Source organism: Acomys minous, assembly GCF_964271855.1.
Source record: "Acomys minous genome assembly, chromosome: 10".
Taxonomy (NCBI): Eukaryota; Metazoa; Chordata; class Mammalia; order Rodentia; family Muridae; genus Acomys; species Acomys minous.
In genome coordinates, this window is record NC_140491.1 from 74,445,948 (window position 1) to 74,518,036 (window position 72,089).

At 40.4% G+C, this 72,089-nt stretch overlaps 3 protein-coding genes and 1 pseudogene across 4 annotated transcripts; 1 reads left to right on the plus strand and 3 right to left on the minus strand.

The window, feature by feature from the left end:
- Positions 1 to 2,501: 2,501 nt before the first annotated feature.
- On the plus strand, positions 2,502 to 3,428 carry LOC311607302 (olfactory receptor 1Q1-like; the record flags this gene model as incomplete). Its single annotated transcript, XM_084798969.1, has 1 exon — positions 2,502 to 3,428. One exon carries the CDS (start codon positions 2,502 to 2,504, stop codon positions 3,426 to 3,428), a length of 927 nt encoding a protein of 308 aa, XP_084655095.1.
- Positions 3,429 to 15,571: 12,143 nt separating this feature from the next.
- On the minus strand, positions 15,572 to 16,566 carry LOC311607303 (olfactory receptor 1J21-like; annotated as a pseudogene). The gene has a single exon. The product of its transcript is annotated as an olfactory receptor 1J21-like (transcript).
- Positions 16,567 to 31,054: 14,488 nt separating this feature from the next.
- Positions 31,055 to 52,137, minus strand: LOC311607304 (endogenous retrovirus group K member 24 Gag polyprotein-like; the record flags this gene model as incomplete). The annotated part of the gene is made up of 3 exons (XM_084798970.1): positions 31,055 to 32,866; positions 33,144 to 33,317; positions 52,063 to 52,137. 3 exons carry the CDS (start codon positions 52,135 to 52,137, stop codon positions 31,055 to 31,057), a joined length of 2,061 nt encoding a protein of 686 aa, XP_084655096.1.
- A 910-nt stretch (positions 52,138 to 53,047) lies between these two features.
- Positions 53,048 to 54,031, minus strand: LOC311607305 (olfactory receptor 1J2-like; the record flags this gene model as incomplete). The annotated part of the gene is made up of 1 exon (XM_084798971.1): positions 53,048 to 54,031. The coding sequence occupies one exon, from the start codon at positions 54,029 to 54,031 to the stop codon at positions 53,048 to 53,050; it is 984 nt and encodes a 327-aa protein (XP_084655097.1).
- Between the last annotated feature and the right edge of the window lie 18,058 nt (positions 54,032 to 72,089).

The following is a 72,089-nucleotide window of genomic DNA, read 5'->3' on the forward strand; positions in this document are numbered from 1 at the left end:
ACAGAGATAATGCTTTCATCACAGAGTTGCCATGACCACCACACTTTAAATGAAAGAATAAGATTACTACTAAAAGTTCTGTTTAAACACGTGCTTTCAATTTTCTCAATACATATTTTTTTACTTTTTTTTCTCCTTTATTAATTTATTCTTGTTACATCTCAATGGTTATCCTATCCCTTGTATCCTCCCATTCTTCCCTCCTTCCCATTTTCCCCTTATTCCCCTCCCCTATGACTGTTCCTGAGGGGGATTACCTCCCCCTGTATATGTTCATAGGGTATCAAGTCTCTTCTTGGTAACCTGCTGTCCTTCCTCTGAGTGCCACCAGGTCTCCCCCTCCAGGGGACATGGTCAAAGGTGAGGCACCAGAGTATGTGAGAAAGTAATATCCCACTCTCCACTCTACTGTGGAGAGTGTTCTGTCCATTGGCTAGATCTGGGTAGGGGTTTAAGGTTTACCGCCTGTATTGTCCTTGGCTGGTGCCTTAGTTTGAGCGGGACCCCTGTGCCCAAATCTGCCTATCATAATGTTCTACTTGTAGGCTTTTAGGACCCTCTGGATCCTTCTACTTTGCCATTCTCCCATGCTTCTCTCATCTAGAGTCCCACTAGAATGTCCTCCCCTCTGTCTCAGTTTCCTGGTAAGTGAAGGCTTTCGTGGGACATGCCCCTTGGGCTAATATGCAGATATAAGTGAGTATATACCATTTGAGTCTTTCTGCTTCTGGGTTAACTCACTCATTATGATCATTTCTAGCTCAATCCATTTATCCACAAATTTTGGGAATTCCTTGTTTTTAATAGCTGAATAGTATTTCCATAGTGTATATGTACCACAGTTTCTTTATCCATTCTTCTATTGAGGGACACTTAGGCTGTTTCCATGTTCTGGCTATTATGAATAAGGCTGCTATGAACATGGTTGAGCAAATGTTCTTGCTGTGTGCTGGAGCATCTTCTGGGTATATTCCAAGGAGTGGAATAGCTGGGTCTTGAGGAAGCCCTATTCCCATTTTTCTGAGATAGCACAAGATAGATTTCCAAAGTAGTTGTACTAGTTTGCATTCCCACCAGCAATGAATCCAAATACATATTTTACCTCAGGATAATTACTCTTTGAGTGAAAGTCTTTCATAATTATCTACTTTACTTTCTGCAACAAAGGATATGTTTTTAGCTTCTTATGACCATGAAATTTTGTTATAAATTGTCAGAAAAAATCATCTGAATTGAGTTATTATAGCAGTTATTAGTAACAAATTATATATTATTACCTTCTATATGGAAGTCACCTACTTACCTCTATTTTTTATCTATACAAAACATTAATTTCAGATAGTAGCATATTATAAAATTTTAAGTGGTAAACAGATAGAGTTGTCCATTTCTTTCAGGATATATAGGATACCAAAATATGTAGATATAAAAAGGAATAATATTTGCATAGAGGCTCTGTGCATCCTCTTGCACACACTAAATTGTCTCAGGATTGCTTATAATATCTAATTCAACATCTATGCATCATCTCATTTGTGTGGATTTGTAGTATTCCACATGCAGCAAAATCCTGCCTTTTCCTCTTTGGAAAATTTTTCAAGTATACATTTTTTTTCAAGTATCCAAGTCAGTTGAATCCTGATGTGGAACAAGTAGATGTGAATGACAGCAGCTGTAAGAAAAATGTAGACCAAGACATCTAATGGGACAATGAGCTTTTTTCAAGCTAATTCTATGTATCCAAAAATGAGTATTATTTATTGCTAAAGTAGCTTTGTAAAGTGAGCACAAATTCTATTACTGTTTGCCTTTCCTTTGTTAGACATGAGGCAGGACAGCTGAAGGCAGCCATTTAGGGGAGAAGTATATGAAAATTATGAAGATGGGAACACATTCTTATAAAACAATCTGTACTATGTGAGAGATCTTTGGGCACCAGCAAGGATGCCCCTGTGCACAGCTTCTAGACTGAGAACTGCTGACCCATATGAACTCTGACATTCCCTTCTGCAGACAGGTTCCTTGGATGTGTATCCCATCCATAGGTCTACTGTCATGAATAAGGTAGCCTGGTTTTAGCTTAGAGAGTCACATCATATAGTGTTTAACAGCACAGCCTTTGGAAACTGGTAAACATGATATAAATTGAAATGTGACCTTTCTGAGCTTAAACTCTCTGTGCCTTCTAATTTGTAAAATACATAATGATGGTGATGATGATGATGGTGGTGGTGATGATGATGATGATGATGGTTGCTTCATAAGGTAATTGTAATATTTAAATATGATAGTGTCAAAGACCCTGATTCAAGAAAGATGATCTATAAATGTTAACTCTGGTGACAGTGATAATGTTAAAAATAATGAAAAATTATTAAGTGCTCAATCCTTTTCTCAGTTCCATGTGTATTTTGTATTGTGGTACATTGTTAAGGGCTCCTAAACAGTTTGATCATATTTCCAAGGAATAAAGATTATCTTTTCTGCTCTTGTGATAACAGATGGACAACAGCAGCTGGACCAGCATGTCACACTTTGTTCTTTTGGGCATCTCTACTCACCCAGATGAGCAAATTCCTCTCTTCCTTCTCTTTCTACTCATGTATTTAATCAACATTTCTGGCAATTTTTTCATCCTTGTGCTTATCATCTCTTCTCCTCATCTCCACTCTCCCATGTACATCTTCCTCAGTAACCTGGCATTGGCAGACATCTGCTTCACATCCACCACAGTTCCCAAGATGCTACAAAACATCTTCTCCTCTACAAAGACCATCTCCTACATGGGCTGTTTAGCCCAAACTTATTTCTTCATTTGCTTTGCAGCCATGGAAAATTTCCTCCTAGCCGTGATGGCCTATGACAGGTACGTGGCCGTCTGTCACCCTCTCCGCTACCCAACAATACTGACTGGAACGCTGTGTGTGCAGATGGTGGCTCTATGCCATGTCCTCTCCCATCTTCATGCCTTGCTGCACACCTGCCTCATGGGCAGACTGGTCTTTTGTGCAGATAACAGGATCGCCCACTTCTTCTGCGACCTCTATCCTCTGATGAAGATCTCCTGCACCAGCACCCAGCTCAACACCTTGATGATTCATACAGAAGGCGTCATCATCATTGATGGAGCTCTGCTCTTCATCATCGCCTCCTATGCCTTCATCATCTCAGCAGTTCTCCAGGTTCCCTCTGCCAATGGGAAGTGGAAATCCTTTTCTACTTGTGGCTCACACCTCACTGTGGTGTCCATATTCTATGGCACCCTCACATGGGTCTATTTCCGGCCCCTTTCCAGCTACTCGGTAGCCAAAGGGCGCATTGTGACTGTCATGTACACAGTGGTGACTCCTATGTTGAACCCCTTCATCTACAGCCTGCGGAATGGGGACATCAAAGAAGCCTTCAGGAGATGGATGAGAAGGCTCTAACCCTTCTCTCTGGCTCAAACCTCAAACAACATTCCAAATATTAACTACTACACTAGGAAAATCATTTTGTCCTTGACAAATCTGCTTCCTTTAGAATAACCCAAAACGGCTGAGTCAGGAGGATTATAGGTTCAAAGCCTGCCTGGGCTAGAGAGTCCAAGACTATCTTGAGTGACTTAGTTAGACCCTGCAACAAAATAATTAAAAGGGAGGGCACTGGGTATGTAAGCCAGTAGGGCACTTGTTTAGAATGCACAGGATCTTAGCTTCAACCTCTAGCACTGAAAGAAATAATTTTAAAAATAAATGCTCTACATTGAATACATATTAAGGATTTTCTCATTAGGTATTGTACCTTAAGTAAGGTAATATCTTAAAAGGCCACATTGTGACAGTAAGATACTATTTTACTTAAGAGAGTATTTCTTAAGCACAAAGTACACAAACAAAGGGAACTGCTGTGTGCTTAATGTAAAACACCAGCACAGGGTTCACTGAAATTTAAGATGATCCATAGGCCCACAGTTAAACAAAGAGTAGTGATTCTCAGTGTTCATAGAAAGTGAGTCTGGGCGATTTGCAGAGGAAGTTTCTAAAAGGGTTCAGGTGTCAGATTCTAAAATAGCCAAGAACAGAAAGACCGTGTAATGCACACAGGCAAAGCCACAGCCTAGAATGAGACTTTAGCGACCATTGCTGTAATCTCCAAGCTGCTATGTGAGAAGACTTATACTCCACCAACACTTACAGCAGCAGTCACTGGGCACAACCCAGAAGACCTGGAAATTAGACACTGCCAGACCTGTTCGCATATGCCTTGCACCACTACGTCTAATTCAAAGTGTAATGGTACATTGTGATTGGCTAAGAACTAGTCATTTTCACATTTTCTAGCTGCCAGGGGTACCATGAGGGCAGTACTAGTGCTTGTATCTTTGAGGAGTTTCTGTGAGACGGATAAAATAGCTTAACTACTCTCTATTGAAGGATTATTAATATTTAATAATGAATTATTTTAGTAAAACCATCCATTACCCCTTAATCAGTTTTACATCCAAAGAACCATACAGAGAGGCTAGGATCTATTTTATTAGCCTATAGCACAATGCCGTGCAATAATTATTCCATCCTAAACCTCCAAGCTAGATAATTTCCTCCCATTCAGATTTCCCACACTATTCTTGCTTTTTAAATCATTTCTTAGGCTGGGTTCATTTCTCCCAATGTTTCCAGATCTTCTCTTCCTGGCTCCATCCTCTACTTCCTTCTCTCTCTCCCTCCTCCTTTTACTCACCAGGATGTCCCACCCTATTCTCTGTTATTGTTCAACATTGGCTAGTTGGTTTTTATTGGCAACACAGAGAGCAAATGGTGATATGGTTAAACAAACCTGAAACAGGAGATACTTAGAATAAACATCACAATGCAATGTCCAGATTGAAACCAGATAGTGGAGAAATCAGCATTTGAATGAACAAGAGTAAACTGTACACAAGAACATTATGGCAACAACTCAATAACCTGGGAAGGACATAATAATATTTATCGGGATCAGAATCTACTGGATGTCCAGAACTAAGTGTACCACTCTTCCACTTTGATATTCTTTTCAAGACACTCCATTTACACATAGCTGATACTCTCATTGTCCAAGCCGAGTACCTGATACACAGAATTTGCACTGGATGATTGTCTGTTGACTGGTTTTTGATGAGCATGGGGAATGAAGTCAAAAGCCAGAAGATCTTCTAAAATGTTAAAGTTTCAATCTCACCAGAAGACTATGAGGAGAGCCTCCCAGGAGACTGGTCATAAAATGTAGGCGTGGCTGACCAGCCCATCTGTCTAGATGAAGCATCACCTCTCAGACACAATCAGTTGGGACACTGAACTGAGAAGGAACTAAACTTGTGAAGACTTGGTGTAATATAACAGAAGCTTTATTCTAGCAAAAGCATAAATCTTTTTTAGTTTATATTTATTTTATTCCATCTCTCATTTTATTAGTTTTAATTAAGTAGCTGCCACATACACACAAAAAAATAATATAGAACAAATAAAATTGAACTGAAAATGTAAGTTAAAACATTTCTTTTTAATTTATTTATTTACTTTACATCCTGGTTATAGGCCCAGCCCTCCTCACCTGCCAGTCCCACCTTCCCTTCCTCTCCCCGCTCCTCTGTTCCCTGTTCCTCAGAAAAGAGGAGCTCCCCTTCCTATCCACCCCAGTTCATCAACTCACATCAGGACTGAGCTTGTCCTCTTCCGCTGTGGCCTGGCAATGCAGTCGTGCCAGGGGAAGTGATCAGAAAGCTGGCAGAAGAGTCCACACCAGAGACAGCCCTACTCCCTTGACTAGAGGCCCCACATGAAGCCTGAGCTGCCCATCAGTTACGTCCTTGTAGAGGGCCTATGTCCTGTCCATGCAAGGACTTGGTTGGTGCATCAGTCTCAGCAAGCCCCTCTGGGCTCTGGTTAGTTATCTCTGTTGGACTTCCTATGAAGTTCATGTTATCTCCAGGTTCTTTTTACTTTTCTTTCTAATTAAAAAATTTAATTTACTCATAGTAATTTTACAGAGACACAACTATACAATACATTATATATATGCACATATAGTATATATTTGTGTGTATGTATGTAATATGCATGTATATAATGGAGTATTTTTATTTATTTATTTATTTATTTTTACATATATAATTATATTATTAAACATATATACAATAGCTTATCTATAGCAAAAAGAACAATGACACAATCAGGAATTATATAAATGTTACATTCTTAGTGGTTTTGGCTATTTATATTTGACAGCCTTGAAGAAAACATCTTTCCTATCTTGGTCAGGGCCTTTTTCCTTCCCCCCCCCCCCCACTTTTCCACAAGACTGCCTACACTTTGCCCAATGTTTGGCAGTGTGTCTCAGCATCTGTTTTAATGTGCTCCTAGGTAGAGCCTCTAAGAGGACAACTCTGCTAATCTGTTGTCTGCAAGTATAGCAGAGTACTGTTAATAGCATCAGGGGTTGACTCTCTCCCATGGGATTGGTCTTGGGTTGGGCCGGGCATTGTTCGGATGTTCACTCAGTCTCTGCTCTACCTGTTCTATCCTTATCCCTGCACATCTTGTAGGCAGGGTAAATTTGGGTTAAAGTTTTTGTGGGTGTCTTGGCTTTTCCCTCACTTTACTAGGAGACTTGTCTAGTTAGAAGGCGTCCTCTTCAGACTCTATGGTCCCTGCTACTAGGAGTCTCTACTAGAGTCCCTCTCATATCATCCCAGGAGCATACCCTGACTTAGGTCTACAGCTTGTCACAGAGATTCTCCTGCCCACAGTTTCTCTTTTCTCTATAAGCTTTTGATCCTTCCTTCCTCTCCCACTCTTCCCAGGTATGATCTCCACCCCCATATCTCTCTGTGCTCCCTCTCCTACCTTGTTCCCTCTCTTCATATTTATTATCATACATAAAATTCAGGTGCAAGTGGACCAAAGACCTCATTTTAACACCAGATATGCTAAATATATTACAAGAGAAAGTGAGGAATAGCCTTGAGTTCATTGGCACAAGAGACAACTTCCTGAACAGAACACCAACAGCTCAGGCTCTAAGATCAACAATTAATAAATGGGACCTCTTGAAATTAAAAATCTTCTGTAAAGCAAAGGACACTATCAACAGAAGAAAATGACAGCTTACAGACTGGGAAAAAAATCTTGACCAATCCCACGTCTGAAAAAGGGTTAATATCCAAAATATGTAAAGAACTCAAAATATTAAACACCAACAAACAAAATAATCCAATCAAAAATGGGGCACAAAGCTAAACAGCATTCTTTTTTTATGTGTTAACAAGATTTTTTTCACCTTTATTAATGTATTCTTGTTACATCTCAATGGTTATCCCATCCCTTGTATCCTCCCATTCTTCCCTCCCTCCCATTTTCCCCTTATTCCCCTCCCCTATGACTGTTCCTGAGGGGGATTACCTCCCCCTGTATATGTTCATAGGGTATCAAGTCTCTTCTTGGTAACCTGCTGTCCTTCCTCTGAGTGCCACCAGGTCTCTCCCTCCAGGGGACATGGTCAAAGGTGAGGCACCAGAGTATGTGAGAAAGTAATATCCCACTCTCCACTCTACTGGAGAGTGTTCTCTAAACAGCATTCTTAACAGAGAAATATCAAATGGATAAGAAACACTTAAAGAAATGTTCAATATCCTTAGTCATCAGGGAAATACAAAACAAAACAACTCTAAGATTCTATCTTACACCAGTCAGAATGGCTAGGATCAAAAACTTTAATGACAGCTCATGTTGGTGAGGATGTGTAGAAAGGAAAACCCTCCTCCTTTGCTGATGGGACAGTAAACTTGTACAGTCACTGTGGAAATCAATCTGGTGCTTTCTCAGAAAATTGGGAATGGCTTTACCTCAACTCGGCTTTACCACTCCTGGGTATACACCCAAAAGATGCTTCGCCATACAACAAGGAATCTTGCTCAACTATGTTCATAGAAGCTTTATTTGTAATAGCCAGAATCTGGAACCAGCCTAGATGTCCCTCAACTGAAGAATGAATAAAGAAACTGTTGTACATTTACAAAATATATTATTCAGTTATTAAAATCAAAGAAATCATGAAATTTTCAGGCAAATGGATGGAACTAGAAAAGATTATCCTGAGTTAGGTAACCCAGACCCAGAAAGACACACATGGTATATATACACTTTAAAGCATGGACTTTAGCTGTATAGTATACAATAAACATATTACAATGAACAGACCCAAAGAAGATAAGCAACAAGGAGGATTCAATGAAAGATGCTTAAATCTCACTCAGATGGGGAAATAAGATAAACATAAATCTTAGTCAAAATTTTCACCACTGAAATGGACTGAGAAGCTAGCTATGTCTGTGAGGTCTTTATCCTGAGTTCTTCCTAGACTAAGGAGGCCCTGGCATGTATAAAATGAAAGAGTAGCTAAGCCAAGCCAACTTTCTTTCCCATCTATTACTGCAGTCTTTCCATTTTTTTAGCCCTTTGCATTTGCCATCCAAAAATTCTACCATTGAGCTACTTTCCATGTTCTATTGACACCAATGTTTGATCAGTTAACTCTGGCTCCTCATCTTGCCCAGAAAGCCCTTTACACACAAAATAATTTCTGTCTGGATCCCCTTGCTTTGTTTTAATATTTCCTGCCTCCTTGGCCCACCTCCTTCTTTCAGTACTGGTTCTAGTCCCTTTATCATTTGATGTCTACTCAGAGTTGCTGCTCAGCACAGTAGCCTCTTTTAACTCTCCCTTAAGATGGAGAGAGGAAGAGTAAATGAATGCAGTAGGTGAATGCAGTATGCCCTACCTTTTCCACAGTGTCACTTCCTACTGTTTCATATAACTGTACTGTAAAAATGTTAGGTAGAAAGTTCTAGAAATAAATAACTTCAAACCTTTTAATTGAAAACTGTTCTGTGCAACATAATGAAATTTCATAGTCTTGTCGCATCTTGCCTGGAACATGAATGACCCCCCCACCCATCCAGTATATTGCTTCATTGTCTCTGGACCCACTATGTATTCACACTGGACCACACTGCTGAGTGTTCAATTTGAAAAAGCATGACACAACACACACACACACACACACACACACACACACACACACACACACACACATCTTGGTGCCTTATTTATCACCAAGGACTAGGAATATATCCTCTTTGAATATATTTGAATATATTGAATAAGTATCCTACTTAATTTTTTCTTTCAGAGCAGCTAGATACCTATATTTTAAAAGTTGTACTTGGGACCAAGCATGGTGGTCCATATCTTTAATCCCAACCCTCAGGAGGCAAAGGCAGGTATATCTCTGTGAGCTCAAGACCAACCAAGACTACATAGTAAAATCTTATTTAAAAAAGAAAAGAAAAGAAAAGAAAAGAAAAGAATTTTACTTAGATAATGCCATTCCTCATCTAAGAGTTCATCTTGCAGAATATATCTATACTATAGATGACTATGATATGTATAACTATACATATATTACATACTACATTGTATTATACCATGAGCATGAAAATTAGAAACAATCTTCACACTTACTAATGGGAGCTTGAACAGCAATGTTCTTTAGGTAGGTGGTATCTGTTAAGAATTCCCCTATTTCCTGTCCTTGACATGGCTTCATCAGAGGCAGAATATGTACATCTCCATCCCACTAACTTTAGCCAGCACTTCGTGAATAAGCTTACCAAATGCTTTTCTCTGTTGAAAGTGTTGGATAGGTTTGTGTCAGCTGTCTTGCGCTTTTGACACTTAAGTCTTTGTTGTGACAGTAGCTCTACTCAGGAATCTGCTTTCCTTGGTCTCATAACATGAAATAACAGGAGAACATACCTGCATATGGCTCCAGTTGATCTCTCAACATGCAGATGTTGGGGTGAGAAACTTCTGTTGCTAAAAGGCACTGAGGTGTCAACTTGTTTCTTATGTGATACTTCAGAAGTCAAATATCCAGTTCTTTACCTAATAGCTTTTTGCTTCCCCCATCATTTCCTCTTTATACAATTAACAAACGTAATAATGAAACATGTATTGAATTTACTATGAATCATTTGCATATGTTTTATTCATCTAATCTTACAGAAATTCTGAATTGCAGGGACTATTTCTTGATTGTTTAGAATGAGAAACCGAGTCAGAGAGTAACTGAATAATTGCTTGGAGTAATACATCAAGTAATGGAAAAGTTTGTAATCTAACTTTGACCCAAGCCCCACCCCTTATCATACCCTACACGACAGTCAATACTTTATCATTTCCCTTTTGGATTTGGAACCCTATTTTATTCTGATCTCCTTAAGGTAAATAATTTCCAAGAATTTGGGTGGTTGCAGTAGAGACATTACTCTTCTTGTTTTAATCTCATCACTAGCACTTTATCTTCATAAAATGTACTAGCTTAGATAAGATATTACAATGGCTAGGTGACAAAGCTATTAGAACCAGTACTTTTGGTCAATCAAATGCACTTTCCTTGCATCCTACATCTTACCGTAAGAATCTCTTCACTTCATTGCTCTACACTTTTTATAAGCTCTCAGAATATATATGTTCCAAACACTGAGAACAAATTGTTACAGAGAATAAACTATCAGCAAATGGGTACAAAAAATAAAGAAATAAATGAAAAATCCCACTGTTGTTACAATGATGACCAAAACCACATTAACAGTTATAGTACTAGCAGATCTATTTCCTGATGACCACAGCACATTGAAGTTCCGCTTAAGGCTAGGTGAGTTACTTTGCATTGAGCAATCCTTGTGTACCCACAAAAATAAAGTCACATTTTAGCTTTCAGATGTGGAGGATATTGGTAGGTATCTCCAGAGAAATAACTGTGATCTGAACCAACATGGACTATACCTCAATGGAAATAGAGAGAAAAGCGAGTTCTACTTGTGCCACATTATTTCATTCATTAAGCATTTGTTCTCAGTTGAAATAAAATATTCTGGAACTGACTGGGAAGAGAGATAGCTAAGTGAGAACAGTGTCTTCTGTTCAGATTCCTAGCACCTACATAAAAACTGAGCATGAGAGTGCATTCTTATAACCTTAGCACTGGGGTGAAGCAAAGTGAGGTGGATCCTCCAGAGATGCTGCAAGACCAGTAAAAATGATGAGCTCTACATTCAGTCTGAGACCTTGTACCAAGAGAGAGGGCAGGGATACCCAAAGTTGACTTCTGGCCCCACACATGTATGAGCACATGTACACACACACACACACACACACACACACACACACACACACACACACACACACAGGAAATAGTGCTTCACCTTAGAGCAAGACTTTCCATACACTGATGCCCATTCTTACTAAAGCACCGATCCTAAATCAGTTAATCTAGAAAGAGGTAAATAAATGGCAATCACGCAGTTTTTACAATCTTCTGAACATGCTGCTGCCTGTAGACCACACTGTGAGTATTGTGATCTAAAGGGAGCATGCAGAGAAATAAAAACATTAGTGGAGTCAAGTGATATACAGCAAGACCTCTGAGTGTTCTAATACGTATGTAAACTTTTCTTAAAGAAAGATATAAAGAGCTACTTGATATAGGAAGAAGGCCTAGCCAGTAAAGTATGTCACAAATATGAGGACTTGGTTTTAATCCACAGAACCCACATAAAGAGCCAAATGTGCAATTTGGCACAACTATACACACAGAACTACAGGAAACTGAGTAAATGTAAAGGCTACAGACAAAAGAGGTTATATTTGAGAATATACATGTCTTTACAAATACATACATCCATGCAATAGGAATCAGTGAAAAAGAGGCCATGAATTTGAAGGAGAACAGGGAGGATCATATGGAAGGGCTTAGAGAGGGAAGGGAAGAGGAAATGCTATAATTAAAATATGATATCAAAAGTAAAACATCAAAAATTCAAGTGTGGTAAAACCTACTGGTTAGCTCAATGATGGTAAAGTGAGGGACAGAAACAGACCAATACCTAGAGCCCACTAGCAATTTACCATCACCTACTTGGTGAAGTTTAGACCAATGAGAGATCTTGTCTCAAACAAATAATGGAGAGCACCTGAGGTATGACACCTGAGGCTGTCCTCTGACTTCTACTATACTGTCCTCTGACTATACATATATACTCTCTACCTCCAACACACAAAGCACAGATTTATAATCTGGACATGTATATCAGTGGTTAGAGCACTTGCCTAGTATGTACAAGGCAACACACACACACACACACACACACACACACACACACACACACACACACACTGCATACCTGCTCCAGGAGAGAAGAGAAAGTCTTGGTGGGTACACAGTAGGGATAATTGAGAAGGTGGTGAACACTGGTTAAGGGAAACCAACCACTGGGGACCAACTAACTATAAGAGCCAGCTGTTGAGGAGAGATTGAGGAACAAAGGAAAAAAATAAATACTAGACCCAGACATATGTAGCATAAGCTGAAAGGTCTTAAAGCCCAAGAGAACTTTACTTTTCTGTCTCTCTTACTTGCTTGCTGTTACTAGCTTACTTTTCTGTCTTTCTTGCCCAACCCCGCTACTTTATTTAAAGTGAAGTTCAATTTTTTTCATTACAGATTGCATCATGATTTTCTCATCTTTTACAATCCACAGGGAATTTTAAAATCAACAAAGCAAGAGAACAGTATAAGGAAAACTACAAACCATTCTGTATAACCTACAATAAAGCATACAGCAAAAATCAATCAATAGCCAAGCAATGGTCAGCATGACCTGGTTATTATTTCTTAAATGATACTTGTGAAAATTTAATCATAAATTTCCCCAGGCTAAAGCCATTGTGTTTACATGATTGTAATAGAGACATAGCATGAGGTAAATGTTCTCTGGTAAAGAAAAAACTTGACTTAATACCAGTCCCAAATCAATAGATGTGCTAGCTAAGCCTAAGCTAACTGCCAAGGGGTCCTCTATTGTAAAATGTCTGTAAAGCATGATGTTCCGAGCCCACCTTTTATGGCTCTCAAAGCAAATTCTAAAGAAAGTTTTCTACAGATAACAGTATCTAGCCAGTTACTATTATGTCGAGGTCCTAACCTTCTCAGCAGTTTCTGCCTGACTGCACACAGTCAGCGCCAAGAACTCTCTCGTTGTCTCAAGACTTTGGGCAGATGCCTTCTCTCAACATTCTCTGTGGGAAAAGTTTTCCCTGTGTGAATTTCATGAGGTCTCATAGTCAAAGTGAAATACAGAGAGAAAAATGGTTTTAGAAGAAAAGGCAGATTTCAAAGCAATTTTAAAGCAAAATTACACCTGGACCATACATAATATTTAAAGGCAGCAGTGATCAGCTAGAAATCTTTGGAACTATGCCAAGCAAATACTCAACAGCTGTTCTGTATGTCTAGAGATCACGCTGGACATATTGAGGTCTCTGGAACTTTGTCAAGAAAAGCCTCTATAACTTGTTCTCATGTCTATCACACACACACACACACACACACACACACACACACACACACACACACATACACACACAAACACACACACACACACACACACACACACACACACACACACACACCACCACCACCACCACCACCACCACCACCACCACCACCATCACTACACCACAAATTTGATGTATAAAATTTGTTGAATTTGGACACATATAAACATAAAACCATCACTACTGACTCTATTGACAGAATTAGTTTCCTTATACTCCCCTAACCTTTTATAGCTTGTTAGTTTTTGGTGAAGACATTTACCATGTTGTCTCATTTCTAAACAAATACACATTACCAATAATAATGTATAGCACAACTGAAAATGTATTATGGTGCTAGGTCTCTTATTAAATACAGTGACCAAAACAAAGACATCTACAAAAGAATACAGAAGTTTCTTAGGGAGAGACTGTGAACACAAGATTTGAATGACTGATCTTAGTAATTGTGAGAAGGCTGACCCATATTCTAGCAGGTCTCACTTGTGAATCCTCTGAAATGAGCTGGGGGTATGGAGTAATACTAGGAGCTAAAGATTTAAACAGGGAAAAGTTAAAAAGAGCTAGAGGAAAAAAAAAAGAGATGGAGATAAGTTAACAAAAACTAAGAATGTATAATGAAGCATTCTGAAACATCACTAGTTTGAAAGCTAATTGAAATTATAACCAAAACCAAGAGATTGGACAATGATACCCTGCTCAAGCAAACAATACTGCTCCTGCAGAATATGATGTCAGGAACAGAATACTCCCCTATGGGTTATTGGTCAATGGTGCCCCAGTCGCTTCCAAATGAACATAGCCTGTTGCCATCACTCTTGATTGTCTAGCATAACTACTGCTGAAGATACAATTCACTTTGCATGTAGGACACAGAAAAATCAATATCAAACTGACCAGTAAACTCTCCTTGCTAGTCATCTTTCATATTGGTAGAAGGTGTTACGCTGCCAACTGAGGGAGAAAAGATATAAATGGTCTTACCTAGCCCTGTTCTCTGTACTTCACAAAATCAGCACACCAAGCAAGATATGTTTAAACGTGTAATAGTGACAAAACTATGGGGCTGGGGTTATGGGTGGTGCAAGAAGCCATCCTCTTGATTAGATCTGAGGCCTGTTTCACAGCGTGGAACTCATTCCTAATGCTGTAAATATCATCAAAACCCTTGGCTAGGGAAATCATAGGCCAACAGAAAAACCTTTTGGTGTTGCTTTAATAAATCATTGTGCTGTCAAACTACCTTCTAAATGTTCCTGTATTTATCCATAGGTTTGCATTGCTCTCCATGTGGTCAGAGAAACTTCTTGTTGAAGTAGGTGGTTGTTAATGTAGACTCATAACCGTGCTGTGAATGCTCAGTTCATTTTTGCTTTGTCTTCTCCAAGACCTTTAAATCTTTCTTCCCCACTGCTGATCTCAGCTCTTTCCTCACATTTCTTCTCTTTTCTATACTCACTTTTTCACAAGTTTCATCCAGCCCCATAGTTTTGAATAGTATCTACATTTTGTTGCTTCTGAGGTTACTATTTCCAGACAGAACTTTTTCATGCACCTAAAAAATGATGTCATTAATTTTCTGTTAAGCATCCCCTCATGTTTACCTAATACCTATTACAAAACTAACATGTCCAAAGGACAGTTGAGGATAAAAATGGTAAAAATTTAAACTATGATGAATTGAGAGACTAAAATATGTAACCTTTTAGGAAAGATTACTCCATTCCACCCACCATTTATTTTCATTTTAACTTTCTGCACCATATTGCTGTACTTGACTTTGACTTCACTCTGGAAAACAGTAGAAGACACATGGCTATTAAATAGATCAAGTTTTGTAAGCCATATTAATTTGCTACCATGTTAATGACTCATTCCCTGGGTTGAGTGTTACATACTCAATGTTCAGTGATTTGAGAGCATCTTCTGACTTACACTGTAATGAGATTCTAGTCAAATGGGCAAAGAACTATTTATTCATTAATCATAGTTTTCTGATCCAACCAAGGAGACAATCGCAAAGAATATTCCACAGGAATATGATTCATAGACATTATTAAGAGTACACCACAGCTATTTGAAGTAATCTTATATTAATCGTTGATTCTCATGAAATGAGTCATTCTTTGTTTGTCTGAGATCCAACCTGGAAGCTTCCTGAGATGCAGTGTTTCCTAAAAAGCCTCCTGAGAGCCCCTTTAACTTCCTGATTCCTGAGGCTGTAGATGAGTGGATTTAGCATAGGGGTGACCACTGTGTAGAAGATGGCAACCTGGCGATCCTGGTCTAAGTCATAGTTAGATGATGGTTTGAGGTACATGCGGATCACAGAACCATACAGGAGCATCACAACCAGAATATGGGAGCCGCACGTGGACAGGGCTTTGGTCAAGGCAGAAACTGAGTACATGTGAGCTATGGAAACACCTATGCGGACATAGGACACCAAAATGAAGAAGAAGGGGCTGACCACCACAGCTACACCCTCAGTGAAGATTAACATCTCATTGACCACCGGTCGAGTACAGGAGAGCTTCAGCAGAGGAGTGATGTCACAGAAGAAATGGGTGATCTGGTTGCCACAGAAGATTAAACGAGTGACCAACACACTGTACAGGAGACTGTTAATGCTGACCACCACCCATGAGGTCAATGTTATGCGCAGACAAAGGCTATGGCTGACAATAGCAGAGTATCTTAAAGGGTCACAGATGGCAACATAGCGGTCATATGCCATGGCAGCTAGTAAGTGGCCTTCCATGCTGCCCACTGCCATAAAGAAAAAGAGCTGTACAATGCAGCAGTTATAGGAAATGGTTCTATTTAAAGAGAGTGTGTGCACCAGCATCTGAGGCACAGTGATGGTTGTTAGAGATATGTCAATCAAGGAAAGCTGGCTGAGAAGGAAGTACATGGGGGTCTGAAGCTTGGGATCTGAGCAAGCAACAAGTACTAGCAGGGTATTGCCCAAAACTGCCATCACGTACATGACAAGGACAATTCCAAAAATAACTGGCTGCATCTCTGGCCGGCTGGACAAGCCCAACAACACAAATTCAGTCACTTCTGTCCTGTTTTTAGTGGCCATAAGTCATGGTCTACATCACCTTCAAAGAGGATGATCAGAGTTGGAAAAGGAAGAGAAAGGTACCAAGGTTCAAACAAATCTCAGAATCTCTTCATCTTAAGTTGAGTCAACCATTGGAGTGAGGAACCACTTTTTCCTTATGCACATTCTTATAGTAATGGTGTTCTCTTAAGTAAATTAAACTTGCTCAGGATGAGGATAAAAGTGACTGATAAATTCCCACACACATTCACATAGGTATGTAGCTACACACAAAATAATAATAAGATATAACTATAGTATCATATGTAATAAAAGGCGGCCACTGCCCTAAGTTGATACCTTCATGTTTGGTTTCATATTTTGGGTAGTCCATACTTCTTTGCCTCTGAATATTATGCTAATCCATGTGTGTTTGCATATTGTATGATTTCTTTGGCCTTTTACTGCAAAAGATGAAACTCCATCCTCTTCACTGAACCTCACTAGTTTCTTTCTTTCTTTCTTTCTTTCTTCTCTCGTTCTTTCTTCTTTGTCCAAGTTTTGATAGTTAGTTTAGTTCTTTTGTTCCTGGTTTTTATCAGCTCTTCTGTATGTAGTTAACGAATTAACAAATAATACAATTAAATACAGCAGGCAGGCTCAAGATTTGTAAGACAAGAATATGTCCATTTTATGTCTGTGTTTGCCTGGTGGCTGAAAACATTTTTGTTCTCACCTTAAAAGAGAAGCTCAGCTATCAACAAGAGACTTGATACCCTATGATCATATAGAGGGAGAGGAGGTCTCACCCTCTGAGAGGGTGACTCAGTCTCCTCTTCTGTGTTTCTTCCTTGTATTTATTTTAGAGGTTTTATTCCTTCCTGCCTTACTTTCATAAAGATTCTGCTTCATGCAAGAGTTTTCATTAAATCTGTTATACATGAATAAGAGAATTATTGTGGGAAGATTTTAGACAGGGTCTCACTATGTAGCCTTGGCTATCCTGGAACTTACTCTGTAGACCAGGCTGGCCTGGAACTAACAAGAGACCAGCTGCCTCTGCCTCCCGGGTGCTGGGATTGAAAGTGTGTGCCACCACAACACAGCTTGAAATCTCTAATGGTGGTTTATTTGTTAGAAATTTTCTCCCAATTCCTTGAACTCATGAGTAGGGAGATGGCTCAGTGAGAAGTCATTGTTTTAATAGCACTGTCTCAGAACCAGGTGTCACCAACATTACCTATTGGACATTAAAATTTTTTTGATGAATCTCTTTTTTCTTAACTTTTCCATCTCACTTTCTTTCTAGTTCATAAAGTAGATTGTAATCACAGAAGTTCATCACTCATATATACTTTATTCTTTTACTCATATGTTCTTCTATGAGATATTTATTGTACTAATTCCATATAATGTTCATCTCTTTGCCTGTGAGTATAGTTCTCTGAACAAATACTTTTTTTTCATTTTTTCCTCCTTTATTAATTTATTCTTGTTACATCTCAATGATTATCCTATCACTTGTATCCTCCCATTCTTCCCTCCCTCCCATTTTCCCCTTATTCCCCTCCCCTATGACTGTCCCTGAGAGGGATTACCTCCCCCTGTATATGTTCATAGGGTATCAAGTCTCTTCTTGGTAACCTGCTGTCCTTCCTCTGAGTGCCACCAGGTCTCCCCCTCCAGGGGACATGGTCAAAGGTGAAGCACCAGAGTATGTGAGAAAGTAATATCCCACTCTCCACTTTACTGTGGAGAGTGAACAAATACTTTTATATTATCTTTTATATCATAAAAGAAGATTTTTCTTCAGTGAGTTCTTTGTTTTTTATAGTGTGTGTGTGTGTGTGTGTGTGTGTGTGTGTGTGCATGTGTGCCTCCATGTTGCTTGCTCTTGATACCCGATAACAATTGCTCATACAAATATGAATCCACACCACTTTCTCCCAAGAATATGGAAGTTTACCTTTTTAACTTATGGAATCTTGTTTTCATGTTAATTTTAAAGGTTTTCCATTTTTAAAATTAAATTTAATCTTCTATTTTTAAGAACAGCTTGTTCAGTCACCATGTTAGAAGACATGCACTTTGTTCCCCTTTCTTTCCCTAATCCTCCTGTTAATTGGCCACTTCTGGCATGCCATCCCTTCCAAGAAGGCTTCAGTTCTCCTTCACTGCAGTCCTTCATGGTACTGTAAGATGTGGTGATCTTCTTGTCTCTTAAAACTCTTCTGACATGTCACACTTGCTAATTATCCTCCTTTCTTCTCACTTATGACAGTTTCCTTCTTTGTTATAGCTTTGCTGAGATCTCTAAAGAGACAGAGGAACTAAAACACAACATCAACATCACCTCAGCTACAGCTGTTTCCTTCAGGACAGTGTTCAGCAGGAAGTTAGTGACAAAATAGGTTATACGTTCAAGTCTACTACTCATGGCTATTTGCCTTTAATACTTTAAAGGTTGTCCTTTTGGGTCTCAGATAGCAGACTGATGCTTGCACAGTATTTTACTACAAAGGTTCTGCTTCGCTGGGCTGCAGCTTTCTTCAGCACTTATCACATTTTCCTGAATCACATCCCTGTTCACTTGGATGGACTTTGGTTTTCCTACTTCTTCTCATTCACATGTTGTCAGACCATCTTTAGTTAATGGGTAATATCTACAAATCAGGATAGAACTGAAAAGACAGAGAAAACTTACAATTTCCAATGTTTATTTGCCTTCATCTCTTCCTGTATCTAAGTATGTCACGGGATTCAGCTTAAATTATCTTATGTTCTTAGTGTGTTATTAGTTCTTCAAAATCCGGAGGAATTCAGATGTCCACATACACGTAGAAATGACTATGAAACAGAATAGGGCAGGTGGGAAGAAACATGGAGTAAGTACCTGTATGGGAAAAGAGTGAAAGAATGGTATCCAAGAAATAGCAAGATGGCTATTATTTACCTCTTAAAATGAAAACAATATAATAACGCAGCCCATTTCCTTTCAAGTAAATCAAATTGTGCTTTTTGGCCAATCACATTAAAGAGGAGTTGCAAGCAATAGTTGTGCTCCAGTCTTGATTGTGCTCCTATTGGACTCTTAGCTCTGTAGACCCCATTCAAGAAACGTCTAGCTATCAAACACTCTCAAGCAAAGAAAAGAGGAAGAAATTGTTCTTTAGAAGAGATGAGAAGGTGCCCACACAGACAGACCTAGAGCTCTTCAAATTATTAAATTAAACTAAATCTAGGAGAGGTGAACGAGTGCCTGGAAATAAGCACATGACCACATACAGTGTCTCAGCTCCTTTCTGTTGTTTCAGGGTCATCTTGAGACATGGAGGAGTGAGAGCTAGAATGTCCAGCCAAACCCTGATTTTCTTCGCTTTCCTGTTCCATAAAAGCATTAGCTGACACATTACACCTCTTTGTGTCTAAATGTTAGAAATGGACTCTCCTTAGGGACTTTCTGATCTAAATTCTGTTTTCAGACTATTCACCCTCTTGAACTCAAGAATCACAAAGGCTGGTTCTGTGGTGTATAAATAAGATTCTACCTTTTTTTACCATGTCAAAATAGATCTTCCAATATCTGACAAAAATAAACTAGATGCTTTGTCACATGTTTCAGGATCTCAGATCCTTGACACTCTTCTTCATAGCCTCCTTCACTTTTAGTCCACCACTTTTCTCTACCACAGCATTTATTTTTCAATCAAAACTGCATTTTTATAATAACTACCAATTTTCCACCCTATTTCTTCAACTGATTATTTTATCTCATATTTCAACTCTCTTTGATCTTGGTCCCCACGTCACTGTTTTTCTATTTTCTGTCCCCTTTCATTTTGCCTTGGGACAAGATACAATGTTAATTTCGTATTATTTTGTTGAGTACGCCAAGTTAGGGATGTAGGCAGGGTCACCTTCCCTCCTGTCCATTAAAGACTCTCTCTTATCATTTTCTGCAGAAGCCTTTCAGCAGAGTATGTCATCATAATTAAGCACTCACTCTGGGACCCTATGAACCCCTAGAGGCTCCCATTGCATTCAGAAGAAACGCTCATTAGAATGGGTTCAGCCTTTGCACCTTCCTGTATCCAATGGGGCTGGAAATCACGCGCCTGCTCATTTTCCTTTCTTATGCTTAGATTCTACCGCACCACTGAGTAAAACCCATAAAACTTCTGGAAAAAAATTGGGCCTTCAGGGAAAGTCTACCCTTTGGGGGACACCAACAAATTCCTGTAAACCTTCAACAATCAAGCAAGGAGGAACCCAAGGGGAAGTTGATTCCCTATTCGTCATTCCAGGAAGCACTTTTTCATAATATATTTTTTTCTGTAATTACAGTTTTTATTAATCCAAATAATATAACAACTGAATTAGCTGTTAGACATGAAGACTTGTGAGAGAACAACAGGACATCCCTGACAATTACAACATCTCCAAGGACTGTCATGCGCTGTTCTCTCTAAATCCCAAGCCTTTGCTGGGCTAAATCTGGCCACTTTGCTTATTTGGCTTAGAAACGCCATCTTCAAATAACCTGACTTGAATGAGTTTTTAAGAAGAAGCAATGAGTAGAAAAGTTTTAATCTTATTTTTAAATATAGTAATAATGACTTATAACTTAATTATGGAAACTCACAAAGGTAGCTGCAAACTGGGAACAAAACAGTGATTTCCATCATTCACCTGCATTAAAGAAATTCAATCACTTTTTAAACTATATCTTGCAGTTTTCCATCCTGTGACAAGATACAAGAATGGCATTTAAAATAAATCATAGCCATCTTGTAACCAACAATATGCATTGTCTACACATACACATTCATGCCTCAGCCAGGCTCGGAGCTATTCCCATGTAGTGGGATGAGCAAGATAAGTTACCAGCTTGTTCTGCAGTTTGAATTCATGTAAGTGTAGACTGATTTGAGTTAGGAGTCTCTCTTTCATCTGCTTCATTTTGACCTTCTTTTAAATGTATATTTTATTTGTTATAACCTATTCACACTACATCCCAACTTCCATCCCCTACTTCCTATACTCACATTCTCACCCTTCCTCCCTCCTCTGCTCATTCCTCTCCCCCAGATCTCCAACAGGAAGGCCCTTATTGCCCAACTGTCTGGAACAGACTGTTAGGTCTCATCAGGATATCCTGCATCTTTCTCCTCGGCGTGCTTACTAGGCCACCTGGCCTAGAGGCAAGGACCAAATTGTGGGCACCAGAGTACATGTCAGAGGTTCAACAGTATCTCCCCGCACCATCGGGAAAATCTGCAGTCTATTGGTTACATCTGAGCAGGGGATCTTGGTTCTCTGAATGCCCTGGCCTTGGTTGTTGCATCAGTCCATGCAGCCCATCCCTCTTTGTCCAATCCTAGGCTAGGATGGTACCCATGTGGGGCCCTTGCTCCCTTACAGACCCTTCATCCCCCAACTGTTTCATACAATTCCCAAATCTTCTCCCAGATTCCTGCTTCAAATCCCAGCATCTGTCGTGGTCCTCCAATGTGTGAAATCTCTCAGAGGACATTTATGTTGGGCAAATATCCACTTATAAGTGAGTATTTATCATGTGTATCTTTCTGGGTCTAGGTTACCTTACTCAGGATGACCTTTTCTAGTTCCATACATTTGCCTGCAAATTTAAAGATTTCCTTGTTTTTAATAGCTGAATGATATTCCTTTGTTTAAATGCACCACAGTTTCTTTATCCATTCTTCAGTTGAGGGATATCTATATTTTTTCCAGATTCTAGCTATTATGAATATAGCTGCTATGAGCATACTTGAGCAAATGTCCTCATTGTATGGTGGAGCATATTTCAGGGATATGCCCAGGAGAAGTATAGCTGGGTCTTTAGGTAACACTATTCCCAATTTTCTGAGAAAGTTCCAGGTTGATTTTCAAAGGAGTTGTACAAGTTTGCACTCCTACCAACAATGGAGAAGTTTCCCTTCTTCACATCCTTGCCAGCATGTGCTGTAAATTTAGTTTTATATCTTAGCCGTTCTGATAGGTGTAAGATGAAATCTCAGAGTCATTTTGATTTGCATTTCCCTGGTGACTAGAGATATTGAGCATTTCTTTCAGTGTTTCTCAGCTATTCAATACTCCACTTGAGAATTCTCAACTTAGCTCTGTACTCCATTTTTAATTGGATTATTTGGTTTGGTGGTGTTTAATTTCTTGATTTATTTATATATTATAGGTATTACCCTTTGTCAGATGTAGAGTTGGTGAAAATCTTTTCCCAGTCTGTAGGCTGCCATTTTGTTCAGTTGACAATGTCCTTTGCCTTACATAAGCTTTCGGTTTTCATGAGGTCCCATTTATTAATTGTTGATCTCATAGCCTAAGCCATTGGTGTTCTGTTCAGGAAGTTATCTCCTGTCCCAATGAGCTCAAAGCTTTTCCCACCTTTTCTTCTAACAGATTTAGTATGTCTGGTTTCATGTTAAGGTCTTTATTCTATTTGTACTTTAGTTTTGTGCAGGGTGATATATATGGTTCTATTTTCATTTTTCTACCACTTAGACCATCCAGTTAGACCAGCACCATTTGTTGAAGATGCTATCTTTTTTCCATTGTATAGATTTGGCTTCTTTGTCAAAAAACAAGTATCCATAGGTATGTGGGTTTCTTTTTGGGTCTTTGATTCCATTGATCAACCAGCCTACTACTATGCCAGAACCATGCTGTTTTTATTACTTGTGCTCTATAGAATAGCTTGGGATCAGGGATAGAGATTCTTCTGGAAGATCCTTATCATACAGGATTGTTGTAGCTATTCTGTGTTTTTTTTTTCCATATGAATTTGTAAATTGATATTTCAAGGTTTGTAAAGAATTGTGTAGGGATTAATATGGGGCTTGCATTGAATCTGTAGATTGCTTTTGATAAGATGGCCATTTTTACTATGTTAATTCTCCTGACCCATGAGTATTGGAGATCTTTCCATCTTCTGATATCATCCTCAATTTAAGTAGCACTTCAGAGACTTGAAGTTGTTTTCATACAAGTCTTTCACTTGCTTTGTTAGAGTTACACCAAGATACTTTATATTATTTGTGGCTGTTGAGAAGGGTGTAGTTTCCCTAATTTCTTTCTTAGCCAGCTTTTCATTTGTATACAGCAGGGCTACTGAGCTTTTAAAGTTTATTTTGTAGTCAGCTAGTTACTTTGCTAGTACAAGAATAGCAAGCTGGATAAAAGATGACCAGGATAGAAGGGAACTTTTTTTGGCATTTAACATGTGTATATTTATTTTTTCAAGATATATATTATTTTATTACTTTGTTCTTGTTACATCTCAATGGTTATCCCATCCCTTGTATCCTCCCATTCTTCCCTCCCTCCCATTTTCCCCTTATTCCCCTCCCCTATGACAGTTCTTGACGGGGATTTCCTCCCCCTGTATATGCTTATAGGGTATCAAGTCTCTTCTTGGTAACCTGCTGTCCTTCCTCTGAGTGCCACCAGGTCTCCCCCTCCAGGGAAAATGGTCAAATATGAGGCACCAGAGTATGTGAGAACATCATATCCAACTCTCCACTCTACTGTGGAGAATGTTCTGACCATTGGCTAGATCTGGGTAGGGGTTTAAAGTTTACAGCCTGTATTGTCCTTGGCTGGTGCCTTAGTTTGAGCGGGACCCCTGTGCCCAAATCTGCCTATCATAATGTTCTACTTGTAGGTTTCTAGGACCCTCTGGATCCTTCTACTTTGCCATTCTCCCATGCTTGTCTCATCTAGAGTCCCAATAGGATGTCCTCCCCACTGTCCCAGAGAAGGGAACTTTTTAAGCTGTTTATAAATCATTGTGCAGAATCAGCAATGTTAAAAGAAATCAGGTCAACATTCTTCATACCTAAAATTTCTTGTTGCAATTGAATTAAACCCAAAGAAACATTAGAATTATGACAAATGCCTATAAGATGAGAATAAATCATGATCCACATATAATGACTGTCATTTTTTTTCTATAACACAAATCCATTTATATTCTGGATGATACTCCAAGTGAGAACATATTTTTAGCCTTTGAATTTCATCATTCAAATATAAAACCATATCATATAAGATGTTCAATTTTGGTTAAAGGATCCAAGAAGGCAGCACCCATTGTATCTGATCTGCAGGAATGAGACTAGGGACAATGCTGGGAGGTACAGTATGTAAAACCTGGAGAGCCCTAGGTGAGAGGGATCCATGCAGCTCAGAGCACAGCTGTGTCTGGCCTGAGGCCATCCAACTAGCCTACAGTGGATGGGTACCCAGTCCCAAGTCTGGACCCATACCCTACCTGAGAGCTGCAGCCATGTTCTATACGACGTACTCAGTATCTGGGAACTGAAATGTGGGCAGTAAAGCACCAGAGTCTGGATCTGCTGACCTGGGGAGAACCCAAGAAAATGAGTGTATCTGACTTCAGACCACTCCACCAATACACAGAAACCTCAGGGACCAGCAACCATGTGAGCATGGTATCCAAAGCCCAGCACAGCTTATTCTGCCATACCTACACTCTTTCTCTCTCCTTCTCTGATTGATCTGTGAGCTACAAAGAAACAGTGTCAGCGTCTGCTGGCCCAGGGGGAGCAAGAGTGTAGATCTGGGATAGATCTGACCTCAGATCATCCCACCAGTCTATGGAGGGGCCCAGGGACCACACATGGGTCCTGCTGGCTGTGGATACATTCTCCAGCTACAGCCCCACAGCCACACTCTCAGGTTGACTGATCTAAGGTGGCACAGCCTGAACGAGCAGACATGTCCCGCGCAGCCTCCTTGCCAGCAAGAAAGACGCGGGAGCCAGGATCCTTCTGCAGACAACTTTTATTGAACAATGAAGGAGGAAGACGCAGAGCACAAAGGGTGCCCTGCTTAAGTAGGTCCCGCGGCCACGGGGCAGCGTGTGCGAAACGGATTGGCTATTAGGTCTTCACCAACTATGACGCCCCGGGCTGGGCGGTGATCAAGCCTGGCTGTACAGCTGTCGCATGCGCACTGACTCGTTTATTAGGCTCATCCCAGACAAAGGAGATAGGAAATTGGCGCCAATTCAGAGCGCGGCTCTCCACATCTCCCCCTCTTAATTACTAAATGAAGAAGGCAGATTCAGAGAAATGGGCCACCCTAGGATGAGGCCTCCCAAAGAAGACTGGGGCTAAGATGTCCAATCAAGGCAAGCTCATTATTCTGAGTTTGCTGATCAAGGCACATATTCCCGAGCCAAATATGACCACCACTCTCTCAGGTGCAATGGGGAACGAGCCCCGCTGAGGTGCAAGAGCTGAGGTCAGCCAAATTGATCACTCTCCCAAGTGCAATGGGTGAAAACCCGTTGGGGTGCAAGAGCTGATCCCATGGCTAAACTGATGGGGAAGGGCCATCATCACAGGGGTAAACCCCAAATCCAAATCTGGCAAGCAGGACCAGGAAACACCCAACCTTGTGCAATGGACATAGTCCTAAGGGTGCATGGGCTGTTAAGTGGTCGTACCAGAGGTTTATTTTTTGAGCAAGGCGAGCCAAAAGTCTGGGGGGGACCCCTGATCCAATGCCATGAGTGCCTGTGCAATCACCATCTTGTCACAGTTTTGTTGGGCTTTGACCTTGTAGACCATCCAAAATAAGAGCACCGCTCCCACAGTAAGGGCAAAACCCCAAAAAGCCACCCCCGCCCACTCTTTGAAGTAAGAAAGAGCAGAGGAAATCCAGGAAGAGAGCCCCTCCGTGAGGGATAGGTCCAGGCGGGTCGAGTTCACTTGGACAATGGCAAATCTTAGCTTCCGGAGGGTCTCCTCAAATTCGGCTGTCCAATTCTGCAACAGGAATTGAGAAAGGGCCTTCGAGAGGTTAGCTGCTCGAGTAAAATTTTCATACTGTATGGAAGTAATGCAGAGGCCAGACAACTTTTGTTCACAACCCAGTTGGGCCATTTGCCATAAAATATCTAGTTGTTCTTGGACTAGATCAATACGTTGGTTAACCAACATTAGGCCTCCCAAAATCTGTGAATTGGCTGAAACCTGCTCGTCAAGAGCTGAGGTTACTGCGGCAGACAAATCGTTAATGGTTTCTGCTGTCTGTACAGAAGTAGACAACGCAAGAGCAGAAGCAGTGACAGAGGCGGCCACTGCTGAGGCTGCAATAATGCCCACAATAACTGCTGAAATTCCAAAATCTCTCTTTACTCTAAACAAGCTGAGACTGTTGGGTGCCTCCACAGGTACTGGAACAAATCTGGGTAAACGAGCTACCATAGCAAAGGAATGAGCAGAGGCATTCCAACATAAGGCATAAAAGCAAGTAGAGGGGGTACAACTCAGGGTGTTTGAATGAATAGTACTACTGTTACTTATAATCCAAACAAATGGGGGCCACACACATATTGGGGTAGGCACAAAATTTGTCCTTTTAAAGTCCTTATAGGATTTTACACTGGAGGTCCAGAAGAACCTACCAGCGCCAGAGACTTTCCCTGTCCAATCAAACTGCAATTGGCCCTTGGCTGCAAAACCTCCTTTTGACATGACTACAGGAGATAAGTCAGTGCAGCTCCCATTTACTCCACAGAGGAGCCATTGATCAAAGGGGTTAATATTGCTTCGTGCAGGATCCATATATGTAAAATTATATCCTGCAAAGGTGCTGTTAAAATACGTATTGATGTTAGGGGAAAAGGAAAAGTAATTTGTGACGGTCCATGAGGCTTCCCGAGCCTGGCAGCCTGTCCAGGGCAAAAGAAGGTCATCTGTCATTGTTCCTCTGCAAAAGGGGGCCAATTTTGGCTGAGAGAGGGGTACAGTCCGTTTTGTCCCAGCCGGCCACCATCCGGATAGAACTGTGGCATTACTCACTATATCATGTTTATCTCCCCAAGAGGGTGCCTGGAGCCAGGCTGCAGACTGATTGTAAAGTGGGATGCAGCTAGTACTGTCATTGAGGGATCGAACAATGACAAAGCACAGACTTCCCAGTAGGGAAAAAGTCCTGTTGTTATTTACATGATGAATCTGGTCATCCATGGGCAGGAATGCTAATCCCAAGGTTTTATTTGTGGTGAAAAACCGGGGGAAAACTTTTGCATCATGCATCACAGGCATGGGCAGTGGGAATGTGGTCATGATTCCCCAGCGAGGCTCCCCCGTCACCATCATCAGGGTCAGGAGGGGAACCCAGCGAGCCATCTGGAGCTTCCTCATGGTGATGGGTCGAGTCGTCCGACAGGATCTTCCTCGTCAATCTCTCCGGCAGCCAGAATGGGGCGCTTTCTTCCTGCGGGAAAACACAAACAGCTCCCCTGGATCTTATTAAAATAGGATCCGGGCCTTTCCATTGTCCTGTCAGGACGTCCTTCCATTTAACAAGCTCTTTTGGCCTAGTTGGTTCCTCATAGTGACGTTCGGCTGCTGTGAGCCCATGATCGTCCATATTCAGGAAGTTTAAAGTAAAGAGTGCCATGGATACTACCACGCGTGGCACTGAGGGCAGAGCTTCCTCTATACCCCCTTTCTGTTTAAGAAGATAAGACTTGAGTGTGCGGTGGGCACGTTCTATAATGCCTTGGCCTTGTGGATTGTAAGGCAGGCCAGTCAAATGTGTAATTTCCATTTGGCGGCAGAATTGGCCAAATTTTTGAGAAGTATATGCAGGCCCATTGTCTGTTTTTAGAATTTTTGGCTTACCCCAGGAACTCCATGCCTCTAGGCAGTGTTGGATCACGTGTGTGGCCTTCTCACCAGTTAATGGGGTAGCAACTAATATACCTGAACATGTGTCTACAGAGACGTGTAGAAACTGTTGCCTGCCAAAGGAATGGACGTGAGTAACGTCCATTTGCCAGATTTGTAAGGGTCTTATCCCACGAGGATTTATGCCCACATGAGGCACAGGTAGGAATTGACAGCAGTTCTGGCATTGGGTGACAATCTCTCTGGCTTCCTTCCTGGTGATGCCAAACCGTTGTCGTAAGGTTTCAGCTGTCACATGAAAGGTTCTGTGGAAGTCTCTTGCTGCTTCCACCGGAGGGCGTAGTGCAGCTGCTATTAGCTTTGTCGCTCGATCCGCCAAATCATTAAAATGAGACATCGGTCCTGGTAAGGCCGAGTGTGCCCTGATATGAGTGATATAAATGGGATTGTGCCTGGAAACAAGGAGTCGCTGTATTCTGGCAAAAAGTTGAGCTAACCGACTGGTTTGTCTAATCATTCCAGCCGTTTCTAGAATTTTAACAGCATTAACCACATAGGCTGAATCTGAAATTATATTTAATGGTTGGTGAAAGGTTTCTAATACCTTCACAACAATCAGACATTCCACAATTTGAGGTGATGTCTCAGGGTAATGAATGGTGGTAACCTTGCCCTGTACCACATAGGCTCCTATGCCTGTTTTGGAGCCATCTGTATAGACGTCAATTCCATTAGGTAAGGGTGATACGGAGGTAACTTTTGGAAAGATTATGGCTTGGTTCGAGAGAAATTGTAAGATTGGGTGCTTCGGATAGTGATTGTCTATGGACCCATGAAAGGAAGTAAGAAGGATTGCCCAGGAGTCTGAAGTACCAGCCAAAACCTGGACTTGCTGAGCTGTGTAGGGCACAACTAATGTGGAAGGCTCCCTGCCAAAATGTGTTAGAGCAGCTTTTAATCCCCTGAGACCAAGCTGCGCTATAGCATCAGGATACCAATCAATGATCTTTGCAGGAGAAATACCAGGGTGGATCCATAAAAGTGGTCCCTCCTGCCATAGAACTGCAGTAGGAAGTTGTTGAGTTTTAAATATGCACAGGTCAAATGTCTTAGTGACATCTATACGTTGCAGTTGTGCATCTTGCAGTGCCTTTTCCACCAGGGTGAGAGCCTTATTGGCTGTTGCTGTCAAACTTCTGGGAGAGGAGATGTGTGGGTCACCTTCCAAGATATCAAATAGAGGTTTTAAATCTATGGACGGAATTTTTAGAAATGGTCGAAGCCAGTTAATGTCTCCTATGAGTTTCTGAAAATCATGCAAGGTATGTAAATGGTTTTTGCGTATTTCTAACTTCTGCGGTACAATCTTGTCAGGGTGGATAGTAGACCCCAAGAATGACCCTATCTCTGAGATTTGCACCTTTTCAGAGGCTAGAAACAGTCCATACTGTCTTAGAGTCCGGACCAACACAGGGTAGGAAGCCTGTAAAACGGTCAGGGTTTGATGGCACATGAGAATGTCATCCATATAATGTAACAGGAGTAAGGATGGAAAGAGATTTTTAACAGGCTCTAGCGCTTGTTGTACAAAAAGTTGACACATAGTGGGGCTGTTGGCCATGCCTTGGGGTAGCACCTTCCATTGGTATCGCCTGTCTGGTTCTGAGTGGTTAACAGCGGGAAGGGTGAAAGCGAATCTTTGTCTATCTTGAGGGCACAAGGGAATAGAGAAAAAACAATCCTTAATATCTATAATAATCATTTTCCAGTCTTTTGGCAAGGCCGAAAGTAAAGGGAGGCCCCTCTGTACTGATCCAAAGAGGCGCATCTGAGCATTAATGGCACGCAGGTCATGAAGCAGTCGCCATTTGCCTGATTTTTTCCTAATGACAAAAATTGGAGTGTTCCATGGCGAGGTGGAAGATTCTAAATGACCCAAGTCTATTTGTTCTTTGATTAATACATTAGCTGCCCTAAGTTTTTCAGAGGATAAAGGCCATTGAGGAACCCATATGCTTTCCTCCGTAAGCCAGGGTATGGGTATGGAACCCTCAATGGCGGCTAGGGAAAACCCAGGCCTTGTCTGTTAATCTTCCCTTTTTGTGGGATAGGGCTCAATCTCCCTTGCTCTTGCTTCCCTAGTCCTTTACCCTCCATGTAGCCCATTCTGTGCATCATGTCAATAGCTTGTGTTGAATATTCATTTGTAAGGGTTAGGCCTAGATCCTGTAGGATGTCTCTACCCCATAAGTTAACTGGCAGAGGGAGGACGTAGGGAATAAAACTGCCTTTTATTCCCTCCTCTGATTGCCAAGACAGAGATTTGGAGCTAATGGCAGGGCAGGATTCGTATCCAAGGCCCTGTAATGAGTGACTAGACTTTGTGGTGGGCCATGCTGTGGGCCACCATTCTGAAGAGATAATACTCCTATCTGCCCCAGTATCCAGGATTCCTGTAAATTGCTTGCCTTCAACCTGCAACTGCAGGGTAGGTCTACTCTTCAGGTTCATGACCAGATAGGCTGAGTCAGTACCTGAAGTGCCAAAGGAACCTTCTCCTCCAGGCGATCCGGTAGAGGGGAGGGTGTCATGAAGACTTGGTAGTAATAATAGTTGTGCTATGCGATCCCCTGGGGAGATGGAAAAAACACCTAGGGGACTAGAGCAAAGAACTTGAAGTTCTGTTGAGCTATTTTGGTTCACCACTCCTGGATGGACAATCAGCCCTTTTAAGGCAAGTGAGGGGCGGCCCAGAATGAGTCCTACACTATTAGGTGGCAATGGACCCCGGAAGTTCACTGGGACCGGCTGGATGCCCATAGATGGTATTAGTAAGAATGAGGAGGTGGCACAGAGGTCCAATCCTGCGGAGCCTCGCGTTGCTCGGCGAGCATTTCCGTGTTGCGTTGTGTCCCATACTTCTTGGGGCCCTGGGATCTGGGGCCCTGATAGCCGTTTTTTGAATTGACCTCCGCTTTATCAGTAGTCCTATCATGCTGAATGAGTCTGCCCTGAATGTCTCTAACAGAGCGACACTCATTAGCCCAATGATACCCTTTTTTGCATTTTGTACAGAGGCCTGGAATTCTTTTTTCAGAAGTAACTCGGCAGTCTTTTTTTAAATGGCCGGGCTTTCCACAATTAAAGCATGTAGGCCGTGAGCCCATACGGGGACGGCCCTGCCCTTGTAGGATGGCAGCAGCAAGACCGGCGTTTGTAAGTGGGCCTCCGGTTCCTCTACAAATTTTGATCCAATCAGTCAATCCCTTATTTCTTCTGGGCGTTATAATTGCTTTACATTCGGGGCTAGCATTCTCAAAGACTAACTGCTCAATCAGTGGCTTAACCCTTTCAGGGTCTCCAAAAATTCTGCTGGCGACTTCTGTCATTCTGGCAACAAAGTCTGAAAATGTTTCCTGAGGACCTTGTATAACCTTTGTAAGATTTCCTCCTGCTTCCCCCTTTTTGGATAGCAACTTCCATGCACGGATAGCCGCCCTCGATATTTGATCGTAAACTCCCCAATCGAAATTTATTTGATCATCTGCATAAGGACCTTGACCAGTCAACAGATTAAAGTTCCATTCCCTTTGATTGCCTTGTGCATTCGCATTGGCCCTGGCCTGAACCATGGAAGCATCATGCCATAAGGCTTTCCATTCCATATATTGTCCCATTGAGGGGAGTACAGATTTTACAACATTCTCCCAATCAGCAGGAGTCATGTGAGAGGTGGCAAGCCTCTCAAGTTGCATAATTGTAAAATTAGCATCAACCCCATATTTATTCACCGATTCTGCAAGCTCTTTAATATCTTTAAATTCGACAGGTGCATGAATTCGGCCGCCACCTTCCCCTTCTTGTTGAAAAACAGGGAAGGCTTGTGCCAGCAACTTTTGATCCTGTTTTGAAAAGAAGGATCTATGAGGGGGGGCCGCATAGGGCGGTGGTGCATTATGGTCCCCCAGATGTGTTGGGGCACTAGGGCGAGTCCCCACCTCAGAAGATGTAAGATTGCGCTTCCTACTTGAGACGCCCACAGACTTAATGGTAGGCGTGTCGTCAGGGCGGTACCGTTCACTTTCGTACCGAGCTGCCTCTTCCTCTAAGCCCACCTCTTCTGATGAGCTGAGGTGTTCGTCTGAACTGGAACTATCCAGCTCAAGAGCCTCTAACTCCTTTAAGGGAGGATACAGAGGCTTAGATTTGCTAGATGACTGTCCTGCTCCCATCTCACCCAGGGCGTTCTTTCCCTCTCCTAAGTCTTCTTGAGATTTTTGAAATCTCAAGGAGACCTTCTTTTTTGACATGTCTTTTTTACCTTTTTCATCCTGGCGCCTCTCTGGTTCCGTTTCTGATAGACTATCCTGTAACTCCCTGAGGGCATGTTGACTAGCTTTTACCAGTCGAGTATGAGGCTTGTCCGTTAGGCAAGAATGGATAAGTTGCCAGACACTTTCTGTGGGGCCGGCTACTCGGCCCTCCCTGGCAGCTGCTTCAATCTCTTTCCCCAACTTTTCCCATGATGGGACCGTCAGGGAGCCTGATATAGAGTACCAAGGAGCGATGCGATCTACCTCCTTACAGAAGTTTCGTAATACGCGCGTAGAGAGTTTTAAATCTCGCTCTCTCAGGAGTGTCTGTAACGACAGTGCCACCGAGTGTGATGCACCCATATTAGGTTGATTATGGCTTCACAGGACTAGCTAGGGAGGAGGGAGCTGGCCAGGGCTTATTTACGACCCCAGCTAATTACGGCTTCATAAAACTAAAACCCCCGCCGAAGGGATGGGCAGCAGCACATAAGGAGGAAAAATAGCACAATTGCCACAAAAAAGAAACCAAAAGCCTCTATAGCCCCGACTGTAGATGGAGACAGCTTTGAAATATCAACCCCAAAGAGATGATAGAACATACCTCTCGGAACCTTCCGTGGATCTGCAGTTCTGAATCCTGCTCCGTTACTGGAGGGTCTCCTCGGTGCCAGCGATAACAAGGCTCTCCCGGCGTCCCGGGTTTCGGCACCAAATGTCCCGCGCAGCCTCCTTGCCAGCAAGAAAGACGCGGGAGCCAGGATCCTTCTGCAGACAACTTTTATTGAACAATGAAGGAGGAAGACGCAGAGCACAAAGGGTGCCCTGCTTAAGTAGGTCCCGCGGCCACGGGGCAGCGTGTGCGAAACGGATTGGCTATTAGGTCTTCACCAACTATGACGCCCCGGGCTGGGCGGTGATCAAGCCTGGCTGTACAGCTGTCGCATGCGCACTGACTCGTTTATTAGGCTCATCCCAGACAAAGGAGATAGGAAATTGGCGCCAATTCAGAGCGCGGCTCTCCACACAGACAGAAACCTAGCCAGGCACACCAGTAGACTGTTCCCACACAATTAGGTTGGACTCAACTCATCTAAGCAGATCTTGTGAAAACCTAACTGGCAGCCAAAACCCAGCATGGGTTCCTTCACTGTTGGCTGGCACTGAACCATCCTGAGGGGATTGGGCAGAAGCCTAGCCAAACATCACAAGCCACAGGGAAGTATCTGCTCTCTGAAGAGGGACTGAACCTAGGCCCTATGCCTGGATGGATCAGGCAGAAGGCTAGCCAACTTCCATAAGCCAGTGGGGTAATGGAACTTCAGGTTAGAGTGAGGCTAGGCCCCCAAAGCACCAGTGCCTGTGGTACAGGGTTTTGAAAGCCCAGCCAAAGGTATGATAACCAGCTATACCTACATTACCTTGAACTGATCTGCGGGCTGCAGAGCACCAGCACCAGCCTCTCCTGACCCAGTTGGAGCCCAGGGCATGGAGGAAAGTCCCCTGGAGCTGAAATGAAATCACCTGCTTGATCCACAGAAGGGTTCACTGATCCCCACATGTGAGGATTCTTGACCTATAGATACTCACTAGCGAACTGCTCTCAATGACCAGTGAAGGACATGAAAACCTACCTCACAATGTCAGAGTAGCAATATGAATTAAAGCCTAGCATAAAAACAGAAACAACAAAAACCAAAACAATATGGCATCTCCAGAACCCAGCCCTCTCAAGGAATTCAACCCTGGGAACTCAAACACAACTGAAATACAATAAAATTATCTCAGATCCTTAGTAATGAAGATGATAATGGACAAAATGAATAAAATCTGTAAGTAAATGTAGGAAGATGCAGCTAAACAAATTGAGGATATTATAGAGGCCTGAAGAGAGGAAATAAAGATATCAGGAAAATAAAAACAATCAGATGAAGGAAATCAATAAAACAGTTCAAGATCTGAAGATGAAAATGGAAACAATGATAAAAGGACAGACAGAAGAAATCTGGGTACAAGAGAACTGAGAGAAACAAAGCAAGATGTGCAGAGATAAAATTATGTAACAGAATTCAAGAGATGGAGGGAAAAAACTCAGGTGTAGAAGATACAATTGAAGAACTTGATGCATCCATCTTGGAATATATTAAATCTGAAAAATTCCTGGTACAAAACATCCAAGAAATCAAGGACACCATGAAAAGATGAAATCTGTGGTTAATAGGTGTTGAGGAATGAGAAGACACCCGACTCCAAAGCCCAGAAAATATTTTCAACAAAATCATAGAAGAAAATTTCTCCAATTTGAAGAAGGAGATGTATATAAACATTCAAGAGGCCTACAGAACACCAAATAGAATAGACCAGAAAAGAAAATCTTCCCAACACATAATAATAAAAACGCAAAATATATAGAACAAAAAAAAATGTTTAAAAAATAGCAAGAGAAAAATGGCCAAGTAACATATATTGGCATACCTATCATAATTACTTCCGACTTCTCAGCAGAGACCACCAAAGCCAGAAGGGTCTGGGCAGAGAGGTCCTGCAATCCTCAAGAGACCACAGAAGCAAGTCTAGACTACTATACCAGCAAAACATTCAAAAACCATTGATGAAGAAAACAAGATATTCCATGACAGAAACAGATGCAAACAGTCTCTAGCCACAAATCTGGCCCTATACAAGTTACTACAAGGAAAACTCCAACACAAAGTGACAAATTACAACCAAAATAACACAAGAAGGAGATAACTTCACTGTTGTAAAAACATAACCACACAAAACCTCTAGCACAACCAACATCAAAATCATAAGATTTAACAGTCACTGGTCATTAATATCTCTCAACATCAATGGTTGCAACTCTCCTATAAAAAGGCATAGACCGACAAAGTGGATGCATAAACAAGACCCAACATTCTTCTGCATTCAAGAAACATAACTCTGCCACAAGGATAGACATTACCTCAGGGTAAAAGGCTGGAAAAAGCTATTCCAAGCAAACAGACACAAGAAGCAAGCTGGTGTGGCCATTTTAATGTCTAGCAAAATAGACTTTAAACCAAAATTAATCAAAATAGATGAGGAAGGATGCTTCATACTCATCAAAGTTAAAGTCAACCAAGATGACATCACAATTCTGGACATCTATGCTATCAATACTAGGGCACCCATACTTGTAAAAGAAATATTAACAAATATTAAACCATGCATCGATCCCCACACATTAATAGTGGGAGACTTCAATACCCCACTTTCACCAAAGGAGAGGTCAATGAAACAGAATCTAAACCAAGAAATAATAACACTAAATTATGTCATAAATCAAATGGACCTAACAGATGTCTACAGAACTTTTCACCCAAACACAAAAGATTATACCTTCTTCTCAGCATCTCATAGAACCTTCTCCAAAATTGATCATACAGTAGTTCACAAATCAAGTGTTAACACATACAAGAAGATTGAAGTAATGCCTTGTATCTTATCAAATCACCATGGACTAAAACTGGACTTCAACAACAACAGAAATAAGAAAAAGTCTACATACACGTGGAAAATGAACAACTCTCTTCTCTATGACAACTGTGTCAGAGAAGAAATAAGAAAAGAAATTAAGGACTTTTTAAACTCAATGAAAATAAAGTTACAACATACCCAAAATTATGAGATACATTGAAAGGAGTAATAAGAAGGAAATTCATAGCACTAAGTACCTTCATACAGAAATTGGGAACACCTCATATAGGCAAGTTAACAACACATCTGGAAGCCCAAGAAAAAAGGAAGAAGAAACATCAAAGAGGAGTAGATGGCTGCAAATACTAGAACTCAGGGGTGAAATCAGTAAATTAGAAATAAAGAGAACAATTCAAAGAATCAACAAACCAAGAGCAGGTTCTTTGAGAAAATCAACAAGACAGACAAACCATTAGCTAAACTAACTAAAAGGCAGAGAGGCACTATCCAAATCAACAAAATCAAAAATGAAAAGGGAGACATAGCAATAGACACAGAAGAAATACAAAGAATCAAAAGATTCTACTACAAAGGCTCATATTCCACAAGATTTGAAATTCTAAGGGAAATGGATAATTTTCTTGATTGATTCCAATTGCCAAATTGAATCAAGGTCAGATAAACAAATTAAATAGTACTATTTCTTCTACAGAACTAAAAGCAGTCATTAAAAGTCTCCCAACCAAAAACAGGCCAGGGCCAGATGCTTTCAGCTCAGAATTCTTTTTTTTTTTAACTTTAATGTGTATTCTTTTTTACTCATTCATTTATTTACTTATTTATTCATATTACATCTCAATTGTTTGTTATCCCATCCCTTCAATCATCCCATTGCTCCCTCCTTCCCACTTTCACCCTATTCCCCTCCCCTATAATTGTGACTGAGGGGGACCTCTTCTCCTTGTATATGATCATAGGGTATAAAGTCTCTTCTTGATAGCCTGCTATCCTTCCTCTGAGTGCCACCAGGTCTTCCCATCAAGGGGATGTGGTCAAATATGGTGCACCAGAGTTCATGTGAAAGTCAATTCTCACTCTTCACTCATTTATGGAGAATGTCCTGTCCATTGGCTAGATATGGGTAGGGTTTTGATGTTTACTGCATGCTTTGTCCTTGGTTGGTGCCATAGCTTGAGAAGAACCCCTGGGCCCAGATCTGCCCATCATAATGTTCTTCTTGTAGGTTTCCAGGACCCTCTGGATCCTTCTATTTCCCTATTCTCTCATACTTCTCTGACCTAGAGTCCCAAAAGGATGTCCTCACATCTATCCCACTTTCCTTGTAGGTGAAGACTTTCATGGGACATGTCCCTTGGACTAGTGTCTAGCTATAAGTGAGTATATACTATTTGAGTCTTTCTGCTTCTGGGTTAACTCATTCATTATGATCATTTCTAGTTCAATCCATTTATCCGCAAATCTTGGAAATTCCTTGTTTTTAATAGCTGAGTAGTATTCCATAGTGTAAATGTACCACAGTTACATTATCCATTCTTCTACTGAGGAACACTTAGGCTGTTTCCATGTTCTGGCTATTATGAATAAGGCTGTTATGAACATGGTTGAGCATATGTCCTTGTTGTGTGCTGGTGCATCTTCTGGGTATACTTCAAGGAGTGGAATAGCTGGGTCTTGAGGAAGCCCTATTCCCAGTTTTCTGAGATAGTGCCAGGTAGATTTCCAAAGTGGGATGTACTAGTTTTCAGCTCAGAATACTACCAGATCTTCAAAGATGAACTAATACTGATACTCTTCAAGCTACTCCACAGATAGAAAAGGATGGAATATTACCAAATTCATTCTATGAGGCCACAGTCACCTTGATACCTAAACCTCATGAAGACCCAACAAAGAAAGAAAAATTCAGACCAATTTCTCTTATGAACATTGATGCAAAAATGCTCAATAAAATACTAGCAAACCAAATAAATGAATGCATCAAAGATGTTATTCACCATGACCAAGTAGCCTTCATTCCTGGAATGCAGGGGTTGTTTAATATACGGAAATCCATCAATGTGATACCATATATAAACAAACTGAAAGAAAAAAAGACACATGATCATCTCTTTAGATGCTGAAAAAAGCATTTGACAAAATCCAACACCCATTCATGTTTATAGTTTTGGAGAGAGCAGAGATACAAGGCACACACCTAAACTTAATAAAGGCTATATACAGCAAGCATATAGCCAACATCAAATTCAATGGAAAGATACTCAATGAAATTCCTCTAAAATCAAGGACCAGACAAGGCTGCCCACTTTCTCCATGTCTCTTCAATATAGTTCTTGATGTTCCAGCTAGAGTAATAAGACAACAAAAGATCAAGGGGATCCAAATGTGAAAGGAGGAAGTCAAATTGTCCCGGTTCACAAATGATATGATAGTATGCCTACATGACTACCAAAATTCCACCAGAGAACTCCTATAGCTGATAAACACCTTCAGCAAAGTGGCTGGATACATAATTAACTCAAAAAAGTCAGTAGCCTTCCTGTATACAAATGACATTGGTGCAGAGAAAGAAATTAAGGAAAGTATCTAGTAGTAACTCTAACCAAGCATTTGAAAGACTTGTTTAAAATAAACTTCAAACCTATTAAGAAGGAGATTGAAGATGTACATGGATGAGGAGAATTAACATAATAAAAATGGCCACCTTACCAAAAACAATTTACTGATTCAATGCAATCCCTATCAAAATACCTACACAATTTTTAAAGACAATTCTCAGCTTCATATGGAAAAACTAAAAACCCAGAATAGCTATAACAATCCTATACAATATCAAAAATTCAAGCGACACCACATGCTGGTGAGGATGTGGGGCGAGAGGAACACTCCTTCATTGCTGGTGGGAATGCAAACTAGTACAACCACTTTGGAAAGCTATCTGGTGCTATCTCAGAAAAATGGGAATAGGGCTTCCTCAAGACTCAGCTATTCCACTCCTTGGAATATACCCAGAAGATGCTCCAGCACACAGCAAGAAAATTTGCTCAACCATGTTCATAGCAGCCTTATTCATAATAGCCAGAACATGGAAACAGCCTAAGTGTCCCTCAATAGAAGAATGAATAAAGAAACTGTGGTACATATACACTATGGAATACTATTCAGCTATTAAAAACAAGGAATTCCCGAAATTTGTGGATAAATGGATTGAGCTAGAAATGATCATAATGAGTGAGTTAACCCAGAAGCAGAAAGACTCAAATGGTATATACTCACTTATATCTGCATATTAGCCCAAGGGGCATATCCCACGAAAGCCTTCACTTACCACGAAACTGAGACAGAGGGGAGGACATTCTAGTGGGACTCTAGATGAGAGAAGCATGGGAGAATGGCAAAGTAGAAGGATCCAGAGGGTCCTAGAAGCCTACAAGTAGAACATTATGATAGGCAGATTAGGGCCCAGGGGTCCCGCTAAAACTAAGGCACCAGCCAAGGACAATACAGGCGGTAAACCTTAAACCCTTACCCAGATCTAGCCAATGGACAGAACACTCTCCACAGTAGAGTGGAGAGTGGGATATTACTTTCTCACATACTCTGGTGCCTCACCTTTGACCATGTCCCCTGGAGGGGAAGACCTGGTGGCACTCAGAGGAAGGACAGCAGGTTACCAAGAAGAGACTTGATACCCTATGAACATATACATGGGGAGGTAATCCCCCTCAGGAACAGTCATAGGGGAGGGGAATATGGGGAAAATGGGAGGGAGGGAAGAATGGGAGGATACAAGGGATGGGATAACCATTGAGATGTAACAAGAATAAATTAATAAAGGAGAAAAAAAACCAATCCTATACAATAAAATATCCTCTAGAGGGATCTCCAAACCTGATCTCAAACTGTACTATAGAGCAACAGTAATTAAAACAGCATAGTACTGTCACAGCAATAGGCTGGTTGATCAATGGAATTAAATTGATGACCCAGAAATGAATGATTTTTGACAAAGAAGCCAAGTCTATTCAATGGAAAAGGGATAGCATCTTCAACAAATGGTGCTGGTCTAACTGGATATCTACGTGTAAAAAAATGCAATTAGACCCATATTTATTACCATGCAAAAACCTCAAGTTCGTATGGACTAAAGACTTCAACATAAAACCAGAGACACTAAATCAGTTAGAAGGAAAAATGAGGAAGAGCCTGGAACATATTGGCACAGGCGACAACTTCCTGAACAGAACAACATAGCATCAACAATCAATAAATGGGACTTCATGAGGCTGAGAAGCTTCTGTAAGGCAGAAGACACTGTCAAAAGAACAAAGCAACAGCCTACAGACTAGGAAAAGATCTTCACCAACCCTATATCTGACAAAGGTCTAATATGCAAAATAAATAAAGAACTTAAGAAATTAAACACCACCAAACCCAATGACCCAATTAAAAAATGAGACTCAGAACTAAACAGAAAATTCTCAACAAAGTGGAATAGCTGGGTCTTGAGGAAGCTCTATTCTCAGTTTTCTGAGAAAGCGCCAGATAGATTTCCAAAGTGGTTGTACAAGTTTGTATTCCCATGAACAATGAAGGAGTATTCCCCCTTTCTCCACATCTTCGCCAGCATGTGCTGTCACTTGAATTTTTTATCTGAGCCTTCTGATCGAATCTCAGAGTCATTTTGATTTGCATTTCTCTGATGACTAAAGACATTGAGCATGTCTTTAAGTGTTTCTCAGCCATCCGATAATCCTCTGGTGTTATCAGGTATGGGGGTCTCTGATGGTCAGAGGGTTTAGGCATATGTTTAGGCAATGGGGCTTCACCCTAATCCCTTCTGCTGGGTTCACTGACTATGTTGGCTCCCAGGTAGGCCAGGTTGCTGGGGAGTGTGAAGAAATGTATTAAAGCAGAGAGATGCTCTGGTGGGCTTGCTTGCATCCTCTGGGCAGAATACAATGGGAATTTGGTTCTGTGCCCAGCCCAACTTACCTCTGCTGAGATACTGTCTCTGATGGCTCTATATTTGTCAACTGAGTATATCAGGCATCTGAGGAGCAGGCAGAAATATACCAAACAGAGATGTGCTCCTGCAGCCTTGCTTGCCTCCTAGGGGTAGAGAACAATGAGAAATGCTGTTGTTTTTGTAGTACAGAGCTCTCTCTGTGTGCTCAGGTGGTCAAAAACCAACTGCTAGCTAGGCTTGTGGTACAGGAATTTGGAGTGCATGGGGCAGGTAGCCATGCCTGCAAAGACCTGGAACTTTTCTGTGAATCATTCATGTGTCTTAAGGCCAGACCCAGCTGACATCCACCTAGTTTGGACCCTTCTCATCTGGTTGTCATCATTACTGGTATTTTGGGGTTCTTGAACCAGACCTTAGGTCTCTGTAAAGCCACTGCTGTCCTGCTGATCAAATGAGGTGTGTGTTCAGTGCTGTCATCTTGGATCTCCTAAAAGAAAGTTTAAATCCCATTAATTTTATCATAATTCATAATCCAGCACAAGATATAATTGAGATAATCATATATTGTTTTATTTGTTATTATATTTATACCAAATAACTTATCATTTCCCTGACAATTCTGATAAATTACTAAGGGTTTGAAAGCAAAATAAAATAGATAGTTATAGGTGGAGGGGTCTTCTGTAATGGGAAGATCAAGAGTGGAAGGAGATGGAAGAGATGGATAAACAAGAAAATATAAGAAAAGACAAATTTGATAGGTAGTATGGAAGCACAATATAGTAGAAGCTTTCTAAAATACATACATACATGAGGGTGATCTAAAAATTGCCAAAAAATCTGGAGATAGAGCCCCAACTAAACATCTCTTGTCACCAAATGAAGCTCCTAGTTCCAAGATTAAATTACATCTAATTTACTTGTTGACCCAAGGGTCCCATGGGGATGCCCAAACAACCCAGGCTGTTGCCAAGACAATTGGTTGCTCTCCAGAAACTGACAGCAAGGTCTTATTGCTGAAGGCAACACCTACATAACTCATTAAATACAGAGAAGTCAAGCTTGTGCCTACATAAATAAATAGAGCCTTCACCCAATGAATTAGTGTTTTGTGTACCAGAAGGTACTCTGTACATTACCAAAGGAGAAGCATAAACAACAACCCAATTGCAAACTCTTCAGTCTATAATGGTGTCCTGCCTGAAAGATTGGCTAATGGTGTCACAAAACTTGTGGTAATAACCAACCAAATAATCTGATTTTACCTTAGGCCTACTCCACAAGATGCACCCCATGCTAACACTGCCTGGGTTACCAAGAACTTGAGACTAGATAATCCAGCAACCTATAATAAAGCCAAATAATATTGTTCTGCTAAAAGAATTAGCAATAAAATTACTCCTGACAACACTGTGCTAGACCACAGATCAGTGCCTTGTATACCCATCACTTGGAAAGCATGCTCCTGCAACAGATGGGAATAAACATAGAGATGCACAGCCAGACAATATGCCGAGAGTGAGAGACCTCAGAATACTCAGCCCTATATGAAATGTTTTCATCAAATAGCTTCCTTTAGGCTTCAGAGAATCCTGTAGAAGAGGAGGCAAAAGACTATAAAAGACAAAGGGGGTGGAGGATACCAAGAAAACAAGGCCCTCTAACTCAACTTCATCAAAGCTAATATGAACTCACAAGAGATTCACAGTATGCACAAGGCTTGCACAGGTCTACATTGGGATGGGGTCTAGAGATGAAAGAAGTAGACACATGGCCCTATCCCAAACCCAGACACTGTCTCTAGCTGATAATTACTTGCAAATGAAACTTTAGGTGCCCCCAAGGGAGTCTCACTGTGGAAACAAATTACTCTTAAGTGTACGATACATGCCCAGCAGTAAGTAGCCAAGAGAAAACAAACTCAATGGCAGCTTTGGGGGTTCCTTGTCTCATAATGTCATGTAAAGGCTTTCTTTTTCTTTTTCTTTTATTATTATTATTTTTGTTTTATACTCTACAGGTTCCAATATGTATTATGGTTTCCAGTTTTGAATTTTTATGGGATCTTGAGTGTACAAACTAGTGGGTCTCTGCCTCTATAAATTTTTTGTTTATTTTCTTAGACTCTTCTGTTTGGCCTATTTTGATTTCCTCTTTTTGTTTTATCTTATTATATTATATTATTATCCCTTAGATGTCTTTTTATTTTGTAATAAGAGAGAGAAAGGGGGTAGATCTGAGTGGGAGGAGATATAGGGAGAAAATTATAATCAGGTATGCTGTTTGAAAAATCTATTTTCAATTTTTAAAGAGAAATGTGTTGCCTATGTCAAAGATGAATAAAATGGCCAAAAAGAAAACTATTACAATGACCCTCAAGTTGGCAGCGCCCAGCAAGCACTGTATCTGATCTACTGCATGGAGACCTGGGACTTGAATGGAACCACAGACTATTAAATCCAGAGAACTTTAGGTGAGTGGGGTCCTGCACAGTGTAGACCACTGGAAGGCCTGGCCCCGGGTCAAGTAACAGTCCACTGAGGCCATGAACCCACTTTCGAGATGCTCCTATGGAACCCATCTGTAGGCTGCAGCTGACAGATAAAGCCCTAATTCAGTGTGCGTGTCGGTACCAGAGCCCTTGGCCTGTGGAAGTCATAAGGAAACAGGGGGAGCTGCCCTTGGTCCCATCCACCTGCCCTACACAAATTTGCCAAGGACACCACTCCACATGGAAACACAGGCAACTGGGTCTACCTAGCTCAGAGAGAGTGTACGCAACCTGCAGTGCCAAACCGGGCACAGAGCACAGGGTGCTGAGCTGCTTGGGTCCACCTAGCTCAGAGAGAGCAGCATGCAGCCAGCAGGGCAATACCAGGCCCACATTGTAACAGAGCACAGGGGACAGAGCCTGCAGATCCAAGCAGTTAGATCCCAGCAAGGACACTTCACACATCCCTGGCAGGATCTCTCATGGGGCTGGGTCCACCTAGCTCAGAGAGAGTGGTGCCCAGCTAGTGGGGCCAAACCAGGCCCACATTGGAACAGAGCACAGGGTACTGAGCTGCTTGGGTCCACCTAGCTCAGAGAGAGTGGCGTGCAGCCTGTGGGGGCCAAACTGGGCCCACATTGGAACAGAGAACAGGGTACTGAGACTACAGATCCCAGCAGTTAGAACCCAGCTTGGACACTACACACAGCCCCAGCAGGATCGCCCACCCTCTTGGGAAAGGCTGGACACCCCAGAGGTATCTATATACTGGTCTAAAAGGTACACATTGCTCAGTGGGTCTGAGCTGGGCAAGGTCTGGACTACCGGTCAGCTGGAAGTGCAGACAACTGGAAACATCTTGCCCAGCCAGAGCTTGCCAGCCTCGATCTGAGACCCCATAACAGCTGGCCTGAATCAAAACACTAACATGAAAGGGACCAGTCAAAAGCCTAATTCTGCTGACCCAGCCCAGAGCCTAAAGTGTAGAGCAAAATCTTCAGGAGTGGAAACTAGGTCACCTGCCTGTGTCAGGGAAAAACTCCCTGATCCCCACAGGCAAGAGCACGTGACCTATAATCATTCACCAAGTACCCACTCTCAACAACCATTGAAGGAAACCAGAAGCCACATCCTATTAACAGAAACAGCAAAATGTCTAAAAGACAGCATAAGAATGCAAACAACAAAACAGCTCAGCACCTCCAGATCCCAGCTATCCCAAAGAAAACAACCTGGAGAACCCAAACACAGTCAAAATACAAGAAAATTACCTCAAGCCCTTAGTAAGGAAGATGATAATGGAAGAAGTGAATGAAATCTGTAAACAGCTGCAGGAGGATGCAACCAAGTGAGTGGAGGACATAAAAGAGTCATATAGAGAGGCACTGGCAGAATCTCAGGAAAATACAAACAGACAGATGAAGGAAACCAATAAAGCACTTCAAAATCTGAAGACAAATACAGAATCTATGATAAGGGAACACACAGAAGAAAAATGTGACCAAAAGACCATAGAGAAGAAAGCAACCAACAAAGAGATGGCCTTCTTAAACAGAATCAAGGAAATGGAGGAACAAATTTCAGGACCTGAAGGTAAAATCATAGAACCCAAAACAACCATCAAAGAAAATGCTAAATCAGAAAAGTTCCTGGCATAGAACATCCAAGAAATCAAGGACATCACAAAAAAAAAAGAAACCTGAGAATAATAGGCATTGAGGAAAGAGAAGATGCCCAACTCCGTGGCCCAGAAAATATCTTCAACAAAATCATAGAAGAAAATTTCCCAATCTGAAGAAGGTGATCCATATGAATATGCAAGAGGACTACAGAACACCAAATACAATCGACTAGAAAAAAAACTCTTCCCACCACATAATAATAAAAACACAAATTATACAGAACAAAGAAAAAATATTAAAAGCTAGAAGGGAAAAAGGCAGAGTAACATACAATGACAAACTTATCAGAATTACACCCGACTTCTCAGCTGAGACCATGAAATGCAGAAGGGCCTGGATAGAATTCCTGCAAACCCTAAGAGACCACAGATGCCAGGCTAGACTATTGTACCCAGCAAAACTATCAATAACCATTGATGAAGAAAACAAAATATTTCATCTCAGGAACAAATTCAAACAGTACCTATCCACAAATCAAGCATTACATAAGTTACTAGAAGAAAAACCCCACCACACAGGGATGAGTTACAAACAAAACTACACAGGAAATTGATAACTACACCATCACAAAATCACAACCTCACAAACTCTCTATTGTAACAAGCATCAAAATGAAGGGACTTAACAGTCACTGGTCATTAATATCCCTCAACATCAATGGTCTTAATTATCCAACAAAAAGACATAGACAAACAGAATGGATGCATAAACAAGACCCAACATTCTTCCGCATCCAAGAAACACATCTCACCCACAAGGACAGACATTACTTCAGGGTAAAAGGCAGAGAAAAAGCTATTCCAAGCTAATGGTCACAAGAAGCAAGCTGGTGTAGCTATCCTAATATCTAATAAAATAGACTTTCAATGAAAATTAATCAAAAGGGATGAGGAAGGACACTTCATACTCATCAAGGGTAAAATTAACCAACATGACATTACAATTCTGAACATCCATGCTCCAAATACAAGGGCACCCTCCGTTAATGAAGTTTAAGTCACTCATCGATCACAACACATTAATAGTGGGAGACTGCAACACCCCACTCTCACTGAAGGATAGGTCATTGAAATAGAAACTAAGCCAAGAAATAACATCACTAACCAAAACCATGAATCAAACGGATCTAACAGATGTTTACAGAACCTTCCACCCAAACACAAAAGACTATACTTCCTTCTCCACACCCCATGGAACCCTCTCCAAAATTGACCATATAGTAGGTCACAAAGCAAGCCTCAACAGATACAAGAAGATTGAAATAATACTTTGTATCTTATCAGATCACCATGGAAACAAAACAACTGTCTACTTAATGACACATGGGTCATGGAAGACATAAAGAAAGAAAGAAAAGACTTCCTGAAATTCAATGAAAATGATGGAACAACATACCCAAATTTGTGGGATACATTGAAAGCAGTGCTAAGAGGAAAATTCATGGCACTAAGTGCCTTTAAAAGGAAATTGGAAACATCCCACATAAGCAACTTAACAACACATCTGGAAGCTCTAGAAAAAAAGAAGCAGAAACACCCAAGAGGAGTAGAAATCTGGAAATAATCAACTCAGGGCTGAAATCAATAAATTAGAAACAAAAAGAACAATTAAAAGAATCAACAAAACCAGGAGCTGGTTTTTTGAGAAAATTAACAAGATAGACAAACCATTTGCCAAACTAATTAAAAGGCAGAGAGACATTATCCAAATCAACAAAATCAAAAAATGAAAATGGAGACATAACAACAGACACGGAAGAAATACAAAAAATCATAAGATCCTACTTTAAAGGCATATATGCCACAAAATCTGAAAATTTAAGGGAAAATGACAATTTTCTTGATTGATTCCACTTGCTAAAATTGAATCAAATCAGATAAACAAATTCAATAGTCCTACATCTCCTATAGAAATAGAAGCTATCACTGATATTCTCCCAACCAAAAAAAGTCTGGGGCCAAGTGGTTTCAGCACAGAATTCTATCAGACCTTCAAAGATGGGATAATACCGATACTCTTCAAGCTATTCCAAAAGATAGAAATGGATGGAACTTTACCAAATTCTTTCTATAAGGCCATAGTCACATTGATACCTAAACCTCACAAAGACCCAACAAAAAAGAACTTTGACCAATCTCTCTTACGGATATAGACACAAAGATACTCAAAAAAATACTTGCAAAACAAATACAAGAACATATCTAAGATATCATTCATCATGACCAGGCAGGCTTCATTCCAGGCATGCAGGGATGGTTTAATATACAGAAATCCATCAATGTAATCCACCATATAAACAAACTAAAAGGAAAAAACACATGATCATCTCCTTAGATGCAGAAAAAGCATTTGACAAAATGCAACATCCATTCATGTTTAAAGTGTTGGAGAGACTGGGGATACAAGGCACATTCCTAAACATAATAAAGGCAATATACAGCAAGCCAATAGCCAACATCAAATTAAATGGAAAGATACTCAAGGAAACTCCTCTATAATTGGGGACCAGACAAGGCTGCCAACTATCACCATATCTCTTCAATATCTTTCTTGAAGTTCTAGCCAGAGCAGTAAGACAACACAAGGAGATCAAGAGGATCAAAATGGGAAAGGAAGAAGTCAAATTATCCCTATTTGCAGATGATATGATAGTGTACATTAGTGACCCCCAAAATTCTACCAGAGAACCCCTTTAGCTGATAAACGTGTTCAACAAACTGGCTGGATACAAAATTAACTCCAAAAAATCAGTAGTCTTTCTATTTACAGATGACAATTGTACGGAGGAAGAAATTAGGAAATCTATGCCCTTCACATCAGCCACAAGCAATTTAAAATATCTAGGAGTAACTCTAACCAAGCAAGTGAAGGACTTGTTTGAAAAAAAAACTTTAAGTTCCTAAAAAAAAGATATTGAAGAAGACTTGAGAAGATGGAGGGGTCTTCCTTGGTCGTGGATCAGAATTAACATAGTAAAAATGGCCATATTACCAAAAGCAATTTAGAGATTCAAAGCAATCCCCATCAAAATACCTCTACAATTTTTAAAGACATTGAAAGGTCAATTCTGAACTTCATATGGAAAGACAAAAAACGCAGAATAGCAAAAACAATCTTATACAATGAAAGATCCTCAGGAGGAATCTCCATACCTGATCTCAAGCTGTACTATAAAGCAACAGTAATTAAAACAGCATGGTACTGGCACAGCAATAGGGTGGTTGATTCATGGAATTGAACTGAAGACCCAGAGATGAATCCACACACATATAATCACCTGAATTTTCTTTTACAAAGAAGTCAAATCTATTCAATGGAAAAAGGATAGCATCTTCAACAAATGGTGCTGGTCTAACTGGATGTCTATGTGTAAAAAAAAATACAGTTAGACCCATACTTGTCACCCTGCACAAAACTCAAGTCCAAGTGGATTAAAGACCTCAACATAAAACCAGAGGCACTAAATCAGTTAAAAGAAAAAGTGGGGAAGAACCTGGAACACATTGGCTCAGGAGACAACTTCCTGAACAGAACACCAACAGCCCAGGCCTTAAGGTCAACAATTAATAAATGGGACCTCATGAGACAGAGAAGCAGGAGACACTGTCAAGAGAACAAAGCGACAGCCTACAGACTGGGAAAAGATCCTCACCAACCCTGCATCTGACAAAGGTCTAATATCCAAAATATAGAAAGAACTCAAGAAATTAAACACCACCAAATCAAATAATCCAATTGAGAAATGGGGAGCCAATGGCACTTGGAGAAAGGATAGCAGACTACCAAGAAGAGACTTGATACCCTAGCATCATATTCAGGGGGAGGAGGTCCCCCTGAGTCACAGTCATAGGGAAGGGGAATAGGGTAAAAGCAGGAGGGAGAGAGGAATGGGAGGATACATGGGATGGGATAGCACATGAGATGTAATATGAGTGATTTTATTTAGTAATACACTTCCATGGGTGCAGAAACAAGGGACTTTGCTATATGCAAGGATTGAATTGTTGTTGTCACCAATTTCTTGGCAACCTCACATGCAGTGGAATTTAGTTTCTCTAACTTCCTTTCCACATTTCAATTTTATCATTGTCTTTGAGCCTTTACTGTACCTAGTTTCAACCCATGACTTCATTGGCACTGAGTAGTTAGCTGGTCTCCAGGCATGATTTCTGAGCAGATCTTGAGTTCAATTAGAGAGCTCTTGGTTACTGCCATGTTATATGTGCCATCAAAGCACATGTTTTGTACCATGCTGGTCATTATGTGGTTTATAGGCTAAATGTCATACTTTTCACTACCAATGTTCTCTTCCAGTTATACAGAACATTTTTGTCTACCTAATCTAAAAAAAAACTTATATGTGTACTGTGGTAGTTTGAATAAAATTGGCTCCCATAAGCATAGAGGGGAGTGGCACTATTAGGAGGTATGACCTTGTTGGAGTGGATATGGCTTTGTTGGAAGAAGTGTGCTGCCTACAAATAATGATGTAGAACTCTTAGCTACCTCTCCAGCACCATGTCTGCCTGCATGTTGCCATGCTTCCTGCAATGGTGAAAATGGACTAAACCTCTGAACTACAAGCCAGCCCCAAATTAGATGTTTTGCTTTATAAGAGTTGGAATGCTCACGGTGTCTCTTCAGAGCAATAAAACACCAACTAAGGCATATTTTGGTACCAGGAGTGGGGAATTGTTGTGATAGGCTTCACTGTGTTTTTGTAACTTTTAATTAGAAAATCAGTTGAATACTTTAAGTGGGCCTTAATGGACCATCCTAGTAAGAACATGAAGGACAATGGTGCTGAGGGTGATTTGAACAGTGTGATCCTGGCTCAAAAGGTTTCAGAGGAAATGAATGTTAGTATGTGTCCTATAGACTGTTCTTGTGTTGTTCTGGTAAAGAATATGTCTGCATTCTGCACTTGTACAAAAAATACCCAAAACCCAAAAACAAAAAAACAAAAACAAAACAAAACTACCCGAGGATAAGTTGAAGAGTGTTGGATTAAGTGCCTTTGCAGAAAAGATTTCAAAACAGCCTAGTGTGGTCTCTGTTGTGTGGTTATTAGTGACCATGCTAATCCAGATATATAAGAAAAAGGAGCAAACCAAGCAAGAGAAAATACAAAATAGTTCAAGGAGGAAATAGACATAAGGAAGCAGAATGGAACTGAATCCTGTGTTCAAAGAGATAAACAAATTAAAGAAAAACCTGATGTTAAATGAAATAAAGGGAGTGGTAACATCTGGGCAAGACCCACCCAGCTAAACTTACAACTTGTAAAAATGAATTAAAGAAAATCTTAGGGCCAGGTGTGGTGGTGCATGCCTGTAATCCCAGCTCTTTGGAGGCAGAGGCCAGCAGATCTCTAAGTTTGAGGTCATCCTGCTTCTATAGAGAAAGTTCTGGAACAGACAAGCTTAGACAGTGAAGGAAACCATCAAAACCAAAAATCTGATACCGATGTAAGTGAACAAGAGGCCCATGTTCCAGCCCCAGCAGTAGCAGATCTTGGCAGCTTGGGCCACCTGGTTGTGGCTTTAAAATCAAGGATAGGAGAAAGGGCTTATGGAATCTCTCTCCACGACTAAGAAAAGCTGCCAAGGTGAGGCATATGGCATGAGTGTTCCTGCATGGAAACCCAGAGAGGCCATTATGTTAAGCTGTGGAGGTGATGCCTGGATTGCCTTGGAGGCTTCAAGATATTGGAGATGCCAGAGTCATGAGATTCCAGACAATGAGAGCTGCTAACAAAGAGTGGAATAAGCCCAAGAGAAAGGGATGCATTGCAGTAACAAAGCTGGAAGGAGTTAAAGATCTGAAGAGCATTTTGACATCAGAAATGGAGGTGCAGAGTTTGACGTTTGTCCAGCTGTTTTTGATCCAGCTTTGATCCAGTGTTCTCTTACTATGATCCCTCTCCTTGGAACAGTATGTATATCCTGTGCCATTATATGTTGGAAGTATGTGATTTGCTTTTTTCATTTTGATAAGAGAGGCCTCTATAGGTGAATCTCAGAAGACTTTGAACTTTGAACTTTTAAACAAGTCTGAGACTGTTCTAGACTATGAGGACTTTTGAAATTAGACTAAATGTATTTTGCATTATGATATGGCTACAAGCCTATGGAGTCTAGGGAGTAGAATATGGTGGTTTGAATAAAAATGGCCCCCCATAGACCCAAAAGGAATGCCATTATTAGGAAGTATTACCTTGAATAAGGTGTGGCTTAATTGGAGGAAGTATGTCACTAGGGGGAGTTTCTTGAAGGTCTCAGAAGGTCAGTCCTCGTCAATGTGTCTTGTCACTTTTTGCTGTTTATAGATCCAGATATAGAAGTCTCATCTACCTCTCCAAAATCTTGCCTGCCTGCATTCTGTCATGCTTCCTGCCATGATGACACTAGATTACATTTCTAAACTGTTAGCCAGCTCCAGATAAATGTTTTCCTTCATAAAAGTTGCCATGGGCATGGTGTCTCTTCTCAGCAATAAAATCATAAGACAAATCATCCATAGTCAGAAACTTCATTTCCATCCTTTCAGTTTAATAATAAAATAACTTCAATAAAAATGTCCCCAACACCTGACTGCTCTTTATCAGACTTTCTAGGAATTTACATCTTTCTAAATCTAACTTTTTGTTCTCATTGAGAGAAGAAGTACTTATTTCTTTTTCTGAATATTCTTTTCCTTTTTAAATATCTTTTTTGTTTTATGTTTTCTTGAAACAGGATTTCTCTGTGTAGCATTGGATGTCCTTGGACTCACTCTGTAGATCAGTCTGGCTTCAAACTCAAAGAGATCTACCTGCCTCTGCCTCCCAAGTGCTTGATTAAAAACATGTGCCCCACTCCTAGCTTAAATATTATTTTCTAAGATGCTGACATAACAAACATACCTGGTTGTTTCTTATCAGTGACCACTTCTCAATTGTTTTTGCTTTCCCAACTCCAAGACTCTTACATTTCACCATGGTCACCTATTTAAGGTCTCATAGAATTCTCTTCTTCTCTACTAATATACTACAAGATATTTATTTATCAAGGTTACACATCACCTACATTTTGTCTTCTCTGATATTTTGAAATCCAGATAGAACTTCTTAATGAGTCTCAATGTACATGAAATACATCTAATACAGATCACGAAATTAACATGGTAAAAAAAATACATTTATTTTTGCCTTACAAAGAAACCTACAAGAGCTCAATGTCTCACAGCCTTCCATGGATACATAAGTGAGACATATCATGGCCAGTTCATTATTTTCCCTCAAGCATGACAACCTAAAACATCAGAGTGTCTAAACTGTTTTACTGCCCATAAGCCCAACCCTGATCACTTTCCCTCGGTATGAGAGAAACTGTGAAGTCTCCCATCCAATGTTTGTTGTCAGAGGCCTATTGGGTAACAAAATTGAAGGAAAAATATGGAACAGCTCTGGCACAATAAGGACAGAAATTATCATTCCCATAGAAGTGGAGACTATAGATATATTGCACATTCTAAAGAGGTTTCATCAATTTTGTGATTTCTTTAAAATGTATTATTCTGGATAATAGTTTGAAATTCACTTTGATTTCTGTCAGACAGAATATGAGCCAATATCATGAAAATGATCAAATATTTGTAATTCAACCTGCCATGCTACCATTTGGATTATTGTCTATCTCATATGCTGCTATACATGAAAGACATTTAGGTTTAGTGACCTTAAAATAGCTTGACAATTCCAATGAGAAAGTGACCCAGGATCATTTGTTCATGAACTCACTTATTTCCTAATCTAACAATGAGAGAGTTGATAGCAAAGATTATTCTATACAGGTATGATTCATATTCTTTATTAAGAGTACATGTCAACTAATTGAAGTGGTCTCAGATTACCCCTTGGTTCTCATAAAATGTGTCATTCTTTGTTTGTCTGAGAGCCAGGATGAGAGATGGAGCTTCCTAACAAGCCTCCATAAAGCTCCTTTAACATCCTGGTTCCTGAGGCTGTAGATCAGTGGATTTAGCATAGGGGTGATGAGTGTGTAGAAGATGGCGACCTGGCGATCCTGGTCTAAGTCATAGTTGGATGATGGCTTAAGGTACATTCTAGCCAGAGAGCCAAAAAGGAGGAGCACAACCAGAATGTGAGAGCCACATGTGGACAGAGCTTTGTTCAGGGCAGCAACTGAGTGCATGTGGGCTATGGCAACTCCTATGCGGACATAAGAAGCCCAAATGAAGAAGAAGGGGCTGCCTACCACAGCTACACCCTCAGTGAAGATTAACATCTCATTGACCACCGGTCGAGTACAGGAGAGCTTCAACAGAGGAGTGATGTCACAGAAGAAGTGGGTGATCTGATTGCCACAGAAGATTAAACGAGTGACCAACACACTGTACAGGAGACTGTTAAGGCTGACCACCACCCACGAGGTCAATGTTATGCGTAGACAGAGGCTATGGCTGACAATCGCAGAGTATCTTAAAGGGTCACAGATGGCAACATAGCGGTCATATGCCATGGTGCCCAGCACGTGAACTTCCATGCTGCCCACTGCCATAAAGGAAAAGAGTTGTGTCATACAGCGGTTATAGGAAATGGTTCTATTTAAAGAGAGTGTGTGCACCAGCATCTGAGGCACAGTGATGGTTGTTAGAGATATGTCAATCAAGGAAAGCTGGCTGAGAAGGAAGTACATGGGGGTCTGAAGCTTGGGGTCTGAGCAAGCAACAATTATTAGCAGAGTATTGCCCAAAACTGCCATCAGGTACATGACAAGGACAATTCCAAAAATAACCGGCTGCATCTCTGGCCGGCTGGACAAGCCCAACAACACAAATTCAGTCACTTCTGTCCTGTTTTTAGAGGCCATAAGTCATGGTCTTCATAACCTGCAGAGAGGAAAGACCAGAGTTGGAAAAGGAAGAGAAAGGTGCCAAAGTTCAAACAAATCTCAGAATAAGAATCTGTTTCTACCTTTAGCATCAAAGAACTCACTTTGTTCTTTTGGTAATAGTACTCCACCAAGTCAACTGAACTAACCAGGGATGAGAATTCCAAGTGAGATCCCTGACTTTATCATGACTGTATTTTCATGAACATGGACTCCCCAGCAGGTGGAATTACCACATATTTTAAAGTCAGATTTTCACTATAAGTAGGAAACTATTCTTCTGTGAAATTAGAGACATTGACATTTTGTTGAACTAATATACTTGTATATAACTAGAAAATAATGTTAGAATAAATAAAACTGTGGAAGAACAAATACTTAAATGGTCCTTACCGATTTTTGCCTACCTCCATATTTAATCTCTGCTTTTCAGAAGTCTGTACTTCTATGCTTCTGAATAATATGCTGCCACCTTATACATGTGTTGTATTAAATTATCAATTAAAGATACTGTCTGGCCTACTACTATAAGAGATAAGGTAATAGTCAATACAGAATCTTCATTTGTTCTTTTTCTCAATTTCAATAATTAACTTTAGTTATTTGATTCATGCTTTTCACAAACTTTTTTCTATTTATATTCAAGAAATTTGCTATCACTATCATACTATTGCAAATTTCATGAATTTCTTGAACTTTAAATTACAAAAATATTTTCACCTCATATAAACTCACTTCGATGACTGAAAATGTTATTTTCAAAGATTCATCTGCCATGATCAAGTTGGGTTTGTTCCAAAGGTGTAGGGATAGTTCAACATACAAGTCAATACATTTAATAAATCCTATAAATGGACCTTAAAATGAAATGATGTGATCATCTCAAATATGCCAAAAAGCCCTTGACAAAATCTAATATGCCTTTATGATAAACATCCTGGAAATAATAAGACTCAAAAGGGTAAAAATAAATAATCTTTCTATGCTCATACTAGCTCCCAAATAATGATACAGAGTCTTATTACATTTATTAATGATTAAGGCACTGTATCTGGGCAGATACTCATCTATTCTAATTACATCATCATCTACACTGGTCTGGACTATTTTCCAGCAACGTGTCCCATTGCCTGCCATCTAGTTCACCCTGCCTGCTTGTGCTCTATCTTGGTCCTCATGGTGACTCCTTCGTGGCAACCCCCTCATGGCTCCTCTCTTCCATCTCTTCAACCTTCTTCTCCTCTCTCTCTTCTACCTGGTACCCTCCTCCTCAGATTCAGAAGTCCGACCTCAGCTCTCCTTTCCTGCTAAGCAACTATCTGTTTAGCTCTTCATTAGCAATCGGAGATGATGGAGAACCATGTTTATACAACATGAGACAGAAGATTCTTCAATAGTATGACAAAGCCCAGATGCAGAAATCAGCATCTAAATACACAGTGAACAAAACCATCCCCCAAAAGGAAGGAGCATAGGCCAACTAAATAGAGGGTATAAATGACAGTGTCATCTTAAATAGAGAAAGATTTGAAACAATTACATTAAAATCAGGAAGAAAACAGGGTGCCCACTATCTCTACTTTTTTTCAATGTAGATCTTGAAGCACTAGCTAGAGCAATAAGACAAGATAAAAAAACTAACTGGTTATAAATAGGATATAAAGAGGTTAAATTGTTCATATTTGCAGATGATACAATATTATACATAAAACATCTCAAAAATTCCACCAGAAAACTTCCAGGAATTGTCAGACATTTCAGCAAAGGGGTTGAATACAAAAATCAATTTGCAAAAATCAGTAGCCACGCCACCAACAAACACACTGAGAAAAGAGTACAGGGACACACTGCCATTAGCGATACCTTCAAAAAATTAAAACATCTGAAAATAAAAATATCCAAGGTCTACAATGAAACATATAAACCCCAGAAAAAAGAGATTGAGAAAGATACTAGAAGCAGGAGAGACCTCCCACACTCATGGATTAGCAGAATTAATATTGTGAAAATGACCATTCTACAAAAAGTAATTTATAGATTCACTGCAATCAAAATCAGAAAAAAATACTAAAATAATTTCTTAACTGAGATCACTTTAAAATAAAAACAATATATTTTTTTAAAAACTATAAGCAATTAGGAATGCTGAGAGCAGGAGAAACAGTCTTTCCCAGGAAAGCACACACCAATTGGTTTTCCAGTGTCCAATGGTCAGCACTGAAAACATACATACAAGTAGCACTATATGGACTGATCAGTTTGTATTTATTATTTGTGAGTATACATATTTAAATTTATATTACATATTAATTTACACTAAAATAAAAAGAAGCCATAAGCTTAAAAGAGAGCAAGGGGGCACATGAGTCTCAAGAGAGAAAAGTGAAGGAAGAAATAATGTAATTATATTATCATCTCAAATAATAAAAAAAAATTTTTTTAAGTTTGCTTCCAGCCAGATTTCTGACTCTTTAATAGTTTTCCTCTTGGTATTTTATTTTATTGAAATTATATTCATGCCCATCCTGCTTTTTTATTGTAGATATTTTCATAATTACATGAAGAATAAATATGAGGATTTTTAATCTGATGGTGTGAGTTTCTTTTCAATTTTGAGAAACATTCTATAAAGGTTTTTTAAAACTTTCTTCATAGAATATTTTATAGTTGGCCCTTAGCTCTCTTTGATTAATATCTTTGTTCCTCTAGTTTGCTACCTCATTATCTTTCAAGTCTGTGACCTAGATTATATATATATATATATATATATATATATATATAATACACTTTTATTTTATTACACATGTACAAAACAAACTACATACAGCAGGAAGAACCATGTGACAATCATGAGAATAATGAGTTCTATATATGTTACATTCATAGTGACTTGGCCATCTGCATTCATCTCGTTTGAAGTAAGTGTTTTCCCTGTCTTGTTGGTAAACTGTCTTAAGTCAATTTGTACATTTTGGAAACTGCTAACCCACTGCTGATTCACTCAGGAATTTAAGTTTTATTCCTTCTCAAGTCTCGAAGGGGCATTGAATACAAGATAATATAGTTCTATAACCAAGTTTAGCTGGTTAGGGGACAAGATCATTTTAGATCAAGATAAAGAAGTTGAGCTATTAGAGTTGAGATAAGATAGATATTGAATCTCATTCAGAAATCTAGATTATATTCTTTTAACTCACAGTTGATATTTACTTTGTTCTTAAAATCATGCTTGTTATCTTATTATCTCATACTGTTTTATTGCTTTCTTTATAGCTCTATGCTGGTTTAGTGTGAGTGCACTTATGAAAGTACACATCTTTTCATTTAAATTTTTATTTTTAAGAATTTTTAATTAGCAAATACAGCATTAGGTTTTATTACCATATCTAGTGATGAAACTCCTGGGTATGCACCCAAGGGACTCTATGTCCTACAACAATAATACCTGAACATCAATATTTTTGCTGCATTGTCCACAATAGCAAGGACATTAATGTGGTCCAGGTGTTTGTCAATGGATGCATGGACAGTAAGATGTAAAAACAGGATTCATTCCCAAAAGGCAAGCATGCGTCTTTTGGCTTTTCTCTTTTATGTTGATGGTTTGTCATTTTTAATGCCTTCATATTGCTGGTTCAAGATCACCAGTGACAATTTCTCGTGCTGTGCATTTGCATTTATATGAATTCACACTACTCTTTTTTAGTCACAGGCAAGCTTGAAATGCTTCCTTTTATCCTACTTGTCTAAAGTAAAAGTGTCAACTTTCTTTGAGACATAATACAATTACTTAGCCAAACTCTCTCCTCCCTCCCTCCCTCCCTCCCTCCCCCCCCCCTCTCTCTCTCTCTCTCTCTCTCTCTCTCTCTCTCTCTCTTATTGTGGGAAGAGTTTTCTTAGGAATGTAAAGGTAAGACATAGCTGGGATTTTAAGGTAAAGTGAAATGAAGGCTCCAGGTGGAGTGGTTGCTGTATTTGCACTATGAGAATAATCTCACCTTGGCTAACACAGCAATGCTTTATGCCATTTCCTAGTTTTTATTTCCTTTGCCCTTCTACTCTACTTGCTGCCTCTGTGTGGGGTTCATCCCAACAAACTGGGCTCTCTGCAACCCCTTCCTGTTATTCCAAGTGGGGGAACTCTCATTTCTACTTTCTTCATCTCTTAAAAATGTACTCAAATGTCACTTTTGCTGGTGACTTTTCTTTTTCCCCATTTACTGTTATGCATTTCTCCCTATGTGACACAAAGTAACCAAGAAGGACTACACTCCAGGGCCAGAGCCAGGCATGGCTCTAACGCTTTAAGATTTCTGTCTGCAACCTGGAAGTTGGTGACACATGGAATCAGATTTTTAAGTCCACGAGTCAGAGGTGTTTCTCCTGATGCATTGAAAAATGTCTTTCCTTGTAGATGTTCACAAAGCAAGTGGATGCTAGCATTACCTCAGATCACAGAGTGACATTTCACTGGGCTGCAGCTTTCTTCAGTACTGGTCACATTCCTTGGCACACACTCTAATTCACTTGTCTGGATGTTGTTTTCCTTGATCGACTGTTACACACTTTAGACCACTTTAGACTTCCCTAATGCTGTGACCCTTTAATACAGGTCCTCATGTTGTCGTGACACTCAACCATAGAATTGCGTTCATTGTCATTTCGTAACTGTAATTTTGCTCCAGTCCTGAATTATAATCTAAATATCTGTTTCCCAATGCTCTTTGGTGACCACTGCAAAAGGATCTTTTGAGGCCTCCCCAAGGGAATCATGAACTATAGATTGAAAAGCACTGCTTTAGACCATCTATGAGAGAAAATATGTAAAGATTTTTTTAACCTTACATTTTCCAGTGTTCATTCTTTTGATTTCATTTACTCCAGTATCTTTCTGTGTCAGTGATGTAGCTCAGACAGATGAATCATGATACACTTTCAAGGTAGAACAACACAAACACCAACACGGAGGTGCAGATGAAGATGGAAGAGAGAAGGCAAAAGTGGAGAAATATGAACTAGCTTCCTTAATTAACATAGGGCAAATGTTTTAGTCTTTTAATAAATAGGCTACCATAAGCTGTTGTACAAAACAAGCTATTGTTGAATGTTAATTAAAGTAAGAATGTAACAATACATTCAGTTTCTTTCAAGCAAGCCAAATTGTATTTTAAAAGCATAATGATAGTCTATTACTCACAGACAGCAGGAGTAACATGCAGGGGTGGTACTCATCTTGGCTGAAGTCAAGGGTTCATCCCTGCACTGTTCCTGCTTTCTCAGGCTCAGCATTGTTCTCATCTGATTCTAAGTTCTGTGAATCCCATTCCAGGATGCTGGAGAGAGAGGAGGTAGGGAAGAGGAGAGAAAAGGAGAAGGGAGGAGGGGAAAATATGGATGTTGATGGGAGATAAAAAGAGACCCACATAAAGAGCACTAGAATCTTTAAGTGGAAGAACTAAAAGATATACAAAATGAGAAAAAGGAAACTGAGAACAGACACACAAGCATATTGGGTTCCTTGCTGATGCTTTCAGAGCAACTGGTCTTGTGCTGACCTTGACTCCCCTTTAACTAAAGAACAAGTGGACATACTGCATCTCTTCTCTGCACTGTTAGTATATGAGTAAGGATCTCTTCAGGTTTTGCTGATATGAAATTGATTTCACGGTTTTTGTTGGTGAGCCATGAAAGCTGATTCTGGTAAGTATAACCAAAATTTTCTTACTATCCTAAAAATAGACCCTCCAAATACTCACAAAATGAATTAAAGCCTCTCAAATCTCTGGGATCAAAGAACCATAGAATGTGTCTATGCATCCTCTACTCTTATTCTGTGACTGTATACTACAGATCAACATGTCTTGCAGATTAATATGTAAACAGACTTACAGATCAGTATTTATTTTTCACTCAAATGATGTATTTTTTCTAGCCTCCATATCTTCTCTTTATTCTAGATTTTTTTACTTCATTCTTTTCATTTTCTTCTTGGTCAAAATATAATATTGTTTTTATAAAATAAATATAATGTATTATATCCCATCTCCTTTATATTTACTTCATAACAAGATATATTATTAACCTCATTTTTCTCTATGCCTAACATCACATTCTGATTTAGAAGTCTAGACAATGCTAAGTTTCCTTTTGCCCATTATATGCCCTCTTTTAAAAAGTCATTGTGCATGAAAATCTTACCACTGGCAGCTCATTGCAATGAAGCAGGCTCATGTGGCATGTATTCACTATGGGACTCTACTACACCCAAGAGACTTCAATTGTGGTCAGGTGAAATTAAAGTGATTACTTTCACCAGGGTTGCTATAAGTGAAGAATCCTAAACGTGGACTATTTCTCCAACCTTCCATACCATGGCCACACCTGAGAGGGGCTTTTGATTACTCTTCTAATAAACCCACCTGTGCACATCGAAATAGCTCCTCACTTCATCGAAAGAGTGATGTAATCAGATATCACGTATCTTACATAAGGAATAAAACAGAAGCCACTATAAGTCGCAGTCTAAAACTCAAACATCCATTCAACCAAATGTCTACCTTGCAGGAAGTCTGATAACCATGTGTATAGAAGAAGCACTTATTAGACTCAGTGGGTTATATTGAAAGAAAAAGAAGAAAAAAAGGACAAGAAGTAGAAATAGAGATGCCTTGGAGAAGCCTCAAGGGGGCTGGGGAGGAAGAGTGGCTGTGGCTATGATAAGATACACTGGAAACCTATGCGAATTTTTCAAAGAATATATAAAGATATCATTTCAAAGCAAGTGAAAATCAATTATTAAAAATACATAAGATATAAATGAACATATGCTGAAATGTAGTGCTAAAATTAGATAAGCCCAGAGTAGGAAATTTCACACACAAAAAAAATAATCATCTCCTCAAATTGTCCTCAAAAAGACAAAAAAAAAGTCTTCTTCCTCAAGACATTGTTGGTGGGAACAAAAGGAATAGAGAAAAATGACTGACTATACTAACAAACTAATTTCACTGCATGAACCTTATTGAAATTCTCATTTTTTTCACAGCATTTTTGTTTATTATCTATTTTTTTCAGTTTATATTTATCTTATTTTTTGATTAATTTATTCTTGTTACATCTCAATGGTTATCCCATCCCTTGTATCCTCCCATTCTTCCCTCCCTCACATTTTCCTCTTATTCCCCTCCCCTATGACTGTTCCTGAGGGGGATTACCTCCCCCTGTATATGCTCATAGGGTATCAAGTCTCTTCTTGGTAACCTGCTGTCCTTCCTCTGAGTGCCACCAGGTCTCCCCCTCCAGGGGACATGGTCAAAGGTGAGGCACCAGAGTATGTGAGAAAGTCATATCCCACTCTCCACTCTACTGTGGAGAATGTTCTGTCCATTGGCTAGATCTGGGTAGGGGTTTAAAGTTTACCGCCTGTATTGTCCTTGGCTGGTGCCTTAGTAAAAATGGCCATCCTACCGAAAGCAATCTACAGATTCAATGCAATCCCTATCAAAATACCCACACAATTTTTTAAAGACATTGAAAGTTCAATTCTGAACTTCATATGGAAAAACAAAAAACCCAGAATAGCTAAAACAATCTTGTACAATAAAAGGTGCTCCGGAGGAGTCTCCATACCTGATCTCAAACTGTACTATAAAGCAACAGTAATTAAAACAGCATGGTACTGGCACAGCAACAGGCTGGTTGATCAGGGGAATCAAATCGAAGACCCAGATATGAATCCACACACATATGGTCACTTGATTTTTGACAAAGAAGCCAAATCCATTCAATGGAAAAAGGATAGCATCTTCAACAAATGGTGCTGGTCTAACTGGATGTCTATGTGTAATTATCTATTTTAATTAGTTTATTCTCTCATATATTACATCCCCACCACAGCTTTCCCTTCCTCCCTCCCTCTGCCCCTCACCTCCCCCATTTCTGTCCCCTCATCTCTTCCATTCTCATTCATCTCTTTTCCATGTCCCTTCAGAAAAGGGCAGGCCCCCTAGGGACTTCAACCAAAGGTGGTGTATCATAAGATTAGTCACATACCTTCATACTAAGGCTGGATAAGGCAACCCAGTAGAAAAAAAAGTGCCCCAAAGGCAGGCAAACGCATCAGAATTGGCTCCCACTCCCTTCGTTAGGAGTACCACAAAAACACTGAGCTACACAAATATAGCATAAATACAGAGGTCCTAGGTTAGACCCATGCAGACTCTATGATTGTCAGTTCAGTCTCTATGAGCCCCTATAAATCCAGGTTTGTTGTAGAACTCTGATTTTTAAACACACACACACACACACACACACACACACAATCATTTTCATTGTATTTATATTTAAAAATGATGTATAAAACTAAACAAAGGAGTGTTAAATGGCAGAGAAACCTTTAAAGAAATGGTCAACGTCCCTGGTCATCAGGGAAATGCAAATCAACACAACACAACTCTGAGATTCCATCTTACACCCATCAGAATGGTTAAGATAAAAAATTCCAGTGACAGAACATGCTGGCAAGGATGTGGAGAAAAGAAAAGACTCCTCCATTGCTGTTGGGGTGCAAACTTGTACAGCCACTCTGGAAATCAATATGGCACTTTCTCAGAAAATTGGGAATAGTTCTACCTCACAACCCAGCTATACCACTCCTGAGCAGATATCCAAAAGATGCTCCACCATACAACAAGAACATTTGCTCAACTATGTTCATAGCAGCTTTATTCATAATAGCCAGAATCTGAAAACAACCTAGATGTCCCTCAACCAAAGAATGGATAAAGAAATTGTGGTACATTTTACACAATAGAATACTACTTAGCCATTAAAAACAAGGAAATCTTGAACTTGCAGGCAAATGGATGGAACTATAAATGATCATCCTGAGTGAGGTAACCCAGACCCAGAAAGACACACATGGTATATACTCACTTATAAGTGGATATTAGCCACATAATACAAAGTAACCACACTACAGTACACAGACCTAAAGAAGCTAAATAAAAAGGAGTTCCCTAAGGAGAATGCTTAATTTTCATTAAGAAGAGCAAATAGAATACACACTGAAAGCAGTTGAAGAGAAGGAACACGGCAAGAGCCTACCATGGATGTCCTCTGAAAGACTCCACCAGAGGAAGATCCAAGCAGATCCTGAGACTCACAGGCGGACTGTGGAGTGCTGAGAGTTTTATGGAAGAGTTGGGAGATAGAAAGACCTGGAGGGGACAGGAGCTCCACAAGGATACCAATGGAGCCAACAAATCTGGGTGGAGGAAGGGTTTACTACAGAGACTGATGCACCAACCTAGGGTCATACATGGTGAGGACCTAGCTCTCTGCTCAGATGTAGTATATAGGCAGCACTGTCTCTTTGTGGGTCCCATAATATATGGAGTAGGGGCTACCTACACGGATGGTGGTGCCCACTCATTGGTCACTTCCCCTGGCAGGGCAACCTTGCCAGGCCACAGAGGAAGTGGATGCAGGTAGTCCAGATGAGACTTGATAGGCTGAGGTCAGATGATAGAGGAGAAGTGCTCTCCCTTTCTGAGAAGTAGGGGAGGGAGGCAGGGGGAATGAGGGAGAGAGGGTGGGGCCAGGAGGCCACAAGGGAGGGGCCTACAATCAAAATGTAAAGTAAACAAATTAAAAATAAAAATAAAAAATAAAATTGGGGGGGATCCAAGATGGCGGCGAGCAGTGTGGACCGTGTTTGAAAGCTCCAGCGAACAATTCAGGGAATTGCACAGATTTCTGAGCCAGGAACACCAAGGTCCCCACACCACGGCAGCAGAAGTGCTCCACGGTTCGGAGGGACCAGGGTGCGGAGGACCTGCCTCCCCCTGCACACGGGAGGAACGAGGACTTTCTCGGATCAGAGCGGCGGCGGCTTTTGGGACAGCAGTGCTACCAGCGGCTCCCCCAGTGGCTCGGGCACCAGCGACGGCGGTTCCAGCGGCGACAGAGGCGGTGGCTGAGGTTTGCAGCTCAGAGCCTTCCAGTGGAGGCGATTAGTGCGGTGGACGGGCGAGGGGACTCTGGGCAGGATTTGGGTCGCGTGGCCTTGAGACCCAGGCTGGACTCAGCGGACGGTTCGGCCCCGGAGCCCTGGGTTTGCTCAGTGAGCGGTGCTGTGGAGAGGCGGGCTCGGCTCGGCGGGCAATTCTGCCCGAGGCGCAGCTCCTCTACTGTAACACAGGCTGGGCGGGGTGCCCGCTTCCACCCTGGGCTCTGGCTCAGCACAGACACAGTTTTCCTGCTGTGACACGAGCTGGGAGGAGTTCTCAGTTATACTCTGGGTGCTTGCTCAGGGCTGTGGCAGTTTTCCTGCTGTGACACAGGCTGGGCGGAGCTCTCAGTTATATTCTGGGAGCTTGCTCAGTGCTGCGGCAGTTTTCCTGCTGTGACGCGGGCTGGGCGGAGCTCTCAGTTATACTCTGAGTGCTTCCTCAGGGCTGCAGCAGTTTTCCTGCTGTGACACGGACTGGGCGGAGCGCTCAGATATACCCTGGGTGTGTGCTCAGCGCAGACTTGGTTTTCCTGCTGTGACGCAAACTGGGCAGGGCGCTCACTTCCACCCTGGGTGCTTGCTCAGTACAGTCGCAATTCCCCTGCTGTGGTGGACGGTTCAGGCCCTGAGAAACTAGCTGAGCTCCACGCGTGGTTCAGGCCCAGTATCCCTGGCTGGACTTGGCAGGGGACCCAAAAGGTTGTGGATACCTTGGCCTGACCAAACGATCATTCAGAGACACAGAATGATTGCAGGACCCACAGCAAAGGGGAGCTGAGGATCACTGGCGGTGAGAGCCCAAAACGACAGGGCTAACCTCCCGCCATTCACACAAGTGAAGTATCAGGGCTTCCAGCCTACGGAAATCGTGAGAAAACAAGTGAATCTATCACCAGACTCCCTCCACTCAACTCTGGAAGTTACCAAAAAAAAATGTCTAAGGGACAGCGTAAAAGCATACGCAAAAAACCCCAAAACAACATGGAGTCTCCAGTTCCCAGCTATCCCAAAGAAAACAATCCGGAGAACTCACATACAATGGAAACACAAGAAAATGACCTCAAATCCCTGGTAATGAGGATGGTAATGGAGGAAGCAATTAAAATTAGAAATCAGATGCAGGAAGAAGCAATGAAGCAGGTGCGAGACATAAAAGAAACACATAGAGTGGAACTGGAAAATTTTCAGGAAAATATAAACAACCAAATGAAAGAAATAAAAAAATCTGTTCAAGATATGAAGATGAAAATGGATTCAATGATAAACACACAGACAGAAGAAAAACGAGAACGTGAGGTCTCAGAGAAGAAGGCGAATGACACAGTGCTGAGCTTTTCTAACAGAATCCAAGAGATGGAAGAACGAATCTCAAATCTAGAAGATACAATCTCAGATCTTGAAGCAACCATTAAAGAAAATGCCAAATCTGGAAAACTCCTGACACAAAACATCCAAGAAATTAAGGACACCATGAAAAGAAGAAATCTGAGGATAATAGGCATTGAAGAAAGAGAAGATATCAGACTCCAAGGCCCAGAAACTATTCTGAACAAAATCATAGAAGAGAATTTCCCCAATCTAAAGAAAGGGATGCCTATAAATATACAAGAGGCATACAGAACACCAAATAGAATTGACCAGAAAAGAAAAACTGCCCGTCACATAATAATCAAAACACAAAACATACAGAACAAAGAAAAAATATTAAAAGCTGCAAGGGAAAAGGGCCAAATAACATTTAATGGCAAACCTATCAGAATTACACCCGACTTCTCAGCAGAGACCATCAAAGCCAGAAGGGCCTGGACAGAAATCCTGCAAACCCTAAGAGACCACAGATGCCAGGCCAGACTACTTTACCCAGCAAAACTATCAATAAACATTGATGGAGAAAACAAAATATTTCATGACAAAACCAAATTCAAACAGTACCTATCCACAAATCCAGCTTTACAGAAGATACTAGAAGGAAAACTCCATCCCAAAGGGTCAAGCTACAACCAAAACTACTCAGGAAATAGATAACTATACCATGGCAAAAACACAACTACACAAACGCTCAACTGGAACCAACATCAAAATTAAGACTCTTAATAGTAACTGGTCGTTAATATCTCTCAACATCAATGGTCTCAATTCTCCAATAAAAAGACACAGACTAACTGAATGGGTGCATAAACAGGATCCAACATTCTTCTGCATTCAAGAAATACATCTCACCCATAATGATAGGCATTACCTCAGGATAAAAGGTTGGAAAAAAATATTCCAAGCAAATGGTCACAAGAATCAAGCAGGCATAGCCATTTTAATATTGAACAAAATAGACTTTCAACCAAGATTAATCAAAAGGGATGAGGATGGACACTTCATACTCATCAAAGGTAAAGTCAACCAAGATGACATCACAATTCTGAACATCTATGCTCCCAATACAAGGGCACCCACATTTGTAAAAGATCTGCTAAAAAGGCTTAAACCACACATCGATCCCCACACAATAATAGTGGGAGACTTCAACACCCCACTCTCACTGAAGGACAAGTCATCAAAACAGAAACTAAGCCGAGAAATAACATCATTAACCAATGCCATGGGTCAAATGGATCTAACAGATATCTATAGAACCTTTCACCCAAACAAGAAAGAATATACCTTCTTCTCTGCACCCCATGGAACCTTCTCCAAAATTGATCACATCATAGTTCACAAAGAAAGCCTCAACAGATACAAGAGGACTGAAATAATACCTTGTATCCTATCAGATCATCATGGGCTTAGACTGCAATTCAACAACAACAGAAATAACAAAAAGCCTACACGTATGTGGAAATTAAACAACTCTCTGCTAAATGACACCTGGGTCAGGGAAGAAATAAAGAAAGAAATCAAGGAGTTTCTGAAATTCAATGAAAATGAAGGAACAACATACCCAAATTTGTGGGATACATTGAAAGCAGTGCTAAGAGGAAAATTCATAGCACTAAGTGCCTTTAAAAAGAAATTGGAAGCATCACACATAAACACCTTAACGACACAACTGGAAGCCCTAGAAAAAAAAGAAACAGAAACACCCAAAAGGAGTAGACGTCTGGAAATAATCAAACTCAGGGGTGAAATTAACAAAATAGAAACTAAAAAAACGGTCCAAAGAATCAACAAAACCAAGAGCTGGTTCTTTGAGAAAGTCAACAAGATAGACAGACCATTAGCCAAACTAACTAAAAGGCAGAGAGACAGTATTGAAATCAACAAAATCAGGAATGAAAAGGGAGACATAATAACAGACACTGAAGAAATACAAAGAATCATAAGATCCTACTTTGAAGGCATATATGCCACAAAATTTGAAAATCTAAGGGAAATGGACGATTTTCTTGATCAATTTCACTTGCCAAAGTTGAGTGAAGAACAGATAAACAAGCTAAATGGCCCTATTTCCCCTACAGAAATTGAAGTAATCATTGATAGTCTCCCAACCAAAAAAAGCCCAGGGCCAGATGGCTTCAGTGCAGAATTCTACCAGACCTTCAAGGGCGAGCTAATACCGATACTCTTCAAGCTACTCCAAAAGATAGAAAGGGATGGAACATTACCAAACTCATTCTATGAGGCCATAGTCTCATTGATACCTAAACCTCACAAAGACTCAACAAAGAAAGAGAATTTCAGACCAATTTCTCTGATGAACATCGATGCAAAAATTCTAAATAAAATACTTGCGAAACGAATACAAGAGCACATTAAAGATATCATTCATCATGACCAAGTAGGCTTCATGCCGGGCATGCAGGGATGGTTTAATATACGGAAATCCATCAACGGAATCCACCACATAAACAAACTGAAAATAAAAAACCACATGATCATCTCTTTGGATGCAGAAAAAGCATTTGATAAAATCCAACACCCATTCATGTTTAAAGTTTTAGAGAGATCGGGAATACAAGGCACTTTCCTCAACATAATAAAGGCTATATATAGGAAGCCAATAGCCAAAATCAAAGTAAATGGTGAGATACTTAAGGAAATTCCTCTAAAATCAGGAACAAGGCAAGGCTGCCCACTCTCTCCATATCTTTTCAATATAGTACTCGAAGTTCTAGCCAGAGCAATAAGACAACATAAGGAGATCAAGGGTATTCAAATGGGAAAGGAAGAAGTCAAATTATCCCTATTTGCAGATGATATGATAGTCTACATAAGTGACCCTCAAAATTCCACCAGAGAACTCCTACAGCTGATAAACACCTTCAGCAAATTGGCTGGATACAAAATTAACTCAAAAAAGTCTGTAGCCTTCCTATACACAAATGACAAGCTTGCAGAGGAAGAAATTAGGAAAACTACACCCTTCACATTAGCTACAAGCAATATAAAGTACTTAGGAGTTACTCTAACTAAGCAAGTGAAGGACCTGTTTGAAAAAAATTTCAAAACCCTAAAGAAAGAGATTGAAGATGACATGAGAAGATGGAAGGATCTACCTTGCTCATGGATAGGGAGAATTAACATAATAAAAATGGCCATCCTACCAAAAGCAATCTACAGATTCAATGCAATCCCTATCAAAATACCTACACAATTTTTTAAAGACATTGAAAGTTCAATTCTGAACTTCATATGGAAAAACAAAAAACCCAGAATAGCTAAAACAATCTTGTACAATAAAAGGTGCTCTGGAGGAGTCTCCATACCTGATCTCAAACTGTACTATAAAGCAATAGTAATTAAAACAGCATGGTACTGGCACAGCAACAGGCTGGTTGATCAGTGGAATCGAATCGAAGACCCAGATATGAATCCACACACATATGGTCATTTGATTTTTGACAAAGAAGCTAAATCCATTCGATGGAAAAGGGATAGCATCTTCAACAAATGGTGCTGGTCTAACTGGATGTCTATGTGTAAAAAAATGCAACTGGACCCATATTTGTCACCTTGTACAAAACTCAAATCCAAGTGGATTAAAGACCTCAACATAAAACCAGAGACACTAAGTCACTTAGAAGAAAAAATGGGAAAGAGCTTGGAACATATTGGCACAGGAGACAACTTCCTGAACAGAACACCAACAGCCCAGACATTAATGTCAACAATTAATAAATGGGACCTCATGAGGCTGAGAAGCTTCTGTAAGGCAGGAGACACTGTAAAGAGAACAAAGCGACAGTCTACAGACTGGGAAAAGATCTTCACCAACCCTAAGTCTGACAAAGGTCTAATATCCAAAATATATAAGGAACTCAAGAAATTAAATACCACCAAACCAAATAACCCAATCGAGAAATGGGGCATGGAACTAAACAGAGAATTCTCAACAGAGGAATATCAAATGGCTGAGAAACACTTAAAGAAATGCTCAACCTCCTTAGTCATCAGGGAAATGCAAATCAAAACAACTCTGAGATTCCATCTTACACCCATCAGAATGGCTAAGATCAAAAATTCAAGCGACACCACATGCTGGCGAGGATGTGGGGAGAGAGGAACACTCCTTCATTGCTGGTGGGAATGCAAACTAGTACAACCACTTTGGAAATCTATCTGGTGCTATCTCAGAAAAATGGGAATAGGGCTTCCTCAAGACCCAGCTATTCCACTCCTTGGAATATATCCAGAAGATGCTCCAGCACACAACAAGAAAATTTGCTCAACCATGTTCATAGCAGCCTTATTCATAATAGCCAGAACATGGAAACAGCCTAAGTGTCCCTCAATAGAAGAATGGATAAAGAAACTGTGGTACATATACACTATGGAATACTATTCAGCTATTAAAAACAAGGACTTCCCGAAATTTGTGGATAAATGGATTGAGCTAGAAATGATCATAATGAGTGAGTTAACCCAGAAGCAGAAAGACTCAAATGGTATATACTCACTTATATCTGCATATTAGCCCAAGGGGCACGTCCCACGAAAGCCTTCACTTACCAGGAAACTGAGACAGAGGAGAGGACATTCTAGTGGGATTCTAGATGAGAGAATCATGGGAGAAAGGCAAAGTAGAAGGACCCAGAGGGTCCTAGAAGCCTACAAGTAGAACATTATGATAGGCAGATTTGGGCATAGGGGTCCCGCTCAAACTAAGGCACCAGCCAAGGACAATACAGGCGGTAAACCTTAAACCCCTACCCAGATCTAGCCAATGGACGGAACACTCTCCACAGTAGAGTGGAGAGTGGGATATTACTTTCTCACATACTCTGGTGCCTCACCTTTGACCATGTCCCCTGGAGGGGGAGACCTGATGGCACTCAGAGGAAGGACAGCAGGTTACCAAGAAGAGACTTGATACCCTATGAACATATAGAGGGGGAGGTAATCCCCCTCAGGAACAGTCATAGGGGAGGGGAGTAAGGGGAAAATGGGAGGGAGGGAAGAACGGGAGGATACAAGGGAAGGGATAACCATCGAGATGTAACAAGAATAAATTAATTAAAAAAAATAAAATAAAATAAAATAAAATAAATAAAAAAAATAAAATTGGACATTTAAAAACTGACCTGCATGTGATGATATGGAAGTTATCATGGAGGTTCCTTAAAGTACTGAAAATATATCTACCACATGATCTAGCTAGAGTGCTCTTGGGAATATAACCCAAGGATGTACTGCTCTAGAGAAACTTGTTCACCCACATTCAGCGCTGCTTTATTCACAATAGCCAGTAAGTATAAACAGCCTAGGAGTCTATGAACTTATGAGCAGATAACAAAATGCTGTAAATTTATACAACAGAATACTATTCCATTGCTAGGAAAAATCAAATTATGAAATTTTCAAGTAAATGTCTGGAACTGTAAACAACCACTATGAAACCAGAACACTTCCCAACCCTCATCTGAGAAATGTCTGCCTGTCATAGACAGCAATTATCACAGAGACCCATACCTAGTCAACATGCAGAGAACAAAAGACTGTAGTGCTCAGCTTTAAGCCAGAAGTTCACTTCACATCCCTCTGTACATGGCTCAGGGAGGGCTTTGCAGAAAGGGTAGAAAGACAGTAACAGCCAGAAGTGTTAGATAATTTCAAGGAAAGTGTTTTCTAGATGCAACAGACATTTGCACATTTGAACCTAGAGAGCTTACAGAGACTGAGATGTGGCAGCAGGCACACGGTATACACATGCTCTAACCAGAGAAAGTCCTATCCTAATGAAGGGAAAGTGGAAACACAATCTAGTAGCATTTGACAGCTTCTGTCATAGGCAGAGCCATCTTTTTAAATGGTGTGACCCACAGAAGGCTGAGCACACACCAGGGCACACTCCAGTTCCAAGTCTAGCTGGCAATACAAACTGGGCTCAACAGTGGGAAAGAAGAAGTAACCTCAAAATTAGGTAGGGAAACAAGGGATGGGATAATCATTGAGATGTAACAAGAATAAATTAATTTTTTAAAAAAATGAAAAGGAAAAAGAAAAAAATTAGGTAGGGAAGGTGGGAAGGTGGGGAGCATCGTAAGTGGGGGAATTTAAAGAGATATATTCAAAGTTCACTGTATGATATTCTCAAAGAATTAATAAAAATATTTTTAAAGCCAGAAAAGATCATGGTTAATGTTTTTATTGGCATCGAAGTTACATCTTTAGATTGCATAGAGATAGGTGGTAGTGACAGACAGGTAGGTAAATAGATGATAGCGTCGTGAAATATTTGTTTTCATTATCACACTTAACGTTACAATTTGAATATGTTTCAAAACAGTCAAAAGAAGGAAGATTCAGTCAGAATAGCGCAATACTAGTCATGAGTTGATAATGATTTTATTATTCTGTTTTTTTTTCCAAAAGCTTTATACAAATAGAATTTGTACACAATAGCCTGGGACTCAGCAGAGCATTGCTCAGCCCTCATCAGAGAGAGAAGCTTCTTCCTTCAGTACATGTGAAATAGCAAAGAGATCCATAACTAGACAATGTGCGGGAAGTGGGAGACTTTGTGGCACTCAGCCCTAAATGTTATACCTTAATCTGTGCATAAGATGGAGCAGGAAAGATTGTAAGAGCCAAAAG